Raw genomic sequence first — 72,089 nt, forward strand, 5'->3', positions numbered from 1 at the left:
ATTGTAAGTTTTATTTTTTTTTTATAGAAATGCTCATTGTCTCTTTTAAATTTAGATTATTTAATTTCTTCAGTTTCAGAAATTGCTTTTTTTCGCAACAGTTATTTCACGTTTCCTTACAATAATTAAAATTCGTTTTATTCCTTATATCATTCACAATCTAAGTAAATATTTGATATTATTTTTATGATTAAAGCTGGAAAATATTTGGCAAATTTAGTTCTTAAAAGGGAATTGGGAAAAATAATTAAAATGTAAAAAATCACAATAGGATAAACAAAATAAAAACTATTAATTAGCCTTTTCTTAGTGTTTCAAATAGAACTTCTCAGGGGATAAGTATTCAAAAGAATAAACCTGGGTATTTAATGAGTGCTGAATACACGTTTCGTTCCTCCTGTCACTCTGAAATCCGTACCGTTGTTAAATAATTGTAGAAAAATGTTAAATAATAATTCTGTTTATGTTAGAATGACTTGAACTACGCAGATGTGTCTTAGGTACACTACTATTGAAATGACAATATTTAAAAGTAATACAAAAGATAGTCTTAAATGAGATGTAAATTTATACATAAAACAAACAATACTGATAAAGATAGAGAAGATATAAAAACATAGAGAAAATGTATACAAATTGTTCGGAAACGTAATTCAAGTTTATTAATTTATGAAAAACTCGCGAATTAGGTCTAAAAGCAAGATTTTTTTAATTCATTCAAGCTGAATTATAAGAAATCTAAATTCTTAACTTGCTATTAACAGATGTACACTAGTGTGCAAAAATTAAGGACGAGACTTTGTACAAAAACTTTCCAAATCAACACATTTAATACCGTAAGATCCCCAATACGTAAAGACATGAGTAATGTATGCAAAACTTACTAAAAGAGAAATCGGAGGGATAAAAAGAAGCTTTATTGAAAAAGTAGCATGGAGCGCAATGCGACTGAAGGCCGAAACATCCCTGTGATGGGTGTCCAGCAAGAAACATCCGGTCTTTAATAGGGATATGATCTCCCCTGACTGCTAGGCAGGTTTCACAGCGTCTGCCCATGCTGAGAATGAGGGTGTCAATGAGTTGTTGAGGCATTGCTGCCCATTCGTCTTGCAGCGCCAATCGAAGCTCCGGAATCGTTACTAGTGGTAAGGTACGAGCTGCCAAGCGTCTGCCTAGAAAATCCCATACATGCTCGATGGGATTGAGATCCGGAGATCGTGCCGGCCAATCCATACGTTCAATATCCTCACTCTCTAAGAGCTGTTCGGCAGCTACTGTGCGATGACATGGTGCATTGTCGTCCATGAAAAGGAACTGCGGACCCATAGCGCCTCTAAAAAGACGCACATATGGAAGAAGAATCTCGTTACAATAACGGGTCCCGTTGACTGAACCTGCGTCGAAGATGTGAAGGTCTGTACGACTACCAAGCATGATGCCTCCCCAAACGAGAACACCGCCACCTCCATACCTGTACCTTTCAATGATGTTCGAGGGATGATTGCGTCTTCCCCGCTCTCTCCAGATGAGTATGCGATGAGAATCGCTACTCAGACTGAATCTGCTCTCATCTGTAAAGAGTACTCGTCCCCATTCATTGTCTCTCTAATTCCGGTGTTCCCGGCACCACAGAGAACGCCTTCTCCGATGGGCAGGCGTTAGAGGTACACACCGTACAGGGCGTCGTGCAAACAGACCACCACCGTGCAGTCTTCTGGCCACGGTAAAACGCGATATCGGTCGTCCAGTCACCTGTGTCTTGTGTCTAGCGATTTCTCCCACTGTCTACCGCCTGTATCTTCTGGCCTGTAAGGCAATATACCGGTCATCTGCGGGTGTGGTTCCTCGTGGACGACCACTACTAAACCTCCGGATAGCTGTTCCTGTAGTTTGAAATTGTCGTGAAACGATGCTATGAGCAATTCCGAACTCTGCATCCACACTTGTCACACTGCGGCCTTCCTCCAACTTCCCAATGATTCGACCTCGGGTAAAAGCATCCAGATGTCGTCTAACAGATTGATTATTCGCCATTTCTCGCTGAGGCAGCAACTCGGTGTGATTTTAACTGCTATACGGCGTGCAATCTCTTTGCCAGAAATGCTGATCTTACACCGACAACATGCTTTATACTACTCAGACACTCCCCCATTACGTCTACTTGCATATCTGCGCATGTGCTACCGTACATCACCTTACTTAATCTCCTGATTGGTCTTTCTGTCCGCTCTGCCTCTTCGTTCAGCTGATATGCTAATTTTTCGACTTCGTCCTTAATTTTTGCACACCAGTGTATTTTTCTAAAAATAAAATGAAATTTATCTAAAAAAGGTATTAAAATAAAATTAAAAAGTCGTATATTCCTTTATATTGCATATAGAAGAAAAATGGGCTTTTTTTCCGCTGACTTGCATGCTGCGTAAAATAGCTAAAAATGTGGGGAGAAAGACCCAGACTGCGACATTCTCTAAAAATTATTTTAACTGTAGAAGAAAATAGGAAACAATTATGTAAAGAGCAAATTTTTATGCAAGGTAAAGGTATGTAGCTCCTTTTCTTTCTGATCGCTTTATTTGCCGAATTGTTTTGCTGAAAGTAGTACTCCAGTATTGGTGGTATTGTAGCAAAGGAATTTTAAGAAATGAAGCAGTATTAAGTATTTAAAATATTAAATCTGAGTAATTAATGAGTTCCGTTTCGTTCTTCCTGTCACACTGAGATTCATACCGCCACTAACTAATTATCCAAAAATGTTAAATAAAATTTTCTTTTTTACTTGCTTTCGGCAGAGTTTGTATTAAAATATAATTTCCTCCTGCCTTGGCTCATTAGCAATTTGGACCGTCATTTTGTATCACCTCATGTCTTTTGCGTCTTGCTTTTCTTGCAACCCTGTCCTGTGTTTTTCGCTCAGCGTGTTTTTCCTCATTGCTGTCCAAACTATTTTTGTTAATGCTCATATCATCATCTACAGTTCACATAAAAGATTTTATGTCTTCATTAGTGTCTTCAATACACAAGTTTTCAAAGATTTCTAAATATTTTTTTCATTTGAGCATTGCCGCTGACAAGTTCATGCAATTCATTTTCCTTAGCAGAATTTTCACTGAAGGAACTCGAAATTGTAATTTCGAAGTCTGCTTTAGGAGAACAGTACCAAACACCACTTTGTGATACAGAATTGACAGCCTTTGTTATCCACTGAATGGCATTCATTACATTGATACATTCTGCACGCTTGTAAAGACATAAAGGTATTTTTTGGGAGCAGGAGAGATGAAAAATGAGCAAACGCCTGCACCGGGAATCGAACCGCTGACTTCTGGAATTCGCTACCAGCGTGCAGACCACCACACCACGAAGGCATACCAAGAAGGCGGGATACCAAGAAAGCTGATCGCTGATTCCGCAAGCAGCTTCGCAAAGAACATGTCTTGAAAACAGATTTCTATAATGTACCTTGAAGCTCTTAATTATACCTTGGTCTAAAAGCTTTAGTAGGTGTTGCATTAGGTGGAAAAAAACACTAATTGCACTGATTTCAGTTTTACATTTGGTGTGCGCAGGAAAATTGTCAAGAAATAGCAGAATCTTCTTATTTTTCTAGACATTGCTTCATCAAGAGCAGTCAGCTATTCTGACATTATGCTCTTCATCATCCATGATTTTTTATTGAGATTCTGATGGACTGATAAAGCTTTTGAAATGGTGTTTTCAAACATCTTGGTTTCTTTGTTTTTCCAGTTACAAGTGGTTGTTCAAACTTTCCTACCATGCACAGGAAAGCAGCAAGGTGAGAGGATTCTTTGGAGCTTTAACAACCAAAGCACTTCTCTCCTTTGAAGCACAGAATATTATTTGGCAAAATTCAATAATATAATCCAGGTTCATCTGAATTGTAGATGCTTTTAGGCCGATATCCTTCACAAATTTCATTTAACTTCTTTATCTACTCTGTTACATGTTGTATATCTACTGACTTTTCTTCACCACAAATAGTATTAAAAGCAATGATGTGTCTTTGTTTAAATTGTCTAATCAACCGTTTGATGCCTTGAAATTCTGTAGTCCCAGACTTTCCGTAACTTCTTTTGCCATTTTTTTGCAATAATACTCCACAGGAATATTATTTGCTCACATAATAAAGAAACCAGTTTAACACTACTGTACCAATTACACATGCTTCAGTTTTTGTAAATTTTACAGTCTTAAAATTTCCATCTGAATTAGTACTCCATAATATTTTTATTTCTTATCTATCCTTTAGCACGACTTACTTGATTTCTACTTATTCCAAATTTCTGCCATAAATCTCTTAAACTATGCTATTCAAATTCTGTTACATGAATTACATCAACTTTTGTTTCAATATTTTCTTTTCCTCTTTGAAGCCATGTTATTTTTTACATGCGCTATCTAGCATAACGTATATTTGGGGTACAAAAGTGGCGTTAGCGCCGGAGCTTGAATCCGAGTCCTTCGGTCATAACACCTCTTCTACATCTAAATATACGTTATGCTAAATAACGTATGTAAAAATATCGTACAAAACTATGCTTCTTTTGCTCCCCAGTCCTAGTATGAAGTAAGAATAATACAAGTTTTCAGTCTGCCCCAATTGTGAAATCCTTGCGTCTTGGCAGGTGAACCAGTCATCTCACCACCTTTTTTTCCCAACTGATTGCTGTCTTGGATTGATTTACTAATTGCTAACACTTTACTAATTGCTACCTTTTCTTCCATTATTGAGAATTATAGCAAGAATAACTAGATTTTGAATACTATAAATGTGAAATATCCTTTAGATTGCATCATTTTCCGAGCGTATTGTTCCTCTTTTCTCTGCTGAAAAGTAGTTTTCCAAACAGAGGGATTAACTTTTCATTTTAATGTTCCCTTGTCACAAAACTATCTTTCACTGCCTTTCAAACCTCAATAGATTATTAACAAAGGGTATTTCAATTTTTATTTATTTCTCTACCTCTATCCTATTTTTGAAACTTTTTTTCAGAGTACCTTAAATACAGTGTTCCTTAATAAGAAGAGGTAACCACATTACGATCCCTATACAAAGGAACCGGGAACACCCTAACTATCCCTTAAATGAAAGGATCCCTTACAGCAAGGACTACTGTACTATCCAAAGAATCTTGGTATACTATCCTTCTAGTAGTATAGACCTAAATATCACGTTTCACCTGTTGAACATGTTTTACCTGGTAGTATCATGGGTATCTAGACACTTTGTTCACTTACTGATATAAATATTGAATATATTTTACCTTAAATGAAGTTATTACTCATTTCTAAGAATACTTGTTCATGTTATTTCGTTTTTACGCATCTAATTCGTGCTTATGCATCATTCGTTAATATGAGAAAAAGTAGCCTACACTTAAATGTGTAAAGTAACAGAAACAGAAAAAATTTAAAAGTGCCCTAAAAATATATAATTTCACAGCAAAAAAACTGTTAAGAAACGGTTATACCATTTGCTCACAAATTTTTCAACGTAACAGGCATGCATTCACAGCAATGCATAACATTTCAACCTTCTTCGCAATACATAAATGGTAAGTGTTCTTTTCTTTTGCTTTACCTTCACTATGTCCGAGTGCTTTGCTTAAAACTACTAAATACGATATTAATAAATAGTTTTTTCTAGGGTTTGATTCTTAGCAAAATGGGCTGCTGGCATCGGCGATTTCGGGGCTTTTCCTCTTCTAAAAGGTCTGCCAGTGGCTGACTAGATGAAACCGCTAAATACTATAGTCTATTATTTTTAGAATAGGCACTTCAGGAATATTTTCTTTTTCTCTGTTTGCCTTGTAACCGTGGTAACGATATCTGCGGTTAGATGTTCCAGACCCATAATTTTTTTTTTTTTTAATTTCTTTTCCGTTTAGCGCATTTGCATCACGAAAAGTGCACGAATGACCACAGTCTTAAAGACTTAAACCACAGTTTCAAATGCGATGCAGAAAATGAATGCTGTGTACTGATAACGACAGCTATCACGACTGAAAATAAGTGAGGGTCGAAAGGCCTTGAAGTTCCTATTTTAAAGCAACAAGCTATAATAGTTTTGTTAGGTTTAAATTCCACTGAAAGGACTACCTGCAGGCGGTTATAAAGTTTTCTATGTGTAATGTGAATACGAGATATTTTTCTATCAAGAAAATCCTACCCAAAGGCACCCATTCCCTTAGACAGGTAAAATTAGTTTGCTTTACTATAGAAAAAAAACTTTCAAACATCTTTTCCAATATAAGCTTAAGTACAAGCCAATGTCACTGAGAAAATTTCGGAAAAAGAAGTTAGTTTGTAATTGGAAATGTACGCCTAGAATAAATATTTAAGAAAACAGAACTTATAGTCCCATTAATCAAACACCTCGTAGATATAGTACATGTGAAAAAAACCCCATAATTTCAGGTAAATTCAGGGGACTTCAGAAACTGGAGGCATAAAAGGATTGTACTCTGCAAGTTTTATTTCAAGTTTGACTCAATGTAAAATTAACGGATTGCTTGGGATAGTTATTAGCGTCCTTGCTTATGAAATCGCTCATGATGTCTCTTCATTGCAGACCATTTTTTCCGTTTCGGTCTAATGTTTAAATGTTGTCTGAGATAAAACAATGATAAATATGAATCTGAGAATCCCTGAATCCCCTAAACCATGCACGAATCCCCTCCTTTGGAGGAATTTCGCAGTTTCAGGGAAAACGGGGACAACATTTTGTTTCTGTTAAAAATTTAGATTTACGTTATGAATATGAAAAACTACTTTTATTCAAGTTTGAATATTTATCAACATTTTCTACACTTTTCGTGTTTTAATTAATGAAACACATTAAAATAATCCAAATATAAATCTACGTATTTTTCAAATTTTGGGAAGGAAAGGGATGATGCTGAAAGGGGTAAATGGGGCAAAACAGGTTGACAACCACTACCCTAAGCCTTAAGACTTATTAGATGCTCTCACTTTTCCAAGATACACTACAGTCACAAACATTTCTGTCTTGTCTAGTCAGCTTCTTCGAAATTAAAGCAAGGAAATAAAACACTCCTTAATTTCATTCAGCAAAATATTCGAAGATTCATATAATCTTTAGTGCAATCTGTCCGTCTCATCAAATTGCCCTTCCCATAGCAACATGCTTTCCTGCAATTAAGTAATTTCTGTAAACTGCGACAGTTGACTATCAGTTATTGATAAAACAGCTGTGAAATTTTCTTCACATTTTTTTTAATCATTTGAAGAATTCTTATCAACCAAGTTAGCATAAAAGTGAAGAAGCAGTATTATAGACCCTGCAAGGAGCTGTAAGCTATCCAAGTATCTAAGGTATGTAATTATCCAGTTATAATTACTTAGAACCACTCGGTTGTGCAGAACTTTGCCAAATATTCGAGAACTTCATGAAAAGGATGATATAGAGAAATTGTTGTTTTTATGCGAAACCTAGTGTAAAAAGTAAATGAAACTGTATTTCATTTACGTTTTCGCATTTGCTTTTTTTATGTTAGCAAATAATTTATAGTGAACAACATTATTCCAATTAATATGTATATTATAGATCTTATTGTGGAATACTTTTCGCAGAATCCTGATCTGTAACAATGCTGCGAAAACTGCTTTTCCTGTCTTTCGTGCTTGGTAAGACCTTTACACCTCTTGATTATAAAATTATTGAACTGTATTTATTTGAAATTTTCCTGCAGGTTCACTTGCATGGTGGATGATTTGTGCATCAGTCCGGTTATAATAAACACATAAACAAAACTATAGCTCTCTCTAACTCTTTTTAAATAAGCAATCTGTATCTAATTGAAATTTCTTAAGAGGAAATATATTTAGTATTTGCTCTTAAAGGAATCATTGCTAGTGCCAAAATGGGCATAATATTCTCCGGGTGAAAAAGCAAAATTCATTCAAATCATGGTCCTGCTTAATACACTACGGAAATTTTCTCATTTAGTTTGAAACTTTCCGAGGAAATACTCAATTCAAAAAGTATTTTCTAAGTTTGAGCCTAAATGAATAAATAACTTCAATTACTAGACTGATAATAAAACGTCCAATAGGAAGAAAATACGAAAATGCAAAACTTAAATTAGACAAAGCAGCAACCTTAGTTTTGCGCAGATTTTGAATAAAACTCCTTCGATTTCGAGGGCGATCAGACAAAAGTACCCAATTTTTAGGAGCAGAAAAAATATTTGCTAAACTAATTTAAAAAAGAGAGATAGTAAATACGAAAAACATGAAATAGGAGGTGGAAAAACGGTTAAAATACGAAACTTCGTCAATCAAAGAAAATTAAAAAAGAGTATCAAATTTAATTAAATATCAAACAGGATTAAATGATTAGTGCTTAAATGTAAATAAGACTGGATTGAAAAACTGTTCAAGTTCCGAGAATGAAAGAATCTAGCTTCGATGTAACATGGCGATTCAGAGAATAAAACGGCTCAAAGAGCAAACGAAAAAATGTAAGAAATTTAAATCAGAAACTTGGTTTTGCAATTTTTTCATCGTTTCTCTTTTCTTTTTCACCTGCTGTCTTGAAAAAGTTTGAAGAACATATGTCTGATCGCTTTTGAACTCTATAGAGATTTATTCAAAACCTTCTTCAAATTAAGGTTGATTTTTTGCCTAATTTTAATTCAGTTAATGAAATTATCTTCCATTTATTTGTAGGTAAGATGAAGGTTCTTAAATGCTCTTTTGCAAATTATTTAATTTGTTATGCTACTTTTATCAGTAGGTTTTTCACACAAAATATTTCATTGTATGATTTAATACCAAATTTGCACCTCAGGTATTTGCTTTCAGAAGACTGCTTTCAGGATCAGATTAAGAATTGGTTTAAGACTATTATTCTTAAATGAAAGTTTGATTTCGTTTATTTGGCTATGGCAAAGCTCTCGAGGGATATCTGCCTAATGGGAGAGCTGCCTTTCTTGTAGGTTATTTTAAGGGGAACTGTCTCTTATACACGTTACACATGTAAAAGCAACAAAAAAAAAAAAAAAAAAAAAAAACGCCCATGCACCCAGCCCCTTCACCGGTATTCGAACCACAAACCGAGCTACCAGTGTTCAACAACTTTACCGCTCGGATGCTGGTGGGCCTCTTAAATAAAAAGAGTAAACTTCAAATTCTACCGATTCAGCAGAAGCCAAACTACCATCTCGGCTTAGGATCTGTTCCTGGTGTTTGAAAAGAGCTAGCTTTATGAGATAAAGAATTTTTCTGTCTCTAACATAAAACTGAACCAACTATTTTTAGAAGTTCCTCCACCGAGGCATTGCTTCCCATAGATAAAGCCAATTATTGTAGAACTCAAATAATCTAAACCCATAGGCAGGTAGAGTGTTTCGTTATTTGCCATAATTAACTTATTGGCCACAAATTGCTTAACTCATTATATGCATTCAACTTATCTCAAAGCTACTGATGTTCATTAGGCGTAATTTATGGGGGGACTAATACACATTTCCTAGTTAGAACTTTTTTAATCTCCTCTCAAAATTAAAATAATAATAATAATAATAAACATTGATTAAGCCAGCTTAGACACAAAATGATGCTGCAAGAATATATTTTTCATTTCTCCACAGTAATTTATTTCGTCTGCAGATAACTGGGCTCACCAGTGATCAGGATATTAGCAGTGAATGCTGGTAGTCCATTCATGAGGTTTCTAGTTGTTTTTTCGGTGTATAACGTTGAATAAGAGAGTTGGATTACTTAAACTGAGGAAAAGCACTCAAAAGCCACCTGACTAAGAAGAGAGGTGCCTTTGTGGAGGACATTCTAGGAGAAACTGGCTCGTATTCGCGTTATATATGTATAAAACCATAAATTCTCCCATGCAGCCAGCCCGTTCACAGAAGGGTCGAACTGCCAGCGTTCAACAATTTTAAAACTCAACCGCTGATGGGCCAAGTAGAAGTTAGAAATTCTTACAGTAAAGGTTTACTTTCTGAAATAGATAATGTTTGTATGCTTTGCTGTAAATAAATAATACAACCTGCACTAACCTAATCTAACCTGCAAACAACTGATATAAAAAAGCAACAATGACTATTCAAAAATTTAATGATATTCTCAGGTCCTTTCTTGAATTTCTTTTGTTATCGCTCAATAGGTAGCTGGGCACAAGATCTGAAATTTTGTTCCAAATTAAATTCTCAAGAGCAATCGAGTAAAATTTTCAACTGTATAGGTACCTGCTATGCCATCAACTAAGATCTTCCAAGATCATTATTTTCCTATCAGTAGTCAGTAAATAAAGGCAGTCACTGTGCTACAAAAATTTTTCAATAAATGTTTTGGTTCGAAATATTATAAAGTCCTGTGTAACAGATATGTAATACGAGTAAAAGGCGCCGCAGTTAAAATATCATTTTCCAGACATCATATTTTGGAGCTATTCTAATCACCGACTTTAGGTTTTATTGCTTAATTAGTTATTTCGAAATGGACAAGCATACGAGGGCTGTATGCCTGCGGGCAGGAATGTCTTCGTGGAGCAATTTCTGAGCAAAGCTGGTTCTTATTCGGGTTACACATGGGGAATCCAAAGAAAAACACCCATGCAGCCAGTCCTTTCGCCTAACTTCAAACCCGGATCGGACAACGAGCATTCAGCTGTATTAACCACTGATCCAGTGGTGATGCCTGACTGCAACATATATATATATGTATATGTAATAAAGCAAAATTAGATGCAATGATGTTGTAGAATAAATTGGTGGCATAGATGTAGAAATACGAAATACTGCATTTAGTAGATATTCATCCGTAATGAAGAGCAACTTAACAGCCGAGACAGGTTAAATATTCAGGAACCTGCTCAAAGTATTCAAAATTCATTTTGAATTTGCGTTGAAGGGTCGTTTAATAAATAAATTAGGGTAATTCGAGGTTGATTTTTTTCCTCCCCTTAATTGCCATTTAGTGTTACTCTTTTGTAATTTGTTTGTGTCTTTATATGTAATTTTGTTCCATTTGTTATACAAAAAAAAAAAAAAAAAAATTCACTCAATGTAATTCCTAAGCTTTCAAAATCTAATTCTTCGTTACTAATATTCTTATGAAGTTTTATTACATTAGAAGTATAATCTCGTCATCGTAAAATATTGAGTAAAGTACAAGTATATTTTATTTTTAATTAATGCAAATAATATTATGAGATGGATACACGCCGACACTAAAGAATGCATATTGGAGTCGAACCTTTTGTGTTTTATTTTTTGTAAAACGTAAAATTTTTTTCTAAACAAGTATAGGGAACAGAACTTCTAAGGACTACGATAGTTCTTCTCAAATCGGCATCACTTATTTTCAGAACTGAAACACATAATTTGAATGAATGGGTTGCTTATAGAAAAGCAAACTGTTTGGTTATTCGCAAGCTGATATTCAATGATTTAACCTTTCAGTGGTATCGCAGCTGGACATATTGCCAAACGAATTCATAGCATCACAACACTGGGTGGATGGCTTCCTTCAGGTTCATTTAAAATGTTAGATTCCATAATCATCCACTCCATAATTTTTTGAAAAAAATTATTTCATTAAATTTTAAAATGCCAAAACAAAAATTTGTGTGTCATTTAATAGATTTTTGTAACTGGAAGTATAGGTCCACGATCAATCTTATAAATTTATACATTGAAAACAAAAGATAAAAATTTATCGTAAAAGAATGCAAATAAAAGTAGACTTCAAATTTCGTGAATGAATTAGAACAAAAGTCAATAACCTTTCGCTGAGAGTGACATTTGAATGATTTTTTTTTTCAAAATTTTAAATCTAAATGAAAATTAAATTTTAAAGTTAATTAAATTCATGAAAAACATAAATATATACACAACATAATAAAGAATCTGAAAGCTTTCAGATTTTATATTACGCCCCCAAAGAGCCTTTTTTTAACGTTTTGTGTGTTACCTTTATTTATTAAATATGTTCTTCCAACTTAAACCATAAAATTCAATTTAATAGCAATATCGAAAAATAATTTGAAAAGAGTATATCTTTAGAATTTCCGATACACAGGCTAGCGAGCTGGAGATAAAAATGTTTTATTTTTCCGTACAGTGTTGCCATTGCTCGCTTTGAAATCGTTGAGTTTCTTGATTAAAAACTCATAAATGCTTTACAAAATATGAAAACGATAATGAAACAAATTCTAAATTCCAAATTTGGGCTTCCCGATGCCCATATTCGTCTGGAGACGTTCGTTATTCAAAATTTGATGGCTCTAGGTACCGTTGTTTTATCACAATGAGAGAAACATACATACATTTATGCAGATTCTCCATTGTTTAATTTCTTTAAATATAATATAGGGCGGTAATATTTGGTGGTAACAATCTGGAATGTGATTCAGTCAGACTTTTAAAGTTTTCGACTCGAAATGCCAAATGAAATTAATAGTTCTTCTAGGTTAACCCCCCTTCGGCTAATAAACAGAATATAAAATCATATGTAAAAGATAGCCATCGAGGCTTTGCCATAATCACACACATACACACATATATATAAAAATTCAGTTCATTATTTAGTAAATTGCTGAAAATTGTTACTGTAGCTTAATTTGAAGATTACTTTTCTTGCATTGAGACGTTTTAATTTTATTCTAATATTTTTTTTTCTGAGTGTTCTTATAAAATATTAATTTTTACCGAGCATTAAATTGTCGGCTTACTTTTGGGTAATGTTTTGATGCTGTTTAAAAAAAATCGATCATTCTTCGAACATTGAATTAAATCAAATTTATTTTTTTAAATTCGTTTTTATCATTAAAAATAAAATGCTTCAATTCACAGAGTTGTAGAAATCAGGGGAGTTGTTTCAAAGTATATTTACGATATTAAGGAATTATCTATGTAATTGTTAGCAATAAATTATTTTATTATTATATATGAGTCTTATCAGTTCTTTTAGAAGCTAGACAGAAGTAAATTTGACCATAATATTGCTAAAAATTTTAAAACACTCATACTTCAATCAACTTTGAAAGATTTCCTGCATGAATGCCATTCTTATGAAAAGCATTTATCTCAGATTCAGCTTAGTATGATTTTTAAATTTCCGGGTGTTAGGACTTGTTCAACACTAGTTTTCATTTATAGCATTTTTTTCTTATAAACAATTGCTCTTGCGATAGAGTACTGAAAGTGTTTTTTAATTTAATCCTGCAGTTATAAGATTTTAATTTAAACGTAGAACAAATAATCATAAGTATACTTCAAAATTTCAAAGATATTAAAAACATAAATCAATAAAGGGAAGTCATCATTGAAGTTTTTATTTTAATTATTATACTTTATAAAATCCTTACTGAAATATTTATATTAATTTTTGTTCTTCAGGTGTCGCCTTCGCTGGCCATTCTGCAAACCAGTATATTGATAATGTGATCCGGAAATGTTTACCTCCTGCCATTAGAGATTTGGGTCTAGACCCTCTGCTATTATCAACATTCAGTACTCGGTTTGGTCCATCAACTGTGTACCAGTCGCAAGGTGAGGCCACTTTCACTGACGGCAAAGCAACTGGATTGGGAAAACTGGAGAGGGTAGGAGATTGTTCTGGGCCCTCCATGTACCAAGGAGAACTCTCTATAAACTGTACTCTTAGAATTTACAGCATCAATCTATCATATCAGGTTACAGTTCGGAATAGTACCCACTATTACCATGCAAGAGCTGGTGGAAATGTCCAAGAAACTAGATTTAACTTGGAAATCATTGGACGGCCTCAAAACTATATTGGTGTTGTGAAAACTTACCGACTTGTTAAACTTGGAATGGTAAATCCTGCTATCAACGGGCTTCCCACTTCGCTGAATAAGTATTTGAAGGTGTTATCTGACGCATATAAAACGCATGTATCTTCTGAGTTATTTAGTGCATTCCAGTATAGATATTCATATGCTCTAGACAGAGCTTTTGCACACACGCTAATGCCAAGGCAATAAAGTATAACCAGAAAGTTTAATAAATTTTTTTTAAAGTAGATTTAATAGTTTCACTCCATACCTTTTACAAATTTTGAAACTACCATCCAGAACTTTACCAACATTAGGCTATAAATCATGTCAGTTTAAGATTGAAGTAATCAAGTTATTCATATGAATTAAATCTGCACAAAATCTTGTTTCTAGTAATGCAATTTTTCATTTATGACAAAACTCTTACTTAGCTATGAAAAGTAGTCAAAAGAAAACAAATTAAAAGTAATTTGTTCAAATATTTCTTGTTCACAACAGACTATAAACTACCGTTGTTCCTGTTTAAGAGTCTGTTTATTAAACAGAAAAGGAGAACCGATAACATTAAAACACGCTTAACGTTACAAATAACTTTAAAAAAAGAAAATAAATTGTTCTGTCCACTTTTGCTGCAGTTTAAATAGATATTTAAATTACGCTGGGAAACAGTTTGTAACACAATTTCTGTTGAATTCGATTGAGCTGTCTTAGAGTTAAAAAAACATGCTACTTTCAAAACCGTAGTTAGTTTCTTCTACCACATCACGTTTTTTCTCTACAGCTCAAGCGAATGTGACCACTCTCCGCGGCATCGAACGCGGATCATAGGAAGTGCTACTGCTCTCCTAAATGGCTGACACAAACTCTCCGATTGGCGGCAGGTGATCGATATGATCCTGCGGTTGCCTCTTCTAAAAAGCGACCCAGAGCAATCTTACAACCTGATTATGCTCAACTACCTTTTAAACGGCGTCGGTATTGGAATACAGACGCCCAAGTGGATGCTTACCTATCGTTCCTAAACTCTTTAAGAAGAGTCTTCTAACGTTTCTTTAACAAGAGACAACTTATCTCCGCAGCCGCACGCGACTGCACTTAATCTCTCAATAGCTTCTTAAAAGCTTCTTTTCCACCCGCTAAACGGGTTGCTTTCGACCCCCCTAAGGGGGCCTTTAAACGTCGCACTAAATAGCGACCAAAAATTTTCTTCACCTCCATCAGCTGTATCACATTGAACTGCTACTGGAATCCGCCCAACGGGTTACCCCCCCCCAGCCCTTTTTGCCCAACTCTCCGGATTGCTTGTCCTAAGGATTTTATTTTGCTGTTGATATCAAGAATCAAGGAAATGTATTGCACCTTTTTATTCTTTTCAAAATTTTCTGAATGTTGACTCCTCTCTGAAAATTTATTCCTGGCCCTTTTTAAACACGAAATCTAATTTAAAGACTTTCTAAGAGTTTTCCTTTTTTCTCATGCGGAAGGCATTATCTGAAAAGCTTTTATTTTTATAATTAGGCTTCAAAATTTTCCCTTATTAGATGAACCCCTCTTTTGATGTAATTGTTTCATCTCTGATGATGTGGAGTTAAAGGCCTAGCCCAGCGCACTCCGTAAATTAACTTCCTTGATCCTTGATTGGCGGCAGGTGAATGACACCGCAGAAGATCAGCGACAAGTGCATACTTGTCTAGACTAGTTCAGTTACGCCTTAGATAGTGTAGTCAGTCATGGTGTGTCGCTCTGATATAATGAAGCGCATTCCGAGTTCTTGTTTATATACAGGGTTAGCAGTGTTTAGTTTTTATTTATGTATGGATTGAAGCTTCTCCTTATGTCTTCTTCTGTTAGTTCGCGTCATAAGTGCTTAAACAGCCCCGATTCCTTTTATTATGCATGTGGAAGTTCTACCATTTCCAGTCAGAGGATAAATATCAGTGCATTTGTCAGGAAAGTTTATTTCGCATATTTTAAGGTGAAAATTGGTGACAGTGTGTAGAGAAATTATGAATCTGGGTGAAGGAAACACACTCTAAATTTCCATTTGGTGGACCTATGAATTGGCAAGATCCCCTCTCAAGTGATTGTTACTTTTGGATAATGGTGTGTGTGTGTGTATTTAATTATGGCAAAGCACACTAGGGCTATCTGCCTAAGGGGAGGGATGCCTTCGTGGAGGACTTTCTAAGGGAAACTGGCTCGTACACACGTTACACATGGGGAAAACCACGAAAACACCCATGCAGCCAGCCCGTTCGCGTGATTCGAACCTCGGACCGAACTACCAGTGTTCAGCGACTTTACCGCTCGGCCGGTTTTTGGATAATGAAACCAATAGGATATAACATGAAAAACAAATGTAAAATAGGGTATCCTAGTTTTGCCCAGTGCCTCAACTGAACTCATAGTGCCAGTTTTCAAAGAATTACTCTTTTTGGAAATACAGGAACATGATTTCTGATAAATATCGAATTGACCCCAAAGGCTTGATTTTGAAACTGAAGATGATTCCGTTCATAAGAGATTTGAGCAACATGAGTTGAATGATTTGGCACGAGATTTAAGACTATCCAAAAACGCTTCAGGACTGTTAACATCAAGACTGCGCCAAAAAATGTGCTTCAAAGAGGAACTAAGCTATTCGATCAAGAGAAAGTGCATTTCTGCAATACTTTCGAAGTGATGATGGATTTTGTATACGTAATTTAATAGAAGAGTTGGGAATTTAGCCTATAACGCAGCTCAGTGGCAATGTTCCTTGATAGCTCATAGTGAAGCTTGAAGTATGTCTTCGTCCACAATGGGAATTTAGTCGGTGCAGTCCCAATAGGCCATTCAATTTGTTTGTGTGACATGAAAACACATAGAAAATCACTTGTTTGTTGCAATATCTACATGCACCAATAGATCATCTAGGTTGACCTTAAAATGGTCTGCTTTCTGTTGGCCAGCAACGTACATAAACCAAAAAAATTGATTTGGGAGAAGAAGTAAAGCTTCAACAACACCAAAGTCACGAAAAAAATTGAGTCGAAAATGTGTAAGACGTTGATAAGTTTTACAGGCGTAAAGCACTTGAAATTGATTTAGGAATGCGATTCAAAACCAGCAGCACCATCTGAGAACCTGTGAGAGCACTATATTGAATGCATTAAAAACATGACGTCTGTAAAATAAATTTTTATTTCTTAAATATTAAGAAATATCTGTAAGTTCCCTGCTTTAATTTCGTTAAAAATCAATTTCATGACATGAGAAGGTAATAAAAAAATTGCATGTAATGAACGATTGAATGGAAACTTTCACTGGAGCATTTTACTGTAAAATTATAACTCAGACTATGAAAGTATCTCAGTATGAAGTTTTCTTATGAAATGCAGATTCTATGCCTTACTTTTTTAGACCCAACTGCTGTCCATAATTTCTAAAAAATCAAATCCATCAGTTTTTAAACATGATAATAATGCCAGCCACAAAATGGCCAATCCTAGAAATCTCCTCCTGTCAAGAACAATATAACATCTAACAGAAGCAATTTTAAATTTACTCCTATCTTAAAAACCTATTTGCTCGCAGTAATTCTCGTTTGCTCACGTGTGCCGTCCGACTACAGCGGCAATTCTGTGGGCATGCTATAAAAGTTAATCTTATTCCGAAATAATCAAAAAGACAAACCCCAAAAATGTCATAGAATTCTTTTGCACGATGAGGGAGCTCGAAAGCCTTTTCAGAAGCATTAAATTAGCCTAATTAACATTTCTTATTAATAACAACTTATCAGGTATTTCTCCCGCCATCTTAGCACGCCTTCGTTGTGTAGTGGTCAGCACGCTCGATGCGTTTTAGAGAGGTCCGTGGTTCGAGTCTCGGCGAGGGCATTGCTCATTTTTCATCTCTCCTGCTTTGAAATAACCTAATGTGTCTACACTGGCATCCGAACTAAAAAGGGGGGATGATGACTCTCCACAACCAGGATTTGGTGATTGGGTCCCCTAATCCCAGTTGCCCTTTTAAAAGGGGGGAGTATATAAGGTATTTCTCCCGCTTTCTTAGCATGCCTTCGTCGTGTACCGGTCAGCACACTCAGCGCGTATTCGAGAGGTCTGTGGTTCGATTCCCGGCGGGAGCATTGCTCATTTTTCACATCTCCTGCTATGAAATAACCTAATGTCTCTTCAAACTTGCTGAATTCTACCTATGTCTTAGTTTAACTACGTTTCCAATGTTCCACTAGGTGAGAGGTAAGAACCGCCTTTTTCTCCATATACCCAAAAGCAAGCGGTCAAGGACGCTGTCAGTATTTGGGAGGGTGAACACTGGTGAAGGCTTACTGAGCGCTTCGCTTTACCCTCAGGATTCTTTATTTTTTAATGATAAATGTTCTATCTATTTTTTATTTTTGGAAATTTATTACCACAGACATTTAGAATGAAGGCATAATTTAAAGCAGTATTACATTACAGATAGTAATATAATAGTAACCATTTATTAAATGTCTAAGTAGGAAAAGGCAAAAGGCAAAATTTTCCTGTAAAATTAAAAAAAAAAAAAAAAAAAAAATCATATGCGAAGCTCCCTGCAGAATAAAAATTTCGAGTATAAATAACAGCAAAAGCAAGTTCTCAAATAGCAGAGTTATGCTTTGTATTTCACTAGCATTTCAAGTAGAATGAATTTTGCCTGCACATTGTGCGTTTGCTTCAATGCATGCATACTGCTTCGATTCGAAAGTCGCCTGAAGCGAGCGTGGCTGTTTTAAATTAAGTCTACGAAAGATTGCATTCTCCCATTCGTATTCTTTGGATATACTAACTAACCCTGTTTTAATTTTTTAAATAGAGTAAAGCATGCAAGGGTTCATTTACCTAAGGGGAGAGACTTTTGAAGAAAAACTGACTTTTTGAGTGCGTATTAAAAATAATGCATGTAATATTTGATAAATTATTGTAAATTACTTTACTGATAAATATACTGAATGCAAAGGAAATAAAGATTTGTACATGTCGAAAATGAAAAATATTAAATATATATGAGTACTTAAGCATATCCTTGTAAAAATATCGTGCATTTGCTTTTAACTAATGTAATATTTATGTTATCATTTATAATTGTATTGGAAATGAAGGATTTATTCATTCATAAACTCCTGTGAGTGTTACTGATAAATCTAGTCATTAAATATATCTAAATTTATAATGATTATAAATATTCTAACTATATAATGACTTTAACATTTAATTGCAAGCAGCAATTAAAATTCTGTTGACAAATACATTTATAAATCTATTTAAGCAAGAAGCTGCTCAGACGGGATTGTGATTAGGGGAACCTGACTGCCATACCGGGTTCGAATCCCGGAGAAGGCATTGGATGTAAAATTGTCTGTCCCTTCATAGGAGGTATCGGTGGCCGTCTATTAGGCGCCTCTACAATAAAATGGCCATCACTTTTGGCCGTAGGAGTGGCCAATGCCGTTATAGGCAAGTGCTCGCCATTGGGAGAAAAAATTATGCAAGAATTGTTCGTACCGAAAAACAATCAATTAAAAGGTATTGTAACGCTGAGTCTATGAGACGCATTCACGTGACAACTGGTCACACTCCCCCTTGCACCTTCAATGCGGTCTTCTGGAGCCACAGTCATTTAGTTTTGCATATAATAGGTAAAGGAAATGTCAGTGGCAACCCTCTTGCTTAGCCAAATTTGGTGTCGTTTGAATCAGTTGGTTATCAATTGCGGTCAGTGTTTCTGCCCGTGAGTTGAGTCGGTGAAACTGTCGTATGAATACGTAAGCATTTTGTGAATTTGGTTAATCTTTGGATTATGGTAACTTGGCGATTTTTGGCGAAAATTTGGCGACCAACTCTGCTACAGCAACCTGCTAGTTTTTGTTTGGACGCCATTTTGTTTTCACGAAGTAAAGGCATTTTTTTTTTTTTTTTTTTTTTTTTACTCAACATTTTTTTTTCCAACAATCTGCTAGCCGAATTACGCTTATGCTAGAACTTTTATGGAACAAAAGTGCTTAATCATGACGAAGATTAGGTGCGAAATTGGGACAAAGTGCAGAATCGCCAACTGCTTGCCGCATTTTTAAGAATTGCACATACACGGTATCATCCATGCACATCGACCTATTTTCACTTAAAAAAAAATCCCAGAATTGCACAAAAATGGCATTGTGCACACTCTTGACTTTATCCATGTACACAGCTAAAGTCCTAGCTAGTAACCTTTATCGCCTTACCAAAATGTCGCCAAACTACCTGTTACCATATTCCAAAGATTAGCCGTGAAGGTATTTGATTATTATTTTCATTTTTACACAAGTATTTTTTAATATAAAACCACTTAAACTGAAAATCATATTGACATGATTATATAGATATCAATTTGTTAGGCATCAAACTGGTGACAGCGGGAATACGTTGTGCGAAATTGCACAATAATCGCGGCTTAAAGAATGTGTGCTGTTGAAATCAAGGGTCTAAAAAATTTGGACATGTATTAAAGAATTGTTTCCTCTCGCATTTTGTAATAATTCAGTTTCAAATTTTAGTAATTAACCCTTTTATTTAACCCTGTCAGAGATATTCGTAGAAAGCTAAGTACATGGAAATCGGAAATTAGCAACATTATGTAACGCATTTAACTATTAAAATAAAAGGTCCTCCACTTTGAAATTAACCAAACAGATCATTAATAATGGAATGAGAAATTGATTTAAAAGATGCCTCAGAAGCTGTAAATCATCTCACATGAGAAAGTATTTCAGAATGAAGCTCTGTAAATAGAAAAGAAATAATCTGTGATTTTTAATATTTATACTTAATTTTTGTAATAGTTTACCGAATAAAATCGAATTACCTTTAAAATTTTTAAAACTGTTCGAAGCATGGAAAAAGTATACCATTTGATTCTGTTCAGAAGAAAGTATTGTTTAAAAATTTATTGTTTCACATATTTTTTATTCGGATATATTGTAGAAAACGAAAAAATACAGGACTTAGAAGAGAAGGTCTAGCTCATAGAGCTTTTCCCCCTGAAGCAGAAAGTGAGAAGTGATGACGTAGCCATGATCACACTGAGGCGCCAATATAATTCACAGCTTGGAAGTTAGCGTTTTTGAACCAGCATTTAAAATGAGCTGTGTGTGAAAGATTGCTATAATTTGGAAGAGGCAATGTTACTGCTTTATGCATTTTAGACTGAACCATTAAAAAATTTAATAATGCTTACTCAATTTTAAAATAATAGATAAAATGTGCTACTCTTTTAACATAAAGTTCCGTGGTTTTTTTTTATTTTTATTTGCAGGTTTTTTTTATTTAATGCACGTTTATTTCTAATCATTTCTTTATTTCGCATGCTAACTGAGAGAATTTTTATACTGCTTCTAAGATAACTATAATAGCAGCTATTTAAATTTACTCAAAAACTAACTTTACATTGACATAGGTTTAAACATATATGACGTATATGGCAACATTTCTGCTAACCTACGTTTGATTTTTTTTGCCTAATTGTAAATTTTACATTGTTATAATTCTCTTCCGATTCAATATAATAGATATTTTTAAAATAATTTTGGAATTTATACTTATATCTATATTTCAATTAAATAAATGTATATAAGATTGTTACCTTAATTTTGACAAAATAGCTTTATTCAGAGTACCTAAAACAGTTATTTAATTTTTCAAAAGTGTGAGTAAAGGAAGCAGGTCTTTTTATGCCAATTACTTTGATGTTTTAAACTATTATATTTTATCTGGAATGCTAATCTAGCACAAAATCTAATCAATAATTAGTTACAAAGGATACAATAAGAATAACTTTAACAAGTACTTAACAAAATTAGTTTGTTAAATACTTGTTATTTTTGTTGGTACTATTTTGGTACTATTCATAATACCGAAGATATTATCGATTAACTCATAGAAGTCAGATGCTTTCTGATTTCCTGTGGGGTAGAGTATACATTTTGCGGTACTTTTTGAAAATAATGTTTTCTCTGGAGCGACTTTGTGTCTCGTTTCCCTTGACCATTAAATAATTTGGTTTTAGTCTGTGACACAATTTGATTTCTTCTCAATCTCTATTTAAAACCTCTTTAATAATATCAAAATCTAAAACAGTTACATCTTCTAAAACAAATCCTCTATCTAAAACGCGGTTTCTCAGTAATTTGAGGCAGAGCGCGAAATGAGACCTCTGATTAAAACAAACTGCACATTTTGAAAAGAACCAACTTAGTCCAGTTTAGAGTCATAGCAGAGTTTTCAATCTATATGCATTTCGTCGAAACTGAGAACGCATATTTTTTCTACAGAATACAAATATTCGCCTCTTTCCTTCTTTAGAGTAAGAACATTACTTTGAATTCTTGGACTACACTAAAATTTAGAAAACACTATAAAAAATAAAATAAACACAATCTCTTTAATTTGATAATACTAGGTAAAGATATTCCAATTTTTTTCTTAATTTTTTTTCTTTCCAAAAATCATAGCTTTAAGATGGCAGAGCTCTTATGACAATGCAACGTGAAATATTTTCACTAGTCCATTTGATTTTTTTCTTCTTTTTCAGTAATGCATTAATCTGCGTCTTTATAAAAATAGGCTTTAGACATTTTTCCAAATTCTCCAATTTGTGCTCCCCCCCCCAAATTTCGCTATTTGAGATTTTAATTTCTGATACCAATTTCTGTCTAGATGTCGTCCACCTTCTTTGTCGCTGAAAAAACATTCTAAAATTTTTCTTTTCTCTATTTTTCAATACTTTGATACAATTTAATACAATTCTCTAAGGATATTATTTTGTTCTTCAAATTATCAATGCATTCTTGTTTATCCTTATACATTCAGGATGATCTACATTTTCATTTGTGAGTTTTATTTCAAAATCATTAAAATTTGATTTATTATTGTCATCATAATTTACTTTCGGCGCAGCATTCCATTTCAACAGTTTCTTTTTGTGGCTATCCAAACAAGCGATTTTTCATATCATCTTTATAAACACTGCATAGAAAATGTTCGCTGCAGATTTTTCCGCTCTTCACATTAATAGAATCTTCTGTTTGACATTTGTGTATCCATTCTTTCGTCAAAAGCAAACTCTCATTTGGATCCTTTGGTCCCATGAAATAAAATATCTCATCCTTTCATACTTCTGTAAGTGCTACGGCACGTTACTGCAGCGCAAAAAGCCATATTACGTAAACGATACTTTACAATATAAGAATTTAAAATAAAAACTGACTAAAATTACATATAGTATATAAATTATTTTAAATATATACATTATTAGAAAACAGATATATATATTATTAAAATTAATTTGGGATATGTAACCCCTAGAAAATCATCTAGCAGCTCAATGAAACTACTGTTTTAAACGCGGGAAATCAGGACAGGTGGCATCACAGTGACGTCAGATTATTGCCTGTTACGGCCCCCATTAGACTCGCGTCGGCGAGGAGTCGAACAAAGAAATGAGCTAGCCCTTCTATTTATCCCTGAAAAAATATATATTTACCACATAATTACGAAATTTTGACCTCCGCGAGTCACTGAATGTTTTGGCAAGCAAGAGGGGTGTGTCACTGCTTCAAGGGAGCGTATACCAAGAAAACCAGTTTGCGCCTATCCTCATTTCTTTTTCGTACCGTATGTTTGTAATTTCAGCGGAAGATATCTATGTTGCATAAACGTGTGTAAAAGATTTTAAAATAATTTATTTGGTAATAATATGTTGAAGAATGGTTTATACTTGTGTTCCTGATTTAGAAAAATTAATCTCAATACTGAAAATGTCCACTTCTTTCCGTCTCCGAATCGAATTTGATGTGCAAAAAAGTGGTTATATGCCGTTTATTAGCAGAATTTCAGCCCATCAAAACATTCTAATGTATGTACGATCATTTTTTTTTAACTATATGATTTTCTTAATTGAAAAAGATATTCTTATTAGTGCATTTGAAAGTATGTATTTCTTGGTTTTCCAAAAAAATAGGCCTTATTGTTCCACGTTTAATTTTTATTAAACTTCTATAATGTTATTTTGAATTCAATAAAATCTGTAATTAATAATGCAGACGGAAGAATTAACAAATAGTACAGCAATTTGTCATTAATTCGAAAGCATTTTATTAAATCTGTAATGAAATGTATTGGGATATTAATTAAAACATTTTTAAGTAAATAATAGGTAAGCGAGAACTTATAAACCTTTATATAATATCAGGATAATAAGTATACATATTAGAATTCAGCTAGCTAGAATTTTTCTGGTTCCTAAATTTATTTCTGAATGGAAACCTTATTGCATTGCAAGCAAACCTTCATTTTGCATTGACACTACTTGTAAGATTTTTCTTATAAATCTGCAGTGGTAGTCGACGTTGAAAACTTTTTTTTTTTTTAAGTTTGTGAAAAACATTTTATCAAATCAGACGCTGAACCGAGTAATCGAACATTTTGATGAGAAAGGAGGAACTTCTATAAAATTTAATTTGGTTAGGTCAAGGCTTCGAAAGGATGCTGTACCCTCACACTGCCCTGGCTGCCCAAATTGCGTATAGTAGAGTTTCATAGAAACAACTGATTGAGCTCACACTTGCTGCAAGTCTAATCAGCAATGAAATTTTGACAAGAAAATATGTTTTTACATGTTTTCCTTTTCATGCATAAAATCTGAAAATGTTCCTGATGTTTGAGCAGTTATTTTCAGAGAAGATGAAATTCTTTTTCTTATTATTGATATGTCCGTGGTCCAATGCTATATTATTGCTTATTGACATTCTGACGGAACTCACTTATGCTTCCAACATTCGAAAAGTGATTCAACGACAATAGGGATAGGACTCTTCAGTCCGGGAGCCCTTCGAAAGGAACCAAAGGTTCACGGATGATACCAATCATTGAAGTGTCAGTAGTGGTGACAGAAATTTTAATGTCTAATATTTTTATTGGTAAGTCAGAATTAGAAAAAATAGATAAGGAAGTGTTTCCTAATGTAATAAATATTCTTTTTTTTTTTTTTTGAAATTTTAGATTTTTTTTCTAAATCACAAAATGAAAAAAAAAAAAAAAAAAATTCTTATAAAAACAGCTTTATTTATCTATTGAAAACTGTTGATGATGATGGTGATAAATAATAGAAAACTGTGGAATTCATTATAGAACAATTGTCAAATCTTATTTGTAAAAAGGAATGCATGTGTTATTCATCAGATATGTATGTTTTCTTCATTATTTTATATTCTATTCCTCCCCATGCATGTACCTTTTTAAAAAGTTAATGTAATATCATTATGTCACGTTCAAGAACGATTTATAAAATATATTCTGGATTGTATACTAACTTCATTTAAAGCACAGTCTGATGAAAATTTCTTATCTTTCATGAAACAAAAAGTAAATGGCTTGAAAGCAGAAGGCATAGTTTCAAAGTCCATGTTGGATGAAATATGCATAAAACCATGCATAGATAATAAGAAAATGTTGGTATGGCATATAACAGTGATAGTGTTACAAATACAGCACATTATTTATGGTACAAAGTTAATCATTATCATTTAAATAAGTTATACATATGCTGCTCATTAAAAGAATGCTAGCTGAAGAACTTTTTTTTAGTTTTATAGAAAACAGTAATTGGTTTACATAGTTTAGGGTTTAAAGATTTATGTGCAGTCACTGATAATAATGCTATAAATAGGCAATGTCCTTTTTTTCCTACCCCATTCGTGTTGAACATTATTTATCAATACTCATTCAGTGTGTGCTTTTATCATTGATTCTGATCATGTATTTAAAAGTACAAGAAATAATTGGTTGAACAAACAAATTTGTGAACAAGCATTTTATTGCCCTGATTTTAATGATTTGAGAAGTTACAATTATCCATTGCCTCACTTAAATTACTAAACAGATAATTGAAAAATGTGCCTCATATGCACATTTCCAAAGTTGAATAATTGTAGTCTTATGTTGACTACCGACAAGTTTTTTTCCAGGTTGCTGATTTAAGTAAGACTATTATAGTTGTAAGTAAATCAATGTTGGTCAGAAATACCTAGTATTAACTAAACCAGTGGTGCCCAACCTTTAGCCTATTGCTAGCACATTCCAAAACATCAACATTTTTGTTAAACATATTTCCAATCTTATGTAATAACATCTGAAATATTAATTTCGGCAAATGGGTGTGAGATGAATAATATTATTGGTTGATCTTTGGATTATGGTAACTTGGCGAAAATTTGGCGACCAACTCTGCTACAGCAACCCTTTATTTTTTTTTTCGCCGTCAAAGACATGTTTCTTTTTATTTACTGAACACTTTTTCCAGATATCTACTAGCCGAATTATACTTATGCTAGAAATTTTATGTAACAAAACTGCTTAATCATGACAAATATTAACTGCAAAATTGGGAAAAAGTGCACAATCGCAAACTCCTTGCGCGTTTTTCAGAATAGCATATACACATAAACCATTTACACGTCGACTTATTTTTACTTAAAAAAACATCCCAGAATTGCACAAAAATGGCATTGCACACACTCTTAACTTTATCCATCTACACTGCTATTTTCTCATAAATTAAAAAAATTTGCACGAAAATGCAAAAAAAATCTGTGAATCTTTAAAGTCGGTAAAAAGCACATATATGAAATTACCTGATCGCGAAAACATATATATCCTTTCCAAGGATGAACATTTCCACGTATAAAATAAATAAAATATCCAAAAACTTTTACCTCTAAATTATCTATATTATAAACGTCAACAACGAATTCATACCGCAAACATTACAAATATTTACAAATACTTAGTGTCAAATATTTAAATTATATCCACACACGTTTACTTCAACTGAAACGTATACCAAATTCCTACAATCATAAAATTCACAAAATAATTATCATTTAATTAAAATATCACTAAACCATGTACACGTCGACTTATTTTTACTTAAAAAAACATCCCAGAATTGCACAAAAATGGCATTGCGCGCACTCTTCATTATATCTATGTACACTGCTTTTTTCTCATAAATTAGAAAAATGCATGAAAATACTCAACGTATTCTACTCAAACGTATTCCAAAATACTACAAACATATAACTCACAAAATCACGATCATTAAATTAAAATATAATTAAATTAAAAATCACTACTTAAAATATAAATAAGCATGTACATTAAATTAATAAAAATTAGATTACAATCTTAATTACTTTAAACTAAATCATTGCTAATAACAATTTTCCAATAATATCATATTAATTTATTTACTCCTTACATTTAGAACAATGCATAAAAATAATATCCTCAAATGATTAAAAATACTAACATACCTAATCTTCAGAATCTTCATTATGTGGCAGGCACACTTCCTCTGTTTCACACAACACACAATGAAGCTTAATACTAAATTAAATAGTACTACAGTTTTCCAAATTCTCCCCCCTTTTTCCGATTAAAGAACTGTAATTCATCCATTAACGTCACATGACATATCTCATGATCTCCTATTTCCCTTACGCAAAATAATGCATAATCGGAACTAAGTACTTCTCACATTATTGCCAAAGTCCTAGATAGTAACCTTTATCGCCTCCAAAATGTCACCAAACTACCAGTTACCATATTCCAAAGATCAGCCATATTATTGGTTGAACTTTATGGAAATCAGAGAAGAGGAGTTCAAAATTAATTTTTCAGTGCATTTAGGTTTTCCGAGTATTTCTCTGTTTCAATTGCCTTGTAGTTATTAATATGGCTTGATGAATTCTGAAAAATGAGTGAAATTTTTTTTTTCCATCTGATTTATACACAAATTTAAGTTGATCTGAAAAGCAGTTAGTCTCAGTCAATTGAAAAAGGATTTTTTTCTTTTCCCTGGAGATCTGCATTCAGTTTAGCTGTTATATTCGTGAAAAAATACAGATCGGATAACGAATTATTATCGTCCAATTCTTTGTAACTTTCGTTTCCGGATTCTAAAAACTGCTTTATTGGCGAAAGAAGTTACATAAATCGTTGAAGTACTTTTCCCCTGCCAAGCCATCTAACATCGCAATGAAGCAATAAGATTCCATGTTCGCTATCAAGTTCATCAGTCAGCAATCAATTATTTTGTAACGTCTTGCAAGATATCTCTTATGACTATAAATGCTTACTATATTTTAACAAGTAAGAAATATAAATAAATGTTTTTTTTTAAAAAAATATTTTTTGTTCATAGTACCTAATCGGGCTGGTGAGCACATACAAAACGATCGGCGAGCACGCTTGTGCTCGCAAGCACAAGGTTGGGCACCGCTGGCCTAAATCAATAAAATCTTTCAGCTTCCTCCCATGTACCCACTGTAGAAAATGCATTTCATTATGTAAGTGATTTTATGACCAAATATAAAACATCCTTAAGCACTAATTGTGAAGACTAGGAAATATTATTAATTTTCTTTAAACAAAAGCACATATGGAGTCTTTGGATATGAAAATCTCTGTTAGGATCCTATTAATTAGGATTTTAGGGATAATTTATTGAATAGCTGGACAGCTGGCAATTTTTTTTTTTTTTTTTTTTAACATTCCATGAACCACTCTCTTCCTGCTAGCAGTTTCTCATCTCCAATGCCTGTTAATAAGCATGTTTCAGGTTCTAATCCTTAAAGGGTTAATAGAAAAGTCATTACCTGCTTTGAAATATCTTGTTGATTATATTGAACTTTCATTTAACAACAACAAAATAAATAAATAAATAAATAAAAACACAACTCTTCCCACAACTTAACACCTCCCCCACTAAAAACAAAGTAGACGTAGCAGTTATTTTTTTTAATGTTGAGAATATTGAGAAGGTAAGTAAATTTGCAAAATGATGTAGCAAAACTTAAATTATATAAATCAAAAGCCATTGTACTTTTTCTTCGCTAATGCAGATGTTTGAAAATATGTGTGTATGCATATCATAGTAACATTTCGAATTAACTGAAATTATGTTGGGTTTTTACTCCACAGTATTTTTCAGAATTCTATAAATAGAGTCTCTATTACCTCTGATAAAAATATTTGTTCCTTAATCTACCATCAGAAACGTTTATCTAAAATTATGTTTTAGTTTTGGTTACCTATATTTCAGCATATCACGTGCATCTACAGTTTCAAACTGATTTATTAATTTTGGGGTAATTTGCTGTGTAACATGCACTCTTTTCTTAACCAAGAAACTTGAAAGGTACCTATGTGATGTTGTTATCTTTTGAAGTCATTCATTCAAAGGTTTTCCCCAAGTATATGGACAATGGCATATTGAATTGTCAAGTGATAAGGGGAAAAGTACGTGTGTGAAGAGAAATGCTTGAGATAGTAAATAATTCTGTTAAGAGGGTTGGTTGTATTTAATGCAGGTGTGCAGAAGACTGTTGTAAGAGTTTCGTTCTAGGGTTTTGAGAAAAGAGAGTTAAAATTTTAGTTAAGAATATCCTTGCGACCCGAATGAACTTGTGAAATGAGAAGTCAGTCTTTTTTCTCTTTTTTTTTAAAGCGAACTTTGAAGCTTTACTACATTGTGTTTGCTTTAGATGAAATGCAGTTGATCTAGAGTTCCTTTTAGTAGTAGATATAGCTCCTGCCAGACAAAACAGTGCTCGTTTCAAATGCAAAATCATTCAGTTTATGAAAGAAAATGGAAATCGGGCTGCAACAAGGATGTTTGGTATTTCTGCGAGATGGAACAGGAGTTGATAATGTATGTCATTTCTTTTAAATAAACAGCATTTAGGCACATGTAAAAATTTAGTTTTTGAATGCTGAATTTTTCATTATCTGTATTCTATTATTTTTATATCCAACATATAACACATATCTGTAAATTTCATTCTTATTTTTTTTATTAAAAGTGTGCATTATATGCCAGAATATACAGTGCATACAAATGCAAATACTTCATTTTTTATATTCTGTGTGCAAATACTTCATTTTTATATAAATGCAAATACTTCATTTTTATATTCAGGGCAAATAAATTTTAATTTATTTGCCCTGAATGTGTTATCCAAATTTAAGATATCTCAACCAAATTTTGTCATACAAGAGTCACACTTTTTATATTTTACTTTTTACAATGAGTATAAAATTTTCCGAAATACAAACATAGGAACAGAGGTAAATTTTGGAATTTTTTAAAATTTTTAAATGGTAAAAAATTAATATTTACAGCATTTAAAACATTTTTTAACATGGAAGGCTATGCTTAAGACCAGTAGTTACAAAAATAAAGGCTAAGCAAGGACTTTTATGGACATGGTCTGTATTAGGCATAATTTTAATTTATAATATCTCCTTAAAACTTGTTATACTAGTATTTCCCTTTTGATCTTAAGATGGTAAAATGTTTAAAATAAATCTTTCTGAAATGAATCATTCTAAGTGGTGCGTTTACTTGCATAATAATAAAAAAGAAACTTTTATCATTAATCAAATAATATTCATATAGAACTTTTAACAACCAATAATAATAAAACAGCATTTTGTTCTTCTGTCAAGAAATAAAACATCGTCAGATATTATGTTCTTTTATTCTATCCCAGCAGTATTATTTTATCTAACACTAGCTGTTCCTGTGATAAAAATGAGAAATGTGTGTTTAAAATTCTAATAGTCAGTATGCATGTCTTGGCAATTGTGTTATTTCATTATACTTATTATGTACGCATTCTAGTAATAATACTGAAAATAAATACCTAAAAAGCCTGATTACTTTTCTACCAATATTATGTGTGGTCTTCACACTGAATTAAAATACACATGTTTAAGCTGTTAATGAAGATCTAGCATTGAAATAATTTTATGAAGCAGTTCAAAGCTTAGAACTATTTTTTAAAAATTCCTCTTTTGATGGATGTAATAAAGAAAGAGCTATAAGGGCTACCTACATTAGTATCTCATTAAAAAGAGTAAAATATTTGCTAGTAAGCTTGATGAATATACTGATGTTAGCAGTGTGGCTGTGAAAGGGAAATACTATTTTAGAATTTATCTAGAAGTGAAAAGGCTAAGTCAAATTATTTACTGTTTTATTCATAGAGAGCCTTTTTTTCTAAACATTGTAGATGAACTTGAAAATTTGCATCATCTGTTTTAATATAGTGAATTTGACAAAGCCTAAAGTGTTTTATTATTGACTATTTCACATTCTGTGCAAGGAAGTGATCTCGGTTTGTGAAATTGTGTTGTAGCACAATGAAATGAAGTGGCTTTCCTGCAGAAACATTTTGAAAAGATATTTCAGATCTGCAATGTAACCTTTAAATATTTGGATAGATAGATACTTTGCTATTTTTTTTTACTCCAAATTAAATTTACATACCATCTTATCTAGTTTTCTTTCTTTCCTTTTTTTTTAATTAAAAAAGTAAGAAAGATGACTGAATGAAGTCTTTGCAAGCAAAATATATCACATTATTAGTGCTAAACAATAATATGCAGTCCTTAAAAGAGTACTTGAGTTTTTTTTTAAAATGATTTTTGGTCCTTAATAGTGGCTAAAACTATCAAAAAGTTTTTTTTTTTTTTTTTTTTTTTTTTTTAATGTTATTCATCTGACATTTTGCCTGTTTCTTACCACTGCCATTTTGAGTGTGAATTAACATTTTGGAGGAATATTTTTTCTGTTAACTAATACATATTTTCTGAGTTATCTCTTGAATTCGTTTTATTTCTAGTATAAACTGTGCAGCACTTGAGTTTCTAGGCCTGAGGCCCTATCTTGATCGAAACAATCATTTCAAAATTATTTCTTTTTTACAAATGAAGAGATCATAAAATATTACATAGAAAACAACTTTTCCCTTTTGGGAATATGAATTCTTTTGTAATGCAGCACTAAATTTGGCAACTTATTAAGATTTTGGCAATTTTAAAACCAATTTGTGTGTAAAATTTTTCATTTAAAGATTTATGAAATTTTGACAATTTCTTTTTGACAAATATAACATTGATAAATATCATTAAAATAATAATAATGGATCAAAATTATATTTTAAGAAATAATATTAAAGTAAAGCATTTTTATTTTGTCCTGTCTTATTTTAAAGTGACATTACTTTCTATTTTGGTGACTAAGGAATATATTGTTTCTGTAAAATAAACGATATAATGCTAATTTCTGAAAACCAAAAAAGCTACTGTAATTATTTTTAAATTAGAGGATAATTTTTCTTTCATATTTTCGACCTTGCACATCAGAAGGATTTAAAGGCAAGATTTATAGACCTATGATTCTGGAAGATTTCAGAAAAATGTGACAAAAGGGAAAATGCCTTTTGTGATATTAACACATAGTAGATATGTTTTACAGGAAACTTGTGATGAGGTTTTTTTTTTTTTTTTTTTTTTTTTTTTTTTTAGAATTCTGAAAAGAACACTGAAAGCAAAATTTATTTTTCTTCTTATGATCTGAGAAATATTTCTCTTACTGTGTTTATCTTTCTTTTCTCTTGTTTTCATGAGATATAAGGATGGAAAATTGCAAAAATGGTTCTAAACTAAAAGGGATAATGTAAATTTTTAATGTCTAAGGCCATCTTACCACTTAATTTAATTATTTGTAAATAACTCTTCATCCCTAAAAATTACCTCGTGTTTTAAGGCGAGTTATTGCTGCAGCAGACCACACAAAGAGAAAGAATTCATGTGTGTAGTCCCTCGGAAGTCTCACTTTTGAGGTGTCAGACAACATTGTTGGGACAATAACCTGTTCAGTAATATGCTAATACTCCACTTGACATTACTGTAGCCTCATACTCCCCTGACATTACAAGAGTCATAATTTCACTGCTAGTGTCAGAGAATTTTTGAGGATCTGCACTGCATCTGTCATCAAGGCCCCTTGAGCTCAGGGGCCGACGAACAAATGATCCTTTGACTTCTGTGATATCACCTTCAACTATAAATAATGAGTCCGGATTAAAGACTTTGTACTGTATTGAGTTTCTGCATTACATTGAATAAATATGGAATATAAAATGGGGATTATTTTATTTGTGTGTCATTTTGTTTTTTTATTATTTTTACCTTTTCATTGCATGCTTTAGTGTGAATGAAATAAGTCAAAAAATAACTCTGGAACGTAGCCCTTGCTTGCTTTGCTTTAATTTAATATATATATATATATATATAAATGAATAAAAATACCAGCTTTATCAATGCGTGTAAAGTATCACACAAAATATTTAATCTGAAATGGCTGTGTTTGCGATATTATACATAGGGGATTCTGCTTAGAAGTGTCTTAAGATATAACTTATGGTAGCTGTATTTTACTTATATACATAATAATTTATTTTTTGTATTGAGTTGCTGATGTTGTATGCCTGTCTTGAAATATTTTATGCTATTTCAAAGCTTCTTAATGTTCTCACAATAATATATCTGGTTTTAATTAGTATCTTTCCCATTTTATTAGATATATTTTTCTTGCTTTTAGGTTATGAGGAAAATTATTGAATGTTGTATAGTTATTAAATCCACCACAGATACCAACATTGACTATTGGAGGTAAGTTTTTCCTTCTCTCTCCCCCCCTAAAAATATCTAAATTGTTGAAATATACTCTTCTGAAATTCATTAAATTGTTAATTAATATTGATTTTATTTTTCTTCATATTCGATTCAAAACTGTTGAAATGCATTAACCTAGAAACTTGATAATTTTTTAACATTGTGCCATCATGAACTGTAATATATAAATTTTATATGCTAGCTTCTTACAAGGCAAATGTTTTTCATATTTTTTATTGCCTATTAATTGCACTCGCATCCGAAGTTATAGAATTATCCGATAAAAAGTGATCAAATGATTTCTGATATGTAAATCAAGGTTTTATATTATCTGACAGTTAGTACAGAGCTTGCAGCTACCACTGAAACTGCTGTATCATGTATATAGACGAATTGTTCTGTATATAGAAGGCTTAATGAAGCAGCCTTTATGGCAGAAAACCAAGGATACATGTTTTACTGTGTTCATAACAAAAAGGGGGGCACTTTAGTTCGTGCAAAGGACATCAGAACTGGGATGAACACCAATGGTGTCAAGTTCTGTTTGCTGATGAGTTGAGGTTTAACATCCGATTCAATATATATATGGAGGGAGTCGGGAATGTTAAAAATCTTTCTTCGAACATTATGGAATGTGACCTTTTTCAGCTGTGATTCTGTGGGAAGGAGTAATGATTGATACCCCTGCACTTTTTCAGTAGCAGATGTGGGAACAGTTAGAGATATTGAAATGAAATCTTAGAATTTTAGGTAAGACTTTTCAGAGCTGCATATGGGTTTGATGTTTTATGTGTGGATGATAATGCTGGTCCACATCGAGCAGATCTTATTGATGAATTCTTTCAAAGTGAAACCATTGAGCGAATACTGTGGACAGCAATTCTGATCTTAACCCAATAGAAAACTTATAAGATTATGTTAAAAAATGCTGTTGCACAGAGACATCCTTTTGCTTGAAGTAGCAAAACTTGCTGGAAGTGCAGAACTTCAATTCCCCAAACTTTGGTTAACATTGCCAGCATGAGAGCATGCGATATGTGTATACACACCAGGAGAGATCACATTCTGTATTAAATTCAAAACCTTAATTATTTTTATTTATTCTTTTTTCCTGAATTTTGTTTGTTACATGTTACCATTTTTATTATTTCATACTGCAGTTTTATATCATATGCAGTGATCTTAAATTTTTTCTTTTGTATTTATATGTTTTGATGTTATATATAATTCCACACAAATTCATCAAATTATAGTTCACAATGTGAGTGAGAAATCTGCAATTTCATGTATGTAATGCTCATATTGAACATGAATGTATATTTGCATTCTTGTTTTTTTGTTTTCTGTATTATGTAGTCTTTGACTATGCTTTGTTTAAATATATATTTTCTATGTTTAAAAAAGTTCTTTCTTTATTTTGTAAATATTTCTGTATTTTTCTGTCACTATTTCGAATTAGTTTTTAAAGAATTTAAAAACTTTTAAGGTACTGGATTCGCCAGGATGCGCAAGTGGATGACCAGTCGCCAATGACAGAGGTTTTAAATAAAAGAAGAGAAAAGAGATAATGGCAGAAGGAGTGGAAATGGCTGGAGAGGGCCATGGAAGGGATCTCAATCACCGGGGAGAAGGGAGCGAGAAAAAAACAGATAAAGCTGGGACCTCTGGAGTGACCTCCAAACTGGTGAAGAGCTTTTCAAGCAGTGAAGATTCTCATAAGAGAGAATGCATTGCTGATGACAACTCGGAAAGGGCCCTAAAGAAATGACGGCTTTATAGTCAAGCTGTGAGGAAGGCAATTACTCTGTGGGTCGTTTGCAAGGATGACTCCAGAGACATAATGTCGTCGGATTCGGATTTCATCACTTCTGTGATTGATGACCAAATTATCTACGGCTCCATTACTACCTGTAGGGTCCACAAGACAGTCTGGTGCTGGGAGTGGAACATGAGCTCATGGATTACCTGGAGGTCCAGAATTTCAAACTTTTTTGTGGTGCCCGTTTCTCTGTACAGCTGAAGGAACCAAGACCACAGGGAAAATCAATTCTTCTGCCCAAGGATCCTCTGAGGAAACAGTTGATGGAAGGAGCGGAGACCGAAAAGGAGTCAGAACCAGAGCCTTCTTTGGAGGCTCTGGGGAAGATCTCTGAGTAGGTTTCCTCTGTCACGACTTCAAGGTAAGTTGTGGGTTAAAGAGGTGGCTTTTAACTCTCTCCTAAAATCCTTCAGGGTAAGTTCTTATCTCTCATTTAACTTGTTTTAATGGTTAAGGTTAGTCAACTAAACCTGCAACATAGCAGAGCAGCTTCATACAATTTAGCTGCTCAATTAGGTAAACAAAACACTTTTGTTGCCTTAATTCAAGAACCTGGGTCTACAAGGGTAAAATCCTTGGTAGGCCCATGAACGCACACTTCTTTTCATCAGAAGGACCTAATAAAAGACCTTCAACTAGCATTTACATTTCTAAAAATATAAAGGCTATGAAATTATCTCAATTTACATCAGAGGACTAGACTGCTGTTTTAACTCCATAAGAATTTATAGATCTTGTAAGTTTCTGTGAAATAAACAATATTGCTATGGTTATTGGTGATGTTAACACTCACCACCTGTCATGTGGCAGTTCTGATACCAATCCTAGAGGAGAAAAACTCATGGAACTTATAATGAATACCAAGCTAACTTGGGTAAACAGGGGAAATCGCCCCACCTTTGTCAACAGAAGAAGAGAAAAGGTCATTTACCTCACACTAACTTCTGATATTTATAACCTTATTGAGAATTGGCATGCAAGTGACAATCCTTCACTTTCAGACCATCACCTTATACAATTTTGTATTAGAGATCAAATTCCAGCTGAATTTTTCAGAAACATTAAAAACACAAATTGCGACCTTTATAAGGACTCCCTGGTTTCTAATGTCATTAACCTTTAGGTTTTAGACAATGATAGTTCAGTCGAGGAGCTTCATACGCACGCAAACAACCTGACAAATATTATTGAATCTTATCATGCATCATGCCCTCTCAAATGTAGGAAGTACTCTTCTAGCAAGAGTCTGGTGGACCAATGAGCTTGAAAGCCTGCGCCTAGAGGTTTGGAGAGCTCACAGGAAAGCAGTCGGAAATAAATCTAATTAACTGGTCTAACTTTAAAATTCTACAAAGGAAATTTAAAAGTGAAATCAGGAAAACTAAATACAACTCGTGGAGATCCTTCTGCACAGATATTCTGTCCTACCATGAGACTGCCAGAGTACATAAGATTCTTAAGAGGTCTCAGGAGTCTCAACTCTCATCAGTTATGCGACCAGATGGCAGTTATACTATAAACACTTTGGATACACTTTCGACCATGTTGACTTTTCATCTGGGGGGACACAAGTGTCACCTCTGACCCCCAGGAAAATCTATTGGAAGTCCTTCATAGTCCATTAGATTTGGATTTTGCTAAAACAATAGTGAACTTTGAAAAGATTAAAATGGACCTAGATGTATTTCTTCCCTTTAAATCTCCAGGGAACGATGGCATTTACCCAATTTTGCTTCAGAAAGGCTGGGATATTTTTGGCCACATTCTCGTGGACATATTCGAATCCAACTTGGTTTGGGGATATGTTCCTAAGGTGTGGAGAACTTCACGAGGTGTTTTTCTCCCCAAACCAGGAAAAGATACATATTAGAAACCAAACTTATTTAGAATGTTTATGCTAACATCTTTCCAGCTTAAGCTGTTGTAGCAATTGATTTTCTGGGACCTTCAGTCAGATAATAATCTGAACCATACTTTGGGCTTAGACCAACACAGTTTTAGACCTGGCTTCTCCACTGCATCTGCTCTATGCCAAATGGTGTGGAGAACAGAAAAAAATTATAGATGGACACTTTGCCATTGGAGGTCTACTGGATATTGTAGGAGCCTTTGATAAAAATGCCTTTGCTAAAGAGCCTTTGGCTTTGAGAAAATACATAAGGCCCTTATTGGAAGTCATATTCACCCTATGATAACTAGCTGGGTCATTTTGATGAGTAAAGACAGGAATATCTGCAGTAGTCTCACTGACTGTGAAGTAAAGAGAGATATTACTAAAGGGTGTCCACAGGGTGGTATTCTTTCTCCATTCCTGTGGAACCTGGTATTTGACTCACTCTTAGTACTTCTACGGGAGGAACATGGCATGTCACAGGCTTATGCAGATGACCTTATTGTGTTACTACAGGGTTTCAATATTGGAACCCTACACAATCAAGCTCAGCAAATCTTGAATAAAGTATCACACTGGGGTGAAACAAATGGCCTATCTTTATCTGCTGAAAAATCTGAGGTCATAGTTTTCATGTGGAAAAGGAAATGGAAACTGGCAGATTTGTATCTGGGTAACCAGATTATCAGACGTAAGGAATGCATTAAATACCTAGGATGTTACCTGGACAGTAAACTCACATGGGTCACCCATATGAAAGAAAAGGCACAAACAGCCACAAATGTACCAGTACTTTGCAGGCAAATCGTTGGTAAACAATGGGGCCTTAACCTAAAATCTGCTCTATGGATTTATACTGCCATAGTCCGGCCAATGTTTTCTTATGGATGCGTGGTCTGGATCAATGTTATTAACAAAAGCACATATTTATATATCTTTAATATATATATATATATATATATTTAAAAGGTGCAAAGACATGCTTGCCTATGCATTAGTGGGGCTTTAAACAGTACCCCTACTGCTGCATTAGAATTTTTATTGCAAATTCCACCCTTGAAAGTATTCTTAAGCGGAGAAACAATTAAAGCCATGTATAGGTTGAATAAAAACGGCACATGGTGCCAAAGGACAGGTTTCGGTCGTAAAAGCCACCTGAAAAGCCACATTGACATATGCCTGGACTTGGGTAATGAGATCCCTATAATCTATATGCCCAAGGATGCAATTACTAAAATAATAGTTCCAGATAAACTCAACTTATATATAAAAAAAGAATGAAGTAGAATCTCTAATTATCCTAATTCCAACAGGATCAGTTGAATGCTACACAGATGGATCAAAATCCAACTTCACCAGAGCTGGAGCTATTATAAGAACCAAAGGATCTGCAGATTTCAAACTAACAGTCAACTAACTATTCAACTATTCAACAAACTAAACTATTTATTCAACAAACTAAACTATTTCAACAAACTAAGATCTTGGTAAACTAACAACTGTTTTCCAAGCTGAGGTTCTGGCCATCAATATGGTCGCCAGGGAGCTCTTAGCTAAAAATATGGTTGATAAGAATATATATATTCTCTCTGACAGCCAATCAGCCATCCTTGCCCTGGCTAATCGTGTCAAGTTACAAAACTGTGTTTTGAACTGTACTCAAGATCTCAATTCTCTGGCTCAGGCCCATGACACCATTAGTTTAGTTTGGATCCCAAGTCATTGTGATTTTGCTGGAAATGAACTAGCTGATAAAGTAGCTAAAGATGCTTCGCAACTACCAATGTCTGGCCCAGAACCATTTTACCCAGTTTCATATCAAACTGTTAAAAAAGAAGTAAGAAGCTGGATAAAGAACAAACATGATGATATATAGTCTAAACTACCAGACTGTGCTCATTCTAAATTGGTACTCAATACACTTATCAGGTAAACTCATATACCTCAGTAGAACTAACTTACGCCAGTATGGGCATTTATTTAAAACTTTAACAACAACATTGGTGTAAGTGTTATGCTTTGCTAAACATTATTTGTAATTTATACATGAGATTTGATTTTTTATTCTTTTTATTTATTTAAAATTTAAAGCACTATAAATGTGATAACCTACGTTACACTACAAAGATATTCTTTCTAATAAATCTAATATCAAAAACTGAGAGATTATGTATAGCAATATTTATAAATGCAAAAAAAAAAAAAAACTGAAACTGTTGAAAGTGCACCTAATTGTCATCTAAATTTCATCTAGTGGCTTGATGAAATTTATTTACTGTTTACCATACTGTTTACTTCACCTAAACTCATATGATTCTTCATCAAGTTAGTATATACACAAGCAGTAGATGCAGCTACATAAGAAGTAAGGAATAGCTTTCTTTTGCATTATTAAATTCATAACCATACTCACCATTTTATAACTAACCTTGTATGCATCCGTTTTGAATATTATATACCCAGTTTTAAATAAAACAAAGTATTAGATGCTGTGCCATCCATATTCTTTGTTGATTATTTTTAGCTTGCTTAAGTAAGATTTAGACAGGTCCACAATAAGTAAATATATTAAGAATCAGTACTTCTGATAGGCATCAGAAGCATAAAATCGCATCTTCCCATAATATGCATCAAGTTACATCCAAACATTGCAGAGCTGTACTTTAATAAAATATTAGAAATCAAATAACATATAAAAATTAATTATTGCTGGTTGCATATTCATATTTTATAATTTATGGTTAGATACATATGAAATATTCATATGCAAACAGTAATAAATTGTTTTATTATTAGTAAATAAATGGGTAAATTAGTATAAACAAGTTGTGAGGCATAACTAATAAGAAATGATGTTATTGAATTGTATTTAGCCATCAGAAACATGTATTTAAATTTTGTTAGAGTTGAGGCAAGGTGGAAAAATTTCAACTACTACATAATGACCATATATGTATTACATTTTCTTATAAAACTGTCGTGTAATTTTTTCATATATGGAATGCTAAAAAAATTACACAATTAAAAGTATCTCTTGAACAACTAGGCACGGAACCATGGTTAAATTAAGGTAAAATTATAGATTAAAATGGTTTTTGATCTTACGAAAGTTTTCAGGAACTACAACTAATTTCTCAATTTTTTTTAAAAATAGTTTGGTCATCTTCGAAATTTCTGTAATTTTTAAAATCAAATCATATTTTGTTAGTGCTGTTACAAAGTAACTGTGTTCAAAGTGGGTGTTTAAATGCAATCTTTACTGCTCATGTTGCTTAACTTTAGCATGTGTTGTGGCATAATTTCTGTTTCAGTGCAGCACTAAAAATGCAGAACCCAAAAGTGCATTTTTACCATACTCTCCTCTTTTATTTTAAAGGGGAAAAAGTGCTAGTCAGAGTGCTCTTAAAAGTTTTGCTATATGTGCTAAAAAGTGATGTTTCTGATTCATGGTTCAAAGGTGGCTCAGCATTGAAGATGATGCCTGCAAAGGATGATGAGCATCTTTTGTAAACTAACCATTTCCAGATGGACATCCCGCATGTGCATTCCCTACAAATGCCTTGCAGCCGGGCATCCCACTCACCAGTATGTGTGTGTATTTAATTATGGCAAAGCACACTAGGGCTATCTGCCTAAGGGGAGGGATGCCTTTCATGGAGGACTTTCTAAGGGAAACTGTCTCTTATACACGTTACACATGGGGAAAACCACGAAAACACCCATGCAGCCAGCCCGTTCGCGGAATTCGAACCTCGGACCGAACTACCAGTGTTCAGCGACTTTACCGCTCGGCCGCTGGTGGGCCCGCCCCACTCACCAGTGTGCATAAGGGATGGGTGTTGTGTATGTGCATTTTAAGCTGAACCATTTTTCAGAGACCATTTGAAAGTGTCCTGTGTCTGTCACTTTTGAACTGAATGTAAATTATAGAATCCTGACCTTAGTTTGATCACATTCTTCCTAACTTTGGTGTTAGACATTGTGGGGGAGGTGGGAAAGCATATTGTAAATAAAGAGAGCTCAACTCTAAGTTGCCACATGATATAAACTTTTGCATTTCTGATGTCCCTTCGAATACTTTTTTTATTATTATTTGCCGCTACTATATCTCTTAGGGTTACTGTGTGGGTTCTCTGTTATGCTTCGGTTTGCTTTTATAGCTTCTGTTTTGTTTACTTCCCTTTTGGAAAGCTTTAGCTTCAATTTATTATGGTGAGCCAGTGTTATCAGAGGAAGGATATACTCGCATGGTAAAAGACCCAGTTAGTGACATGGATGAGAGTGATGATTCTTTTTCTAAACAGTTAAAGAGTGATATTTCTAGTGACTCTGATATGGACATTTTGTCAGAGTGCTCACAGTGCCTGCCTTCCACTTCCCATGAAAGATTTTATTACTTCTTATTGTAAATAGTTTTTCCTATATTTTTTATTAATTAAAAAGTTTATTAATATATTTTTCAATTAAAACTTTTGAATAATTTGAATAGTACTTCTGAAAATTATTTCTCAATGTAAGCGACTGTTTTGTATAGTTTCATGTCAAGTAAAGAAAAATTATTATTAAACACTAAATTTAATGTTAATAATAGCTTAATGTAATAATCTAAAATGGTAGCAAAATTATGACGTTAGTACTTGAACTTTTTTTTTTTTTTTGCATTCTTTTTCCAAAGTTAGGCTTAGCAATAGAAAACCCTTATCCTGTGGAATAATTCCATCTCCTATCCATCTCAAGGGAACGTCTCAAAAGGGTTAAAATCCAAGGTACAAAATTCAGGAACTTTCACAGGGTTCGTAGCATTCCTTATAGTGTTTATAAGTCCTTATATTTGAAAATAAAATATAAAGGCCCTTATAGGTGCTTACTTTTTCTTTAAAGCCTTTTTTTTTTTTTTTTTTTTTTTTTTTTAGTGCTTATTTTTTGCTTTTAGTGCTTTTTTTTTTTTTAATGAACGCTCTAGTTTTCTCCGTACCCAAAGCCAAAACTAAATAAAGAACTTTTCTTTCCCTCTTTCTCTGCATTAACATAACCCTTGGTGTGCATGAAGAATACAGACAGGTGCCCGTCGTTCTGTTGGTTAAAGAATTGCGAAAGCAGTAGAAAATTCTGGTACATTCAGCATTCTTTTCCTCCCACCCAAATACTGCACACGTTTGAATTTCTATCAAGGTCTTAATAATTTGCATTCTTGTTCCGCTTGGTCAGTCATACTTGTGTTTATTATGATCGTTATGCTTATATTATGAGCATACGTATGAATGTTTATAATAACATAGTTGCAGTAACTGCTGAAGTATAGTAAACTTCCAAAAATTGTTGTGTTTTAACACAGATTAGCTTTCTAAGGAATAATATTTGGAATGGCTGAAATAAAGGGAAAGTAATCGAATAGTCAAAATAATTTCTTTTTTTTTTTGCCAATACATTATACAGTACGAAGATTGGGAGGTTCTCCCCTTTCTCCGCAAAATCTCGAATATTGAAACAGTTACAGTTCGCTGCAAAACAAGCAACGGACTTTTTTTTTGTCACTTTCCAATCTGGATTGAATAGGACTAAAAGTTCTGCGGTCTACCAACTGACGCAAAGAATGATTCTGTTCCAGAAATTTAATGCCATCTGTTGAAAATTAGAATGAAAAACACCCCAGTTATTTAGTTCTTTATTCTCTCAATACCGATAGCTGTTGATTCCGATTGCATAATATCATGGAGGGAAGAATTACGACGCACGCACTGAGCAGTAATGTTTGCAATATTTTGCAGAGATAATTTTGATGTTCTGTCCGAGATTCGTTTATGAACACTTAAAAGAGATTTACTGTGCTTGCTATGCAGAATATTTTTCAGTTCCATTGGTTTATTTTTATATTATGCATATATCGAAATGTAAAAAGCATTTATTTAGCGGAAAAATCTAAAGAGCGGCTACAGTCTATCCCCCGCCCCTCCACTCCTCTTTTTCAAGTTAAGCTCGACTGTCCGAATATTAGCCAATTTTCAAGTGTGCGGGTTAGTTAAGCTTTTACTGTTAAAGGATGACTGCATGAAGCAAATTTTTGTCTTCTGATGTCAGAAATGTTCCTCTTTTTTATTTAAATTACTTTTCTTGCAATATCTGTTCAGGGAAACCTGATATACAATGAAAATTTAGAAAATGTTCAGAATTTAGATTTAAATTATTTAAATATCAATATGAGTGGAAAAATAAATTGTATTTATTATTAGGTTCCAAGCGAATACAATAAATATGCCTTATTATTTATTTTCTCTATTTTGAACTGAAATTTCGTCATTAAAGCTTGTAATATAGTTTAGTTCTGCATATTTTTTCTTCTCTCATTGTAAACTAGTTCTGTAAATTGAACTGTTATTTAAAATTAAAAAAAAAAAGTAATTATTTTCCATGGTTGAGGTAATGCTTATTCTCTCTTAATAAATACTGCATTTCTCATATTTTAAATTACAAGTCCAATTTTTAAGGTTATGCAGTTGTGTATAATGTAATTAGACAGGTGCTTATTTTTTTTCTTAAAATGTGCTTATAGGTGCTTATTTTTTTAACTAAAATGTGGCTATGAACCCTGTTTCAGTCAGAATAAATATTCCAAAAAGTGTAGTATATGATGATTTGAACGCGATTGGATATGTAAGCTGTTGTGATGTGTGGGTACCCCTATACATTAACAGAGCAGAATATGTTTGTTCAAGTTGTGAAATATGATTCTTTGCTGGGAAAAAAGGACACTTCTTTTCTGAAATGTCTGATTATTGGAGATGAGAATTAAATACTATATAATAATGTTACAAGAAAAAGATCATAGTGTAAGCTTGAACTTCACCTCAAGTAGCACAAGAAGAAGTAGTGAAGATGATGCAGGCTGGTCTGAGAATTTGCAATGAGGTGATTGGGAACTTTAAAGTTGTCTTTACACTGCAGTGAAGACTCAAAATATTTGTCGTCACATTTTGGCAATTTATCAACGTTGATGAAATGTCATGATATGACTGCTTTTAGACATGATCATTCTAATCTTTCTTTATAAGTTACCTCTTATTCTAAAGAATAAGAGACTAAACCTGCACTTGCAAGAATTTGAAGTCTTCACAAGTTTCATTTTATAGATAAAATATAAATTTAATATAAATACTTTTGGAATATTAAAACTAATTAATGCTAAAAAACATGAACTAAATTACTATTTAAAATTTTGTTAAAAATGATACTAAATTTTGTTTTTAGAAATATTACAGCAAAATATTTAAATTCAGAATAATCTATAAAATAAGCTATTAATTAATGTCTTGTAGATATAGTTAAAAAAATCACATTTCCTAAAATGTAGATAAAATGGAATTTTGTTTCTCTGCAAAAAATTAAATTTTTTAATATATATATGTACAGAAGCTTAATAAGTGTACATAAATTTAATATTTTAACAACAAATATTATATCAAAAGCATATATATATATATATATGTTGTTACACATCTTGTATGTTTTGACAAATTTATCTTGTTGAAAATATGAGAACTTTCAGAAGAGGGGATGTCTTTCGTGAAGTACTTTCCAAAAACGTTTTCATACTTGCATTGCAAATGAAAAAAAGACTGGAATAAATTAAGCTTTAAAAGCAAATCAAGAGTTAGAAGAATGAGATTCATATTTTAATGCTTAAAAGTGTGCACTTTTTAAAGAAATGCCAAAGTTTGAATTTAAACATTTTTGAAAGAATACATGGCAGTGAAAAATTCAGCTCTAATTATTTCATTTTGTTGATGAATACCTTTAAAATATTTATAGATATATTTCATTTGCTACAGTAATCTGGTATTATTGTGCACCAACTTATTTTTAATTGTGGAAACATAATTTTCTTTTTCCTTTTTTAAAAATTTGTTTTTAACTGTTAAATAAATCTGTTATGCATATATTTCACAGAATAACACCAGAATCTGAAACCGGAAATCTTTACATGAGGCGAAATCGGCAAACCTCGATGCTGTCTTGTACGAGTAGTTCCAGCAGTGGCGGAGTGATGGGGTACCTATTTCAGGATTACTCCTGAGAGAAAAGGAGAAGCAAATTCATGCTGATTTAAAAATAGAGGAGACTAATGTAAATGAACAATATAATATAATCAGTTTATATATGTAATAATAATTTAATGCATATAATTAATTGTGTTAATGTATATAATAATTTAATTAAATGTATCTAATATGCCTTATTTATTTGCACTATTTAGTCTGAATATTATCTTTTCTGTCCTGAAATCCGCAAACTCCTAAAATCTGCTCAACCCAAGCGTTGTGGATTTCTGGACTTCTACTGTACTAGTAAAATGCAATACAATTTTGAGATTTAATGTTTTTGTTGTAAATAATAGCTGTTTATAATTCTAGCTTATTCATACTCAAAAATGATTGCTCTTTTTTTTTTTTTTTATTTGAAACAGCATTATAAAATTGAATGGTATTTTTTATGGATGATGTAATAATGTACCATTTAGTGAAAAACCAAGTTAGAAATTCTAAAAAATTACACTATTTTTTTTTAATATGCTTACTTGGTATAATTTATATTGCGAGCAATTTGAACAATCGTTAATAAAAAAGGTGCTTCACAGTACAGACCCAGTACAGTATCTTTAGTTATTTCTGCTGCACGTTTTTTTTCTGCAAATCTAACTATTCCTCGAATACTTATATTTTGTTTAGAATGCTTTAAAATATAAGTACACTGAACACTCCCCAACATAGTCACCAGTGGTTTCATATGACATTTTTCTTCTGGGTTAGTCGTCACTTTAGAGAGGTGGTGTGTTTTTTTTCTAATCAGAAATACCAGTCTTGTTCAGAAATGTTTGACATGAAAAGATTTGCTATATATGTATATGTATATATATATATTCTCTGAATTTATTATTTGCTATGTATGAGCTATTATAATTTAGTTACTCATAATCAAAAAGCATAGAATGTTTAGAACACTTTATATTCATGGAATAAAGAGTGGAATAAGACATAAAGGCATATTTCAAATAAAAATGAAAAATTATGCATATGGATGGATATTCCTGGAAATTTTAAAGTCGTCAAGATATAATTGATAACTTTTAGAACTGAATAAATAATTTAAATTTTTGTATGAAATATATAGTCATGTTAAATAAAAATGAATATAAAATATTTTCTTTAAATAACTTTGTTTTCATTTTAAAGCCTATGTATTTGATTTTAAGAAAGGAGTTAAAATTTGACAAGAAATTGGATTTTATGTACTTAGTCTTAAGGGGTTGCTAATTTTTATTTCTAATGTATAGGCTAGTCTTCCTGGAGCTAAATGTGGGATTATCCTCAAGGCTGATGCTAAACTTTCTGCCACTAGGTACAGCAGCTACCTTTTCTGAATTTTGCTGTGCTTTATGGTCACACCAATTACATTGATGCTAATGCTGTACTTGCATTCAGACATATGAATTGGAATTATGTTTGGTGAGCAGGTTTTTTTGTAATCTATTCTGAAATACGTATTTTAATGCAAAAAATTTAAACCTTGCCTGCATTTCACAGATTACAATGGTGAACATTAAATGAATTTGTTAGTCTAAATTTATAAGATTTTTCCTCAAGTGTTCTTAAAAGTCATTTCCATTAAAAATGAATATTTAAAATTACAGCAAATTTTCATCAGGTCTTTTTTTTTTTAAATATATCACTGAGGATAAAAAATATATAATGAATTTTTAAAAATTGAATTCATTTTCAGTTTCTTCATTTTTTAACTCCTTCGCACAAAAATTTTAAATCTAAGCTCTTGAACCTTCATTTTTGTTTCTTCCCAATGAAAAGCATGGGCAAATATAAAATATTAAATATATTATACAATGGAAATGAATGTTTTTGAAAAATAGTTGCATGTCTTTTAAAGCTGAGTTTTATTGTTTAAATGTATTTTCAGATATAATGATATTTCATAACTACATTCAATTTAAAAATACCATTTTTAAGCAGGTCTTAATCCAAATGGGCTCAAATTCATCTTCTGCACTTTGTCAGCTGTATCTCTTCACTAAAGAATTTAAATTCTCAAAACTACTTAATCAAGATAACTGTGCTTACTATTTTTAGATAAGTTGATGATATTTCAGACTTAATAATCATGAAAAAACTGGAAATATATATATATATATATATATGTGTCAGCCCCTCTTGCCTGATACTTAATGAGACAAACTAACAAGAGGAAAATGTTGATTACTTAGATTTCCATAGTTTGGACTACAAAAGAATCAAAATTTGTGATGAAAGGAAAGAATTTAATTTCAGTACCACTAAACTAATTAATTGGCACTCTAATATTTAAAAAAAAAAGTAATTTTAAATACTATTCACACTCAATTGCTTAGAATAAAAAATATCTGCAATATTTGCTTTTTTCCAGAACAAATTCAACTTTTGATAAATCAGCTGTTGGAAAAGGCAATTCCCAAAATTAAAATTTTCTAATCACTGAAAATAGTTCCTCTGCTAATAATTGAAATAAAAAATATTTATCAGAAAATATCATCAAAGCATGCTGCTGAAGATTTTAAAAATCAGTAAATGTTAAAATTAAACCTATGGAAATTCACATCTAAAAGTAGTAAGAGTTGCTTAGCAGTTCATATATCTCTATAGATTTTCGTATTTCTAAAAATTCCTGGTAGCAGTCAACAATAAAATGCCTAAAAAAACTGAATTTTGTGACCTTTATGTACATATTTACGCATAAAAGTATACTGGAAACAGAGTAAAATCAGCATTGGCTGCAGAGCGAACCATCACTTCCAAACTGTTCTTTTAAAGAAATACAATTCATAGGGAAACGTTTCATGGTTGCAGTCAATTCATATAAAATGATATTTCACACAAGTCACTGAATCTGTTTTTGAGACTCTCCACCTTGAGTTTTGTAGTTACCAGAACTCAACATCCTTTCAGTGTTGATACCTGCCAATTTTGTATGTTAATTGTCCATTTTGTAGTTTTGGTACAGGGGGACTTTTTGGTCTTCTCAACAGCTGCTGTATCCACATGGGAATCAGTCATTTCTATTGGAGAAAGTTTTTTACAGGACAAAATAAAGTATGAGGCTTGATTTTTGATTTCAGCTACTCATACAATTCTATCATTACCAGGATAAAGTTCTAGAACACTTCCAAGAGGCCAGTTTGTTCGATTTATGTTTTGTGTCCAGATAATGAAATCTCCAATTTACAAAGATTTCGTCTTTTTATGGTTTAAACTTTTTCTCGGTTGACCAAGATATTCTGCATGAAAACTGGTTCGTGGGTCTTTATGAATTTTCTGAATATAGAACGTATCGTGTTAACTTAAGGGGGGTCTATACTATCAATGTTGGGTACTCCTATTTCCCTGATTTCCTTCAAAAACATAGTAGGTAGGATTTGAGATCTTCAATATCATCTGCACCATAAGTCGAAGAATGTGAGTTTATTATGTTTTTAATAGTCCCAAAGTACTATTGACATTTCTCCTTAACTGAAAGATGTCCCCATTTATTATTATTATTTTTTTTAGAATCTGTCCAAGATTACAAAGCCACCAAATTATGGCACAGAGGGGGGGGGGAATAAATTTCCATTCAGTGGAAGATAAATTACTCTCAGTTTTTAATTTTTCAAAGTTAGTACCTTTGAATTGATTTTGCACTCCAATAACATTAGTTCTATGATCTGAGCTGATAGGTGACATCTACGTATGAATTGGTTCAGACCAAGTAGCTTTCTGTTTATATAGATGTCAAAAATTTTAGATGTACTCCTCTAAACATAGCACATGTTAGTTAGTATTAAGATAAGCTTTGTTTCCATATTTCAGTAAAGAGGACCAGTAAGATCCATTCCAATAATTTCAAAAACAGATGCATTTCTCATTCTTGTCTTCAGGTAAAACTGCTTCCACATTATAAACTGTTTTACAACATAATGATTTGAGGATATGATAAATTAAATCTGCTCCAATGAATAAATGAATCTCATTAGAATGTCTTTTAAATAAACAAGCTTTTCCATTTATGGCTATATCACTTACAAAGATATCTAGTTTCTTTAACTAACCCAGCACTTGAGAATTGTGAATTTTGGAATGGGGGTACAAATCTTTGTTTACTCCGTGAATTCAAACTTATTTTCGTAATTTCTATTGATGTTCATTAATTTAATCTGATACCTCTGATGCTTTTCAGACTGTTCTATGGCTCCATGCAGCCTATGATTAATAGTGTCTTTTCACAAGCTTTTAAAGCCCATACTTTGCATGACACATTTTGAAATATAACTTCTCTGAGACTTGCTGTCATAAAACACACAAAACATAATGCTCCAAGTTATTGTTTTTGGTGCGAACAATTTATATTTGTAAATAAACTTCATTTTTAAGTGGCTGGTGTGTAAGGACTGTATTTTCACCAAGTTCATTAACTATATTCTTAGATTTCTGTTTGTATTTAGAAAAACACATTAATGATGAATGTTTTTCTGAACAATGAACAGAAGTTAACAATACTTTTGCAAAAGCATGAAACATGCTTCTCAATTCCCCAAAATTTAAAACATGCTCCCCTTTTCATCAAAATTGGCTTTCCTTTCATCTAGAGAAATATTATGCACATAAACACCACAGTCTGTACTGAAATGTTCTGACGAATTACAAAATATACAATTAGTTTTCATTACATTGTATTTTAAATTTGTTGAAATTAATTCCGATGTAGAAGCAATCTCTGTGTTTATAAATTTATCATTCTTTGTGACTCCATATTTTTCAGAAGAATGGAAGTGAATGGACTGCCACCGAGAATCAGAAGAATGAATCATCATTATAGCTCGCTCACATGAATTGAAAATGTTGGAAATGTTTCTCATTACGTCTTCGACATCAGAATAAAATTTTTCATTTTCTCTTAATTCACATAAATTAGAATATCCTGTGGCAGGGTCTTTAAAATAGTACTGCATAAAGCAGTAGAAACATTTTCTGTAGATAAACCAGTACTTTTGAAATTTAAAGTCAATTGATACTATATTTAAAAGTTTCTGAAAGTACAAATTTAATGTTTCTATACTGAAAATATTACCCATATGAGGATGAATCAGTAACTCAGAATTTTCAAACCTTTTTTTCAATAACTCCAGAACAGATCCATGTAGAAACCAATATAGAAAATCCTACAGTATTTAACCTCTACATTATTAAACCACCCAAATTTGCCTTCAGATAATTAAATTTATTTTCTTTATCTAAAGAATCATTTTTATGAATTCCAGATTCAAAACTGTTCCAAAATGTCAGCCATCCATTAATATCACCAAAGAATTTAGGAATACTCCTTTTTGGTAGTTTAATAGACATAAGTTCTGTTTGTTTCAATATTGTGCATGTCTATGGAAAAGGATGAAAAAGAGCAATTATTTTTGTTAAAAAATTAATTCATATATTTTTATATGATGAACATTATTCACAAAAAAAAAAAAAAAAAAAAAAAAAAAAAAACTGGTCATATTGAAATATGTGTGACAAAATATTTTGATTTTTCTGGTTTATCTTTTGTCAGCAGTGAGAAGAATGATAAAATGACAAATATTTATACTGAGGAATTATAAGGAAATTTAACTATTCCATTCTGGAAAAGGGATAGAAATGTGAAGATGGGGAACAGTTGGAAAGTAGTAGTTTGAAAGCAACATTCAGACATGATTCTATACATTTTAAATATGTGTGTAATCTATACCAGTTTTGGCATTATTTTCTTTCACGCCTCTTGACATTATTAGATTTTGTGTATGTATCAAATTTCTTTCATTACTTCATTTAAATACTTTTTTCTACTCTGTATGCTTCATTCTTAATAACGGCCAAGATTATGTGTATTTCAATGCAGTTGATTCTCACCTAGGGAAATTTCACTGAAAAACCTAAGAAATCTGAAGAGGATTTATTTGCTATTATGGAACAAAAAAATGCATTCATGAATTGTTTTCTCAATTGCTTACTGAAAGGTGCATTATTTGGTTTTGCAATTTTCAGCATTTTATCATATAAATTATTGGTAGTAGCCTTTTTCTTATGGTATTTCAGATTATTCACAGAAATGGTGTACTTGTGGATAGTTGGGGAAGGGTATCCTGTTTCTTTTTGAAAGTCCACTGCATTCATTTTTAAATTCCTTTTCAAATTGTGATTGCCTTATAGAGACCAAAAAAGTTTAAACATTGTGAATATTAAAACTAAACTATCATTTGCAAGCACCGCAGTACTGTTAACTAATAGAAGATTCAAGCTAGAATTTTATCTTTCGATATGTTGGAATACAATGCAGAACTTCTGCAGTGAGAAAGAAAAATATTTTTCATTAACAAATGTTGGAATGATTGTGAACAGGAATTTAATAATCTGAAGGCATTTTCTACATTGGAAACAATATCTGGTATACTAATTTAGTAATTTTCTGACATCTAGAATAATAACTGTTCTCTCTTTTCAGCTTGCTTATTGCAATTTTTTGATATCCTTCAGGCTATTCCATATGCTTTGATGTTAAAAGAAGGGTTTTTATGTGTTTAAGTAATATAATTTTCTTAATAAAGTGTACTTTGTTTCCTAAAATATCTCTGCTATAGTGCTGTTGTTCATTATCTTTGAAATGTTTTATATGAACTAAATGAATTGGATATTAGGAAGCTTAAATTTTAAGTCACAGAGCATAAGATGTAACTTTTACATAAAATCAGTCTGTTGAATAAATTTGAAGTTCTCAGATAAGGGGAAAACAAATTAGCTAAGATGTGAAACTTATTCATGAACTTTGTAGTTCATATAAAGCGATTATTAGATTCATGATCCATTTTTTATATGCATTCTATATAATGTTCTAATTATTTTGAGTTAACTGTAATATTTTAACTATCTTATCTTTATAAAATCTTTCTCTGTAATAACGATTTTAATTATTAAAATCCATTTAAAAAGTAGTGATTGATAAAAATAGTGTTCCATTGCTAAAATTTACTGGACTGTAGACTTACTATCATACACCATCAGTAGAATTTAAATCAGACTCAAAATTATTGACTACATTTCATTACTTTTTCTTCTTACAGATGTTTCATAGACTGAAGAATGGTGACTCATCAAACACAGGAAAAAACTCAAATTCCAGCTTGCTACAGCAGAGCACACCTCAAAAGAACATCCATGCATCTGTAACTCTAGTAACTACCAACTGAAGCTTCAAGTGAATGCTAAGAAAACTAACTAATTGCATTTGCATGCTGCTCAGCTCAGTGAATAAAAACACAATTTATATAATATAAAATAATACGAATGTAATTTTTTCTTATGATATTATCTACTTATTTTCTTGTGTAAAGGAATGAAAAAGCCTCCTAAGTAACATTACTGATGTAATAGGTAATGCTAAAGAAAGAATTTACAAAATTATTTCCACAATGGGCTATTTTATTTGAACCAATGATTATGGGTGAAAGTGGATTCATGCTGGAATAATGTTTTAGTTATGAATTAGCAAAGTTATAAATATTGATTTATGAAGATGAACAAATGATTTCCATTTATGATGATAAACAGTCAGTTAATCAGGTTTAGTTTTCATTTAGAATTCCAGACAAGTTAGTAGCAAAGCTGCTTGTCTGAAATTCTATATTATCTAAAGCAAACATATAATTTTAGTTCCTTGTAAGTGGTATGGCTATTAAATAGTTGGACCAGGGAGAAAGAGCTAAAAAGAGTGGCAATGTAGTTATTGATAAAGCAAATTAATAGCGACAAAAGAAGTGCGAAAAATTGAAAAAAAGTTAATGATTTGCATATATGGTTCTATAGGCCATTCAAAGAAAACATTTTTATACTGAAATACAGCTTTCATAATGTGTTAAGCAAAGCAAGCTTTGCCCAAGGCAACATATTCAGTAGGGCAGGATTGAACACAGCTCCATCATCCATGAGAACAAAAATGGAACATGAGTGATCACATCTTTTATTTAATATCGGTAGAGAGATATGGTCTGAAATGATTGGCAGAAAGTTGATTAGATTAGTGGCAATGCGTATGTTTGAATGAATGTTTTATTAAGGTAATTTACATAAAAAGGTGCATGAGGCTAAAGATTTAAGTAAGCAGACAAAACTATATTTTTTTCTCCATTTTTATCTGCAGGAATTAATTTCAGAGGAATAGCATTTGGTAATACACCAGCAGCTGCATCAGTACTGGTCACAGCTTTAAATGCTTGATATTTAATATGGGAAAAACAATATACATAGTTTATGGATGTGGATGTCTGTGAAAGGAATTCTAAAACATACTCTTGGAACTATCATTTTTAACACTTACATCAATAAGAATAAAAAATTATTAATGAAAATTTAATCAAAATTTATCCAGATTTCTTTAGTGTTTTGCAAATATTACCGAGAACTTCGTGTAAGTGTTTCTGTTACAAAGAGAAATTTTTTGAGGCCAAAGGTAATTAAAAATCTTAATAATTATTTTCAAGCAGTGATAAATTAGAATATTGAGTACTGAGCAATTATTTCAACAGGAAACAATAATACTCCTACTATATTGGTAAGAGTATGTCACCTAATTTATTATAGAAGAAAGTGAGAAAAGTATCAATGTGTGAAAATTTGTTGATAGTTTTTATTGACATATTACATGTAACTCAGAAATTATTGATAATCTTAAACTCAAAAGTCTTATGAAACAAGGTATTTTCATTACATAAAGAATGACAAGTGCTTGGAACACATTATCTAGAACAGTGTTTCTCAACCTGATATACTGGTAAAGTAAATTTTAATGTTTTATAGCATACAGTAAGGTTAGTAATTTGGACTAATGGCATAATCTTTACACATACACAAAATTGTGGAACTTAAAATTGGAAGGACTAATGAATAGTGTTTGTAGACCGGCAGTTGAGAAACACTGATTTAGAATATCAAACAGTCAATATTGAAAACAAATTATAAATTTTCTCTCCCATTAGTATTTTTCTGGAATAGAAAAACAGCATTATTAAAATGAATAAAAAGGAATTTCACAAATCAAAGTTCCTAATCTTCAGAATAAATATCCAGAACTTTTCTTGTAACATCCACGTACTTAAAAATCAATTTATCATCACCTGTGTAAATAAAGCTAGTCATAATTTTAGCATCATTTGAAGGACATTCTATTATGAACTTGATGAAACAGAGCTTAATATTACCTGCAAAGCTTTCAGTTACAATGAAAGAAACCATTATTTAAAAATTTCTAATAAGACTTTGTAAGACATTTCCCAATCTTTATGGCCTTCCAAAATTTCATAAAACAGCAATTAAATTCAGGTTTATTGCCAGTGGTACTAAAAATTGCAAAAAGAACATAGACTTTATTTTTGAATAAATTAACAAAAGAAATTGTTCCAGCATGTTCATGATTCCAATTAATCACCTTACCAGTACTGGATTACTAAAATAATAAAAAAATCAAAACTGTTAAAAGTTATTACATTTATGATATTAATAGTTCTGATTTTTAAAATCTGATTTATAATATTTATTCTTATCCAACCTTGCAAATTATTTTCAGCATTCAAAAACATCCTTAATTTTGGTAAATAGATTACCTATCCTTAAATGTTCACTTTTTAATACTTTCATCAAATTTAAAAATAAAATTATTCTGCAAATTAACAATATTTCCCCCTATGGGCACACATTTTTTTTACTTCTATTTACAGTTTTTTCTTTTTGCACATGAACTGAATTTTATGAAAAATTGTGATCAAATTTACAAATTTAATCTTACTTTTAGATATATTGATTACCTTATCTTTTTTAATAATTCTGGGTTAATTGAAACAGCTAATATTTATCTTAAATATTAGCTGTTTCAATTAACCCAGAATTATTTACCATCATTATACTTACACTAAATACAAGGTTGTTTTTACGATTTTAATTTATCTTAAATGTTTAAAACAAAACTAATTCCAGTAAATATGAAGTTCATTTCTTTGGCCTTCAAATTCTCATCTGTAAAGAAATTAAACTTTATCTTTGTTACCATTAAATGCAAAGATTGGAATTCCAGTATATCGAAAAAAATTACTGCTAACACCATTATGAAACAGATTCTAAGAATTAAAATATTTGCACTACAGCTGAAAGACATTAATAAAAAAGATTTATCTCGATATCACACATATTAATAATCAAACTCTCAGTTTTATTAACTTTGCTAAAAATTACACATTGGATCATTTTAAGTGTATTATATTTATTTTTACTTGTGATAAGACTCACTTACACAAAGTTTGGAGGTATTTACTGGATGCATAATAATTGTAAATATATTTTTTAATTTGTAAATAGTCTCTCTATCTCTGTTACTAACAAATGGTTATTTCTATTCCAGTCGTGTCATATGGCAAATAGGTGAACTTTTTACTGTTAACTCACTCTCTGCCTTTTCAAACTTTTTCTACTCCCCATAACCCATTCTGCTCAAAGTTCCTTTTTACTACTTCCTTTCCTCCTAGATTTTTTACATACACTTTTAACAAATTTAATGCAATTAATAACTACTCTTAATTAAATTAATTTTAAAATTTCTTTCGGAACTTCTACATTCTAAATGTAAAATATATTTTAAAAATTAGTGACAATATTATGCTACATTTTCGTTTTTCAGCTTTACAAACTAAATTTTTGCACTGTAACTCATTTCCTGCATTTTATTATTTGTGTTTCTGTTTCTTGGCTGCAGCTTAAGTCTGAGATAAATTCTTGAGCTTAACTCTTTGAGATAAATTCTTGAGGGTTAGCTACATGGATTGTTTGCTTCATTCAGATTTTCCTTTTTTTTTTTTAAATTTTCCTTTTTGAATTTCATTCTTATTAATTCAAATTGTTTTATTTACTCAGGTTTCCATAAATAGTAATCAGTCCATACACTTATCAGATTAAAAGAGGTATATTCAAATAAGTATAATTAAAAAAGAACAATAAAGAACGATTAAAAATCTCTAAAAATAAATAACGTCTTTTACAAAAAGAATTACAAAAAAAGCATAAAGACCAAATACTTGCCAGAACAAATTCTTTTCTAGCAAATTTAAACAAATTTTAATTCTAGCAATTGTAATTTTATATTTTAAAAATTGTGGCTGTGGCTACTACTGAATGGCTATTCTTGGCTAAAAATGAACTTCTTAAATAAGTGGCAGTGTTAAATTAAGGTAAAAATGTGCTTTTACTGTGCAAAGTGTTGTAGAATTTGAAGCGGATCTGCCATCGATGGCTTAAATTCTCTACTTGTTTCATTTAGGTGAAATTAGTAACCAGACAAGATTTTTTACTTGTTTGAAAAACACTAAGGTTGCCTGAGAAGAATTTTTTTTTTTTTCTTTTATCTTTGGCACAAAAATTATTAAGTTTAAATTCATTTTTTCACTCAAAAAGTTTAAATGTATAATAATCGATTATTTGTAAATCAAAATACTAAATTTCTTTTTGACTGGTATTGGTTTTATTTAGTACTAAGCAAGTTGATTTAAATTTGGGAGTCATCAAGTGTCTCAAAGTTATTAATTGCATTTATGTTATCAATGTACTTATAAATATGAGGAAAAAAATTTAATTATTCAATGTCAATTGATATTTGGAACTGAAATTCCTTGGAAAATAAGTAAAGATTGCAAATTTGTGTGGTTTAACCCTTACAGTCCTGTTAATTTGCTGAAAAATGCTGTCTTTAATCCGAAATTTCGGATTGCAGCGTGAAAAAATGTGACAAACATGTTGGCATTCAAAGCAGTAATTGGTTCAAGAATAGTCAGTCGTCTGCCATTTACTATAGCAGTCAGATTTATATACTGCTAGAATAAAGAATTAACGAGTGGTTTCCCATTGCTTAAAATCTGCTTTCCTAAAACGATTGTTATGAAATTTCGACCGGGACAAAGGAACAAATACAAATATATACATACAAAATATATTTGTATGTAGTTTTATAAAAAATTGTTTTTTTGGATACATAGCTAACTAATATTCACCTAACAATGTGTGATATGAAATAAATGACTTTCTCTGATTGGAAATTAGTTCTTTTTCCTTTTAAAAAAATTGCAAAATTGCGCCAAGGTGGTTGCGATAATACCAAAGTATCAAATTTCATTTTACAAGATCTTTCCAAATATATACGAAAACGATAGAAAACTGAATATTGTTCATTTTTCCAAATCCAGAATCTTAAACATTTTCAAAATATGAATATGGCTTGAAAAATACTATAAAAATTTAAAAATTACAGTGATTGAAAATTGTTAAATGTTAATTGTCATAGTATTTAAATGCTAAAAACAAAACTGGCATAATCAAGATTTATAGAAGCTGTAAATACTAATGTAGGAAGTGAATTTATTCTTTTAAATTTTATGCTGCGTGAGCCAATAAATAATACTTTGGTATATTTTTTTTCCCTTTATCATGAGAATATAAACAATTATTTAACAAGATGTTCCTTTCTGTCCTTTCTGACAATCAGATCAAGTAATGAGATGAAATATGCCACGTTATTTCATTTTAGAAACATTCATCTCTATTTAATGTTACCAGCTGCAGTATAAATGAAAGTAATTATACAATTCCTCTCTTCTTTTACTCTAAACGTATTTTAGATACTTATATAAAGATTTACTAAGACTGACAGCCTTCTCAATATCTGAGAAGAGACAGTTTCGTAATGTCAAGACAAGTAATGATATGCAAGTCTGCCACTATTTGAAAAACGGAAATCTCGATTAAGGGGGGGGGAATGGTTAATGGGAATCGGTTTGTGACTAGTAAGATGGAGTATTCGTGATACTTCTCCATAAGTTTGCTACTTATGTAGCAAATTTTAAATCCACTAGTTTTGCTGACAATGACTTACTACCATAACAGCACCTGACATAAAGGTACCCAAATCTTAAGAAGCTTGCTTTCCGCCCCCATGCTAGAAACCAATCTGAATAAGGAAGCAAACACCTTTATGCCAGGGCACAATTATGAAAAATCTGTCATTTTTGAAGAGTGGCTGACTCGCATAAAAGTGATGATATCGTGAACCATTTTTTTCAAGAATAGCAAATGGTTGTATTCGTGATACTGCTCCGTAAGTTTGCTACTTATGTAGCAAATTTTAAATCCACTAGTTTTGCTGACAATGACTTACTACCATAACAGCACCTGACATAAAGGTACCCAAATCTTAAGAAGCTTGCTTTCCCCCCCCCATGCTAGAAACCAATCTGAATAAGGAAGCAAACACCTTTATTTTTCCTTCCATTTTATATGTGACAATTGATGTATAAGCATTATGAATTACGGGAAAGAGAATAGCGGTAGTTTTGGAGCGAGATGCGCAATGTTTGAGAATCAAACCGAAAATCGAAGGCACCATGTCAAGAGGCTCCATTAATTTAAATGTGGCTCGGTGTTGGCAACACTTCAGTAGAAATATACACCAATGAGCACTTCAGTAGGTATGTTCTGTAATGTGTCATAGAGATCAGCAAGTTACAGTTTCTGTTTATGAGCAAGACGTGCAATATTTAATGATGCAATGAGATGATATGCATAAGCGTTACAGCTTTCAATTGCCTTTAGGGTGACTGTAGATTTATTCCAAATGCCGCATACTTCAAACTGCACTTGGCGTCTAGGTTATGCAATACTTGAATACTTGAGGAAGACTCCAATACTGTAACTTAGTCTGTATCCGAACTAATAACTTGTAATTTTAATATGTCTACTAGACGTGAAAGAACAGAACTGGACTGTCTTATACCATCTAAAATGCATCGATTCAGTTTTGTAATGTCTTTTGGGCCAGTGATGTAGATTCGAGTAGTTTGTAAATGAGTAAAGTTAGGTGCAAACACATCTACTTGATTACTAGAAGTAACAGGAGGAACTGGAACGATATCTGGATTTTTACAGACTGAAAAGTGGTGCTCTTTTGTGCATTTAATGCAGAATGCCTTTTCTTTGCGTGCACAATTTTTAAAAATTATATCCTCGATTCGTACATAAGAAACAGTTACCCGTACTCTCTAGCTTTTGAATATTCGTATCAATATCAGTTATAATTTCACAGTTTCGAAGCCAATGCCTATTAATATTACAGGACGGGGAAAATGGTGAAGATTTCTTTGAATAATTTTGAGTTTTAGTGTTAATATTTAGAGCTGGTGCAGAAGAATTAAATGTACAATCAATTGGTTTTTCTCATTTCTTGTTATCTACTTGAAAGAGTAATGAGCAGTGAGTGCTTCCACGTCTGTGAGAAATTGTCGAAGTGCAGTAACATCCCCTTCGGAAATTTTCCCTCTTTTTTGGCGTGAATAATCTATTTTCTGCACATGTCATCAGGAAACGTACGGAAAATTTTTTTGGGTAGTTAAAACACAGCCGTATGCTTCACTATTTTCTCCTATAGCACTTAAAGCCTGCAGCCTTCGGTTGCACCCAATAAAAACTTCGTACAAGGTTGTAGGAAATGGATGTCGTATTGGCTTAGTACTTTCCAAAAAATTGAGGTGAGCTTGAGTTATTCTATTTTTATCACCACATTTGTTAATAACAAGTTTTTTTTATATACTTTCGTAATGTTCTGCGATAATATTTATTTCGTCAACTAATCTCTTCGGTTCATCTTTTAACTAAACGCGCAAAAATACGTGCTTATCAGTGCATGAAAGATCTGGGTTATCGTTGACAGAAGGTTTAAATTGTTCCCAAAACATTTGAAACTGTTCTACATCTCCACGGAATGGTTCAACCTTAACTGTAGGTAACTTCTCAGTATAGGAATGCGAAATGGGCGTAGAGTACTTGAGAGCAAATTAGAAACTGGAACATTATGAGCAGCTATAGGTATGGCATTCTGAATAGCACCACGTGCTTTAAAAATAACAAGTTTGATATCGTCTGTATACTGTTCACATTGTGAAACATCAGTATCACATTTAGCATCAGATAATAAATTATGAATACTATTACGTAATAGTAGTTCACTCAACAGATCCGAAAGTTGATCACAAAAGTATTCTAAATCATCATTATTAGTGTTTATGAACTTCGTAACAAAGCGAGTAATATTTGCTCTAACAGTCCTTCATTCTCATTTAAGAAGCGTAGTATCATCTAAGCATCACCTTGGAAAGGGATTTCAAATGCACAAGTGAGGAAATAAAATTCTAAACAATATAATTAAAGCAAAATAAAACCGCACTTGCTTCTAATTCGAGATTACAGGAGCATAAGTATTCAAAATCCATCATCTGTCAAGTTTCGAAACCAAAATGTTGCATTTATATATACATTTTATTTCGTTTTCAATGCACAACGGTTCAAAATGTAAACATCGTTCTTACATAAACATTCTGTTGCCTGATTCCAAATTTCAATGCAACTATGGCGGGTAGGAAACGAAAGGCCGGGAGAAAGTTGTTAAAATCACTAAACTAGTAATTCGACACAGGTTCAAATCTCAACTAACGAGTTGTTTGTATAGATATTACGGGGTGTATCTGCATGTGTAATGTGAATACGAGCCAGTTTTCACTAAGAAAGTTCTTCTCGAAGGTAACCCTCCCTTAGGCAGGTGGCTTTAGAGTGTATGTCCATAATTAAATAAAACATTCAATTGCATGGTAACACAGAGATCTCCAGGCCAAAGAAAAAGTGATCACACATTGGATACTTATTTCTTATTAACCGCAAATGTAAAATTAAAAAAAAAAAAGAAAAACTTAGCTAATTTTAAGTCATATCTGAAAGAGTAAAGGAACAGCGAATTTTTTTGTTTAGAGGGGTAGGCACATATCCTGTCGTTAAATTGCAGAAAAAGCGATTAGAAGAACACCAGAAATATAAATATACCTTAAAAATGAATAAACTTTGAAAGCATAAATTTAACCGTGCAACTACCACTTCAGTATGTGCCTTTTTTATTTAAACTTCTTTTCTAAATTTATGTAAAACTACGGTGTTTCCGTGATATTTTCTACGACAGTCTGACACTCATCATTATTCCATCAACCCCCCCCCCAAAAAAAAAAAAATTCCAAGCTAAGAAAAAATTCCCTATCTTAAAAATGCCATTAGACAACTTCTAGCATAACTGTCATAGAAGTGAACAAGAGAAGAACCAAATCTAACAAAATACTTTTTGTTATGGTATTTTATTTGAGCTGACCTGTTTATTTGAGCCTACAAGATTTTTTCTCTTTGGTTGTTTCATTTATTACAAAAAATGCTTAGCTGTCCTCTGTAAGTTGGGAATTACACATCAATTCAAGTAACTTTATAATTTTTAAAACACATTTTTTTTTCTTTGCAGTGTTTCATATCAAACTTTGATTGCTACCATTTTCTCTCAAGAAGTTTTTCCATCACCTGAGGTTTTTTCTATTTCACATCGCATTGCCTCCAAATTTTGTTCAGAATTTTTCTGTGAATTTTTTGTAATGTCTCTGTCTTTACACACCCATGCACATAATAAAACATAACAACATAAATAAAAAGCGACGTAAATAAAAAAAGTATAAAAAAAAAAAAAAAAAAAAAAAGAGACAGAGAGAAATACCGTTGTCTCTTCTGTCCTATTAGCTACTTATGTGTTCCTTATGTGAATGTGTTTCCAGTGCTTTCGGATCAAAAAAAAAAAAAAAAAAAAAATGCAAATCCGCGCCCCTGAAACAGATCGCGGTCATCTGAAACGAATAAGGATTTTTGTCGATATTTCGCGACAAAGAACTTTCGCGAAGTGCGCACCGGATTCATAACAACGTTTAAAATTTCAAGGAGGGCGATCAGGGTTCTAGAAGAGAAAACAAAACAACTACTTTTTGTGCGCCTCTCATTTTTATATCAAACAAAGTGTATCTCGGCCTTGTTTCAGGAATTTCCAACAGTTATTTATTTCAACAGGTGTTTACAATGCCATGAAGGATGGATTAAGATTACTAATACAAAAGCACTTTAGGTATGGAGTTAAATTCTTTAGTGACTGCTTTCCATGCAGAGAAACGCATATCCATCCACATACACTTATTATTAGTTACTCAGATTAATTCTAATTATTATAAGTTGGAAAATTCAATGGATTTTTACATTTTGGAAGAAATAGTTTATCTACAACAGAACGTAAGTTTTGTAGAAGCATTTTGAGCTGTAGTGAAATAAATCTATAAAATAAAACTTCCCAAATTTTCTTCATGTGTAACATAAAGAGGATGTATTTCATAAAATATCTTTTCATTTAGACATCCTTCTTGTAAGCTATTTAATTGGATGATGGATTATGGCAAAGCGCATTACAGCAGTCCACTTTGAGAAGCTTGCCGTCTTGGAGAATTTTACTAGGAAATCTGCCTCGTCTTCAGGATACAGATGGAAAAATTTATAGAACCACACCCTTCTACTAGAGCTCATCTCTAGAAGAATTACCAGTACTCAAAGGTATTTTCTCCACCCCTAAATGGTTATCTTAAGCGGATAACATTCGAGTGCAATGCTGCAGTTATCGAGTGTAGTGATTAAAATGAAGAATTATTATTTTCTAATTTACTGCAAGCATATCGGAGACATCAATAAATGCAAATATATAAATATTATCTTCTCCAGAGAGAAAGTCATGTCTTTACTCTTTCATTACAGTTCTTAATGGGCTTGCTGAGAGAGAAAAATAGAGTTTTTAATGCGATATGAAACGATAATTCCAGATTTATTTGTAAATTCTACTTAGTCAGTTGACTTCAATATAAATTTAAGGCAATTTTCATTAATGGTACGGAAATTGCTTAAAACGAGGAACAAATGCAGGACTTTTGTAGAGGTAAACTGAATGACTGAAAATATGTTCAGTCAAACTTCAACTCAACTAAAAATATGTTATTTGGAAAATAAACAACAACAAAAAATATTGACATGTAAGAATTACGAAATATATGATTTTTGTTTAATTACTTTTACAAAGAAATGTGAAGAAACTTATTAGAGGAAAGGCATTCATGATAAGATTACAAGACTTGACACAACCGTTGGGACACATGTATTTATTTTTTCCGTTATCCGTCCGAACGGTGGTCACATGTATAAATTTGCTGGTGTTCATCACACACTCTTTTGCCCGTGACTAAAGTGACCGACTATAAGAGAAATGTGAAAATGGGCCATTTGCTCTAGAAAGTCTTTCACGAAGGCATTCATTCTAAAGTCATCATGAGCTTTGCCATAAGACGTTGTAGAGACATTAGGATTTCTGGGAGCATAAGAGATGAAAAATTAGCAACGCCTTCGCCGGGAATCGAACCACAGACCTCTGAAATACCGGCTCAGTGTACTGAACACTACACCACGAAGGCGGGAGAAATACCTTACATACACCCCCTTTTAAAGGGCGACTGGGGTTTTTAAAGGACCCAGTCGCCAAATCCTGTGTGTGGAGAGTCATCATCCACAACCCTTTTAGTTCGGGCGCCACTGCAGAGACATTAGGATTTTTGGAAGCAGAAGAGGTGAAAAATTAGCAGCGCCTTCGTCGGGAATCGAACCACGGACCTCTGAAATACTGCCTCAGTGTGCTGACCACTACACCACGAAGGCACGCTAGGAAGGCTGGAGAAATACCTTACAACGTATTCAAATCAAACAAGATACGAATTCCATTCGTAAAGATATGAATACACTGAAGTTTCCTGTTACATTTAAGAATTTTTTTTTCCCATTTAGCTCTTTATAGGAAGCAAGTTTCATTACGCAAATATATGGAAAATGCTTATTTCAATTAATTCAAACAAATCGAATTCTAAGAAGCAAATCCCATTGTCGTACACATTTAGAAAGAGTGACTTAACTTAATGTTTAGGGCATTATACTACCAGTACTATAGTTTGCGTTAAAATAACGCTCGGAATAACAGTTATTAGAGGAGTTAAAGCCACAAGAATCAGAGTAATATTCATAAATTTTCAGAATTAGTTTTGAAGGTTTAAATATAGAATAATCTCCTTCAGCTGCAGAAATGCAAATAATGAAAGAGAAGCCAGTGATAAAATAAGACGATAAGAAAGAGAGGAAGGAATTCAAGCAAATGGCGCCATCTTTTGATAAAAAAAATGAGAAATGGGAAATAATTTCTTTATAAGCTGAGGTAAAAATGGCTGCTTGGAACTGGGTTCGTTAACTAGAACTGAGAGATTTTTATGAATATGAAAATGCCTCTAGAAAATCTAATTCGCAAACGAAAGATGGTTTTTGAATTATTTTGACCGCAGAAAAATGGAAGAATTGTATTGGGCAACAACGAATTTAAGTATTTCATTTTTCCTAACATATGCCTCATGTTCCTTAGCGTGAAATTTTAAGCTAAGCTTTTGACTTTGGCTTGTCCATTGTCAATTAAACGACATTAACAAGGGATACTTGTATAACGCCTGGAGTTCATAGCCGGAATGGGGTCTTAAGTATGGAAATGTGAATTTTAATGACAGAATAAAAAACGACCCGAAAGTTAAATTTCTGTAAAATTCGCCTAGTTTATAAGGAAGGAATGACTACAGATTTCTTATGATCTCCTAAAATGAGAGGATGCTTTTTGATGTGTTGAGGTGAGAATTTTTTATCAATAATCTTAGGAGAAAAGCCTTCATCAGTAGTAACTGCTTTTTTAGTTCTTGGTTATGAGCTGATCTGGAGGAGGAAACTTGAAGTTGCCGGAAAACGAAGAAATAAAATGAAGCTTACTTCTGTTTAGGTGAATGACATGATTTGAACAGTGGTGGAAGGCAAACAGATGAAATTTTACGGCAAACAGAACTACTGAATTTGGATATGTTGCGTGTGACGAAGATGACGAGGAGAGAATTGTCTGAAGCTTCAAAAGTGAACTGAGTAGTAGGATTAATGAAAGAAAGAACTTTATTTAAATCATCTTTATTGCCGTCAAACAGGGTAGGCGTCGTCAATGTAGCGCCACCACACAGGAAAGTTTACAATTTCAAGTAATTTTAATTTATAATAATGTAAATAGACATCATCAAGGATAAGACTAAGAGGACTTCTCAAGCTCAATCGCTCAGTTTGGTAGCAATACTTATTTTGGAAATCAAACTGTGTTTCATACTGAGTTGAGTAAGGTAATTAATTCATCAATTTCAATACAGGAGAAATGAAATTCTTCAAGTCTTGTTTCTGGACATTTAATTGCACCTTCCTCTGAAAAACTGGTGAATAATGATTCGAATGTTAGTAAAGAGCGATTTAATCTGTTTACTAACGTTCTGATTTTATTAATTATTTTGCCTTCATTAGTTAATGACATTAATTTCAACTTATTCAGAGTTCTAGTATCTTATTTTTTCACTTCGTATTAATATTTTCTTCGGCAGATAGCCGCTACGTTCATTTCGCTTTGCTCTGCCCATTGTTTCAATACGAAAAGGCAGCACTTCCACCCATTAAAAAAATCTTTGAAGAAGAGGAGGAACCTGTGTTTGATTGCCTTCGAAACTGATAGCGTTTTAGTCAAAATGTATGACAAATTAACATTGTCATTTTGCCTAATTTTAAATTTTACATTGACAGGTTTCTCTTCTAATAACAGTTTTGCTTTTAATTAAGACACAATAACACGCCGAATAAATACTAATTCAGAAGGTCAAACAACAAAAATCAGCGTTATATTTAAAATTTTTTTTTTTTTTCTCTCACTCAACTCTGTTTGAAACAAACACATTTTGTTTTCCAAAATAAATATTACAAGCAAACTGAGGGATTAGCCATGGTAAGCCCCCTCAGTCCCATCCTGGCTGATATCTACATGCATTATTATGAATCAAAATTGTTTGAAACTTTAAAATTCCCGGCATGGTTCCGCTACGTAGACAATACTTTTACCCTGTTTGAAGGTAATAAAGATGATTTGAATAAAGTTCTTTCAACAATGAATTCTATTGATCCTGCTATTCAGTTCACTTTTGAACTTGAGACTTGCAATTCTCTTCCGTTTCTCGACATTCTGGTCACACGTAACACATCCAACTTCAGTACTACAGTTTACCGTAAACCTTCATCGGTTTGCCTTCCACCACACTTTAAATCATGTCATCCGACTAAACAAAAGTTAGCTTCATTTTATTCCTATGTTTTCCGTGCTCTTCAAGTTTGCTCCTCCAAACTAGCCCTTGATGAAGAACTAAATTATTTAAAAGCAATAGCTATTGACAGGGGCTTTTCACCCAACATTATTAATCAAGCAGTTAAAAATTCTCATCTCAACACACTAAAAGCCACACTCTTATTTTAGGAGATTATAAAAATTCTGTTGTCATTCCCTTCTTTCCATCAATTAGCTATAAAGTTGCACATATTTTGCAGAAATTGAACTTTCGGGTTGTTTACTCTCCCATCAATAAAATTCCAACTTCTATACTCAAGGACCCCATTCCGGATATGAATTCCTGGGGTATTTATAGGATTCCTTGCCAGTGCGGTTTAATTTACATTGGCCAAACTAAGAGAGCCTTAAAATTTCGCGTCAAAGAACATGAGGCATATGTTAGAAAAAAGGAAACACAGAAGTCTTCTGTTGCTCAACATTGTTGGTCCGAAAATCACACTTTCAATTTTTCTGCTGCCAAAATTATTCAAAAAACATCTTCCATTGGAGAACTGGATTTTCTAGAGGCATTTCACATTCATTAAATTCTTTCTGTTCTAGTTAACGATCCTAATTCCAATCCAAATTTGCCTTCGGCTTTTAGAGAAATTATGTTTTAGTTCTGGTTTCGCCAACAGATGGCGCCACTTGCTTATTCTTGTCCAGGCTTTTTTATCTTATCTAAACATTATTTCCTATCTTATTCATTTGCGGTTTTGCAGCTGAAGATGATGGTTCGGTAAAACCATCGAAACTAGTCCTGTGAAAATTTTTTAAATATAACGCTGATTTTTGTTGTTTGACTTCTGAATTAGTTTTGCTTTTCTTCACTGGTATTCCATGCTTGTAGTTCTTTACCACCCTTATGAGTTTTTTCTCATTTTGTTCGTTTATTGTGCTATCAGAAAACAATCGGTTTATAAGTGACGCCTGAGAAGTGTATGAAATTTTCTAACCATCTCATTATATTTTTCCTTAAAATGCGGACGTTAGAGCAGCATTCCCAGTTTTATTCAGGTCATATGTAACCTTAAATCTGTTCGCATTTCCAAAAATTATGTACAAATCTTAGTCACATTATAAAAATACGCATGCACTTTTGTGAAAAACTGAGTATGATTTACATCATCTTGGTCTGAAAATTTCCAATTCTTCTAATACATCAACTGTTGATGATAAACCTTAGTCTAGAACTAAAACTGCTTATGAACGTCCTAAAACGTTCTTGCTTCTAAATTCCGAAAGCTCAGACTGAAATTATCCAGTCCCATTCGTTCTTATAATCTCTCTATGTTAATATTAATTTCGTAGTTAATATCTCTACTTATAATCTCTCTATTGTGGATATTAGTCTCGAAGTTCATATCTCTATTATTAATCTTCCAGAGGATCAAAAGAAAGTGTTAAAATATAACTTCAACTTCCCACAAAAATGTAAATCTTTAGCTTCCCAAATAGCTGCTAATACTGAAAAATCTTTTCACTGCAGTAAAATTTCGGAAGCTCATTAAGATACAATCCTCCACCTAATTACTCACAATATTAATTGTAATAAAAAAATTGTTCGTTTCGAATCTCAAACAACTGAAAACGAATGCCTTATGCGAAATTAATTCTAATCTAACAATTGTTTCCGAAGATGATAAGAGTTGACAAGTAGTTGTTATGGGCAAACACACATTACAATGATTGAAAGCCCACCCTCGCTCGATCCCTAAAGATCTTTCAGCTTTCAGGAGTTAAAACAGCTACTAAATGTTTTCATATTCTCCCAATTCAATTTAAAAAATCGCTCATCCCACCCATTGCTTAATGTGCCAGATTTTATGCCCTTCTCAAAATTTCCCTAAACTGAAATACCTTTTTGCCCTATAGATTCTAAATCAGTAGTAGCATTATATCCTTTAGCCAAATCTTTGGTTCCCAGGTTTGCCCAAGTATTTTCGAACGATATTTCACCCTCTTAAATGTAAAAAGTCGACGATGAATTGAAAGATATTTTTCCTTAATGCTCAGTTGCTTGTTTTTCACGTCTCAGCATAAAAAATAATATATATATATATATATATATAAACTAATGATTCTGCAAGTGGCGCCTGAACTAAAAAGGTGGCGGAATAAAATTCGTCACCACCAGGATTTGAAGACTAGGTCCCCTCATCCCCAGTTGCGCTTTAAAAGGGGGAGTATATGAGTATTTTCGCCCTCCTTTTTGCATACCTTCGTAGTGTAAATGGAAGCAAACTCGACACTTCTTTAGGAGGCTTGGAGTTCGACTCCCAGCGAGCGCATTGCACATTTTTCACGTCTTCAGCTTCAAAGAAACTTAATGACTGCAAACTGCACCAATGGGCAAAATTTGAGAACGAGACGGGTTATCGGATGTAACGTCGTGCAGAAGTATTCCCCATTCACACAAATCATATCAGATGCTTGTTTTGTTGAAACTAAAAACAACTGTTATAAAAGGGCAAGGAGAGGTTTTTTTATCTTAATTTTTGCTTAGCCTTTATGACGCACACACAAAGTAGTATTGTTTTCATATTCATTCGAAAGGCTACATTACAGTTTTCTCCGTTAGACGTATATAACAATTAAACTTCAAATATATATCTTTATTTTTTAATATTTTAAAGAAAACGCACGTTACAGTAAATCACCCCTTTATTTCCTTCTTATTTTAAAGGTAAGGCAGGCAGCCCTATTCTGCTTGTCGTAATTAACCCTACTTTAGTTGCTTTAGGAATTCCCGTTATTAGCATCATTTGTAATTATTTCATGTTCGTTCCAACTTTCATTTTTTTCCCCGGGGAACTTAGCTGAGATAATGGCAGATCCCAAAAATACAGTTAAAAAGCGAGCATGGTATTCTTTCAAGTCTGACATAACCCACAGTTTTAATGATGTTTCATTGTGAGAAGCCTCCCTTTTGTTCCGCCTACTGAAATTTATGTAAGCAAAGAATGCCTTCAAGTGTTTCAGTCAGAATTTCAAGCGCAGAATACCCAAAGGAACTAGGGTTAGAATTGAAACAGTGATCATCCTTCTCAGGATTAAGTGTTTATCAGTTATACTTCTACTTAGGTGGGAATATCAGCATCTGTCAATGTTAATGTTGTTTGAGATATAAATGATTTCGTTTGCATTATTCTTCCCAATTGAATTCTAAATTGTCTTTTGTCCTAGCGGTAAGTCTTTCTGTATGTTACATATCTTCTTTGTTATTTTTTTATTTTAAGGCCTGATTTTATTAACTACTGCATTCATTTTAATGCCTTTGAATAAATAATCAAACTAACAAAGACGGAATGTTACCTTTACCTTTTTGTTCACTTTTAGACTTGTACAACATATTTTGCTTATATCATATAAGATGCAATACTTAACATCTTTGTAAAACAGCTAGAAAATTTGGTATGTCAAAATCTAGTCGAGAGAAAATGGTTTTTACAAGAAAAATAAAGCCTTTGCACATGTAATTTTAACAAAATTAACTGAAATTTAATAAATATTCGTTAATAACAGCCAAAAATTTTCTCTTGCCTCTTCAACAAACTATCATTTCTCTCGAAAAATTCATTAATAACCTCACATTAATAAAATATTTCATCTCCTCTGACAATACTCCTTTAAAGCCAAAATGGGAGGGGGTGAAATATTTCATCTTAATCTTCATTAAAGTTCTTTAGCTTTTGGAGAATGTCACGATAGTAAATTCTAAATGAGTTAATGAAAGATTTACGTGTTGGGTTACCTAGTTTCTGAAGTAACTCTTCAAAATCTTCATTAAGATCTTTGAAAGATTACAATGCCCGTAATTCGGGCACTTAATCTATGCTATAAATATAGTAAAACGAAGTTCAGAAATATGTGGACTCTTAGGTATTCTTTAATCCTTACACATTTGAACAGATTTCTCACTAGTCTGACCGATTTCAATAAATAAAGTAAAAAAAAATGAAAGAAATAAAATGAACTACCAAACTTACTGTCATGAGTATAAATTCATTGCATTTAATTCAGAGTTACTGAGTTACTTGAGCATTTAATTCTGATTCTGAGTTACTGTATTTTTTTCATCGTAACGAGAAACACAAAGCTAACAACAGAACATTATATGAAACAATCTCGTACTTCAGGATGCGGAATTATTATCTTTAGGACATTATATATATATATATTATTTAATAATACATATATGTTTTAATTATCTACATTTTTAAAATTTGTCTCAAGCTTGGTATAATTCAGCATTTTCTCTTCTACAGGCGAGCTTTATAATACCCTTTGCAATATATACACAAAGAATCAGGCGAATAAGAAGTTTCTCGGTCTTTTTTCACCACTTTGCATCAAGCACAAGTTTTTTTTTTTTTTTTTTTTTTTCGTGTAACGTTTTAGATTAGTGTTGAGATGGAACATCTCATGACACTCTTGGTTTACTAGGAAATTATTCTTTTATGCTTAATAATATAGGCATCTGGCAATATTTTAAATCATTTTGAAGTGTATTTGAAAACCGCAAGAATTATTTTTAGTTGTGTGTTTATCAGGTGGGACAAAACATTACACAGTTTTTTTACTAAGATATTAATACTATTTTGAGTTATAGTTGAGAACTGCAAGAATTATTTTTATTTTATTTCCTGTTTGATTCACACAAAATATGTACTTAGTATTGCAATAAATATGCAGTAGGAATAATAAAGAAAGTTTTCCAACTTTCTTTATTATGCTTACTTCCTTCCATATTATGAAGTAGGAATAAAGAATGAAAAAATGTTGTTTTCGGGCTTACTAAAAATATTTCAAAAGAGTTAAGTGAAAGAGAACTACGCACTAGTTGAGCATATCCATACTGAGAAAAAACAATAGATTCTCTCATCTTTCTTTAATTTATGTCACCAGTGTTAGGATCTGGTTAGCGACACTGGCTGCCGTATCGAAGGCAAGGTTGTTTGTAAGTGTAAAGTATTTGTGTGACATGGAAGTACTTAAAATACTGCCCATCAATTGTTTTTTTGCAAATATTTTTTATAAAAAATTAATCAAAGCTCAATTTATCATTTCTCTTTCTTTTCCGTTATGAGCAATAAGATCATGAAAATTTCTGTGGGTATTATTTCAATTGTATTTAGTGTTTTTCCAATGCTATATAACAACAACGTTATTCTATTGAAGTACTGTTACAGCATACACGTAATTATAGTCAAATTTCGTAGAAGTCTCATAAATAATACTCTTAAAGAACAAACAAAAGGCGTATTTTAGTTATATATTTTATTTAACAAAAATAAGTATCATGATTACAACAAGAATCACAATCAATAAATATATTACCTCAACAATAACTGCAATTAATACGAAAAACATTATTTCATTAGGAGAAAAGGAATTAGTAAGCTATTTTGGAGCTTTCATTTCTGACTATCTTTTTCAATAGTGCTGTTGTGTTTATCTGAGTTCAGTATATAAATTTTCTTCAGTATTATTAGACTTATATTTTGAGTTCAGAAATTTCATTGACGAAAACCTCGATTTGTAGATCGAAGGAATTAAAAACATTGAAAGCAACTTTCTTAATATTGAAAACAGTTTCATAAAATAGTTTTCCTTTAACAATTGTATTAGTATTTTCATTACTGATTTATTTTTTCAAATTAATTTTGCGTTGAAGCTATAATACTTTATTTTTGAAACTATGCAAACCCA

General features: G+C 32.3%; 2 protein-coding genes and 1 long non-coding RNA gene across 6 annotated transcripts in view; all 3 read left to right on the forward strand.

The window, feature by feature from the left end:
- Positions 1 to 7,255: 7,255 nt before the first annotated feature.
- On the forward strand, positions 7,256 to 14,045 carry LOC118182004 (uncharacterized). Of its 3 annotated transcripts, none has more exons than XM_035351259.2 (3): positions 7,256 to 7,353; positions 7,612 to 7,665; positions 13,398 to 14,045. In XM_035351259.2, exons 2-3 carry the CDS (start codon positions 7,629 to 7,631, stop codon positions 14,003 to 14,005), a joined length of 645 nt encoding a protein of 214 aa, XP_035207150.1. In that variant the 5' UTR covers positions 7,256 to 7,353; positions 7,612 to 7,628; the 3' UTR covers positions 14,006 to 14,045. The 3 variants fall into 3 exon arrangements, with proteins under 3 accessions (XP_035207150.1, XP_035207149.1, XP_035207151.1); XM_035351258.2 differs by having other exon boundaries at positions 7,295 to 7,353; positions 7,586 to 7,665; XM_035351260.1 differs by lacking the exon at positions 7,256 to 7,353 and adding an exon at positions 7,465 to 7,482.
- A 9,212-nt stretch (positions 14,046 to 23,257) lies between these two features.
- LOC118181997 (uncharacterized) lies at positions 23,258 to 52,502 on the forward strand. 2 transcript variants are annotated; one of them, XR_004756992.2, is made up of 6 exons: positions 23,258 to 24,776; positions 33,308 to 33,378; positions 34,868 to 35,561; positions 45,036 to 45,212; positions 46,420 to 46,591; positions 52,261 to 52,502. It is a non-coding gene; the product is annotated as an uncharacterized LOC118181997 (long non-coding RNA). The 2 variants fall into 2 exon arrangements; XR_004756991.2 differs by having other exon boundaries at positions 23,258 to 23,713.
- Positions 52,503 to 69,440: 16,938 nt separating this feature from the next.
- LOC118181998 (uncharacterized) overlaps positions 69,441 to 72,089 on the forward strand; it is a 19,161-nt gene continuing 16,512 nt past the window's right edge. The window contains exon 1 of the mRNA XM_035351251.2: positions 69,441 to 69,565. The gene's annotated coding sequence lies outside the window, so the exon portion shown is untranslated. The remainder of the gene's footprint in view (positions 69,566 to 72,089) is intronic.

This window comes from Stegodyphus dumicola, chromosome X2, assembly GCF_044657685.1.
Source record: "Stegodyphus dumicola isolate Sdum_Otavi_A_Nest chromosome X2, ASM4465768v1".
NCBI classification, from domain to species: domain Eukaryota; kingdom Metazoa; phylum Arthropoda; class Arachnida; order Araneae; family Eresidae; genus Stegodyphus; species Stegodyphus dumicola.

Coding starts and splice junctions, on each gene's coding strand:
- LOC118182004 (XM_035351259.2), top strand. CDS start 7,629: ATGCTGCGAAAACTGCTTTTCCTGTCTTTCGTGCTTG. Junction 7,666..13,397: donor TTTCCTGTCTTTCGTGCTTG/GTAAGACCTTTA, acceptor TTTGTTCTTCAG/GTGTCGCCTTCGCTGGCCAT.